Here is a 72,089-nt window from a genome sequence, read left to right on the forward strand (position 1 = left end):
ATGAGTTTACTCACAGGGTACTTTCTTTGTATACATTCGACTATACGGGCCAAGCCCGGGATTTAGGGAAATCGCAGGTTTTCGTTTGCCGGCGATTAAACTGCTTTTATTCAGCGTCTCATCAAAAATGAAAACATATTTGAAAACTACAAGTCTCATGCGTTTTAGTGGTGAAAAAATAATTTAAAAAATCGTTCGGAAAATGAGTTTACTCCCTGGGTACTTTCTTTGTATACTTTGGACTATACGGGCCAAGCCGGGATTTACGGGAAATCGCGGGTTTTCGTTTGCCGGCGATTAAACCTCTTTTATTCAGCGTCTCATCAAAAATGAAAACATTTTTAAAAACAACAAGTCTTATGCGTTTTAGTGGTGAAAAAATAATTTAAAAAATCGTTCGGGAAATGAGTTTACTCCCTGGGTACTTTCTTTGTATACATTCGACTATACGGGCCAAGCCCCGGATTTACGGGAAAACGCGGGATTTCGTTTGCCGGCGATTAAACCTCTTTCATTAAGCGTCTCATCAAAAATAAAAACATTTTTGAAAACTAGATGTCTCATGCGTTTAGTGGTAAAAAAATAATAAAAAAAAACGTTCGGGAAATGAGTTTACTCCCTGGGTACTTTCTTTGTATACTTTTGACTATACGAGCCAAGCCCGGGATTTACGAGAAATCTCGGGTTTTCGTTTGCCGGCGATTAAACTTATTTTATTCAGCGTCTCATCAAAAATAAAAACATTTTTAAAAACTACAAGTCTTATGCGTTTTAGTGGTGAAAAAATAATTTAAAAAATCGTTCTGGAAATGAGTTTACTCACACGGTACTTTCTTTGTATACATTCGACTATACGGGCCAAGCCCGGGATTTTCGGGAAATCGCGGGTTTTCGTTTTCCGGCGATTAAACTTCTTTTATTCAGCGTCTCATCAAAAATGAAAACATTTTTAAAAACTACAAGTCTTATGCGTTTTAGTGGTGAAAAAATAATTTAAAAAATCGTTCTGGAAATGAGTTTACTCCCTGGGTACTTTCTTTGTATACTTTTGACAATACGCGCCAAGCCGGGATTAACGGGAAATCGCGGGTTTTCGTTTGCTGGCGATTAAACTTCTTTTATTCAGCGTCTCATCAAAAATGAAAACATTTTTTAAAACTACAAGTCTCATGCGTTTTAGTGGTGAAAAAATAATTTAAAAAATCGTTCGGAAAATGAGTTTACTCCCTGGGTACTTTCTTTGTATACTTTGGACTATACGGGCCAAGCCGGGATTTACGGGAAATCGCGGGTTTTCGTTTGCCGGCGATTAAACCTCTTTTATTCAGCGTCTCATCAAAAATGAAAACATTTTTAAAAACAACAAGTCTTATGCGTTTTAGTGGTGAAAAAATAATTTAAAAAATCGTTCGAGAAATGAGTTTACTCCCTGGGTACTTTCTTTGTATACATTCGACTATACGGGCCAAGCCCCGGATTTCTGGGAAAACGCGGGATTTCGTTTGCCGGCGATTAAACCTCTTTTATTCAGCGTCTCATCAAAAATGAAAACATTTTTAAAAACAACAAGTCTTATGCGTTTTAGTGGTGAAAAAATAATTTAAAAAATCGTTCGAGAAATGAGTTTACTCCCTGGGTACTTTCTTTGTATACATTCGACTATACGGGCCAAGCCCCGGATTTCTGGGAAAACGCGGGATTTCGTTTGCCGGCGATTAAACCTCTTTCATTAAGCGTTTCATCAAAAATAAAAACATTTTTGAAAACTAGATGTCTCATGCGTTTAGTGGTAAAAAAATAATATAAAAAAACGTTCGGGAAATGAGTTTAATCCCTGGGTACTTTCTTTGTATACTTTTGACTATACGAGCCAAGCCCGGGATTTACGGGAAATCTCGGGTTTTCGTTTGCCGGCGATTAAACTTCTTTTATTCAGCGTCTCATCAAAAATGAAAACATTTTTAAAAACTACAAGTCTTATGCGTTTTAGTGGTGAAAAAATAATTTAAAAAATCGTTCTGGAAATGAGTTTACTCACAGGGTACTTTCTTTGTATACATTCGACTATACGGGCCAAGCCCGGGATTTAGGGAAATCGCAGGTTTTCGTTTGCCGGCGATTAAACTGCTTTTATTCAGCGTCTCATCAAAAATGAAAACATATTTGAAAACTACAAGTCTCATGCGTTTTAGTGGTGAAAAAATAATTTAAAAAATCGTTCGGAAAATGAGTTTACTCCCTGGGTACTTTCTTTGTATACTTTGGACTATACGGGCCAAGCCGGGATTTACGGGAAATCGCGGGTTTTCGTTTGCCGGCGATTAAACCTCTTTTATTCAGCGTCTCATCAAAAATGAAAACATTTTTAAAAACAACAAGTCTTATGCGTTTTAGTGGTGAAAAAATAATTTAAAAAATCGTTCGGGAAATGAGTTTACTCCCTGGGTACTTTCTTGGTATACATTCGACTATACGGGCCAAGCCCCGGATTTACGGGAAAACGCGGGATTTCGTTTGCCGGCGATTAAACCTCTTTCATTAAGCGTCTCATCAAAAATAAAAACATTTTTGAAAACTAGATGTCTCATGCGTTTAGTGGTAAAAAAATAATAATAAAAAACGTTCGGGAAATGAGTTTACTCCCTGGGTACTTTCTTTGTATACTTTTGACTATACGAGCCAAGCCCGGGATTTACGGGAAATCTCGGGTTTTCGTTTGCCGGCGATTAAACTTATTTTATTCAGCGTCTCATCAAAAATGAAAACATTTTTAAAAACTACAAGTCTTATGCGTTTTAGTGGTGAAAAAATAATTTAAAAAATCGTTCTGGAAATGAGTTTACTCACAGGGTACTTTCTTTGTATACATTCGACTATACGGGCCAAGCCCGGGATTTACGGGAAATCGCGGGTTTTCGTTTTCCGGCGATTAAACGTCTTTTATTCAGCGTCTCATCAAAAATGAAAACATTTTTAAAAACTACAAGTCTTATGCGTTTTAGTGGTGAAAAAATAATTTAAAAAATCGTTCTGGAAATGAGTTTACTCACAGGGTACTTTCTTTGTATACATTCGACAATACGGGCCAAGCCCGGGATTTACGGGAAATCGCGGGTTTTCGTTTTTCGGCGATTAAACCTCTTTCATTAAGCGTCTCATCAAAAATGAAAACATTTTTGAAAACTACAAGTCTCATGCGTTTTAGTGGTAAAAAAAAATTTAAAAAATCGTTCGGGAAATGAGTTTACTCCCTGGGTACTTTCTTTGTATACATTCGACTATACGGGCCAAGCCCCGGATTTACGGGAAAACGCGGGATTTCGTTTGCCGGCGATTAAACCTCTTTCATTAAGCGTCTCATCAAAAATGAAAACATTTTTGAAAACTAGATGTCTCATGCGTTTAGTGGTAAAAAAATAATATAAAAAATCGTTCGGGAAATGAGTTTACTCCCTGGGTACTTTATTTGTATACTTTTGACTATACGGGACAAGCCCGGGATTTACGGGAAATCGCGGGTTTTCGCTTGCCGGCGATTAAACTTCTTTTATTCAGCGTCTCATCAAAAATGAAAACATTTTTAAAAACTACAAGTCTTATGCGTTTTAGTGGTGAAAAAATAATTTAAAAAATCGTTCTGGAAATGAGTTTACTTCCTGGGTACTTTCTTTGTATACTTTTGACTATACGGGCCAAGCCCGGGATTTACGGGAAATCGCGGGTTTTTGTTTGCCGGCGATTAAACGTCTTTTATTCAGCGACTCATCAAAAATGAAAACAATTTTGAAAACTGCAAGTCTCATGCGTTTTAGTAGTGAAAAAATAATTTAAAAAATCGTTCGGGAAATGAGTTTACTCCCTGGGTACTTTCTTTGTATACTTTTGACAATACGCGCCAAGCCGGGATTAACGGGAAATCGCGGGTTTTCGTTTGCCGGCGATTAAACTTCTTTTATTCAGCGTCTCATCAAAAATGAAAACATTTTTAAAAACTACAAGTCTTATGCGTTTTAGTGGTGAAAAAATAATTTAAAAAATCGTTCTGGAAATGAGTTTACTCACAGGGTACTTTCTTTGTATACATTCGACTATACGGGCCAAGCCCGGGATTTACGGGTAATCGCGGGTTTTCGTGTTCCGGCGATTAAACCTCTTTCATTAAGCGTCTCATCAAAAATGAAAACATTTTTGAAAACTGCAAGTCTCATGCGTTTAAGTGGTGAAAAAAAATTTTAAAAAATCGGGCGGGAAATGAGTTTACTCCCTGGGTACTTTCTTTGTATACATTCGACTATACGGGCCAAGCCTCGGATTTACGGGAAAACGCGGGATTTCGTTTGCCAGCGATTAAACCTCTTTCATTAAGCGTCTCATCAAAAATGAAAACATTTTTGAAAACTAGATGTCTCATATGTTTAGTGGTAAAAAAATAATATAAAAAATCGTTCGGGAAATGAGTTTACTCCCTGGGTACTTTCTTTGTATACTTTTGACTATACGGGCCAAGCCCGGGATTTACGGGAAATCGCGGGTTTTCGTTTGCCGGCGATTAAACTTCTTCTATTCAGCGTCTCATCAAAAATGAAAACATTTTTAAAAACAACAGGTCTTATGCGTTTTAGTAGTGAAAAAATAATTTAAAAAATCGTTCTGGAAATGAGTTTACTCCGTAGGTACTTTCTTTGTATACTTTTGACTATACGGGCCGAGTCCAGGATTTAGGGAAATCGCAGGTTTTCGTTTGCCAGCGATTAAACTGCTTTTATTCAGCGTCTCATCAAAAATGAAAACATTTTTAAAAACTACAAGTCTCATGCGTTTTAGTGGTGAAAAAATAATTTAAAAAATCGTTCGGGAAATGAGTTTACTCCCTGGGTACCTTCTTTGTATACTTTTGACTATACGGGCCGAGTCCGGGATTTAGGGAAATCGCAGGTTTTCGTTTGCCGGCGATTAAACTGCTTTTATTCAGCGTCTCATCAAAAATGAATACATATTTAAAAACTACAAGTCTCATGCGTTTTAGTGGTGAAAAAATAATTTAAAAAATCGTTCGGAAAATGAGTTTACTCCCTGGGTACTTTCTTTGTATACTTTGGACTATACGCGCCAAGCCGGGATTTACGGGAAATCGCGGGTTTTCGTTTGCCGGCGATTAAACCTCTTTTATTCAGCGTCTCATCAAAAATGAAAACATTTTTAAAAACAACAAGTCTTATGCGTTTTAGTGGTGAAAAAATAATTTAAAAAATCGTTCGGGAAATGGGTTTACTCCCTGGGTACTTTCTTTGTATACATTCGACTATACGGGCCAAGCCCCGGATTTCCGGGAAAACGCAGGATTTCGTTTGCCGGCGATTAAACCTCTTTCTTTAAGCGTCTCATCAAAAATAAAAACATTTTTGAAAACTAGATGTCTCATGCGTTTAGTGGTAAAAAAATAATATAAAAAAAAGTTCGGGAAATGAGTTTACTCCCTGGGTACTTTCTTTGTATACTTTTGACTATACGAGCCAAGCCCGGGATTTACGGGAATTCGCGGGTTTTCGTTTTCCGGCGATTAAACCTCTTTCATTAAGCGTCTCATCAAAAATGAAAACATTTTTAAAAACTACAAGTCTCATGCGTTTTAGTGGTGAAAAAGTAATTTAAAAAATCGTTCAAGAAATGAGTTTACTCCCTCGGGAACTTTCTTTGTATACTTTTGACTATACGGGCCAAGCCCCGGATTTACGGGAAAACGCGGGATTTCGTTTGCCGGCGATTAAACCTCTTTCATTAAGCGTCTCATCAAAAATGAAAACATTTTCGAAAAGTACAAGTCTCATGCGTTTTAGTGGTGGAAAAATAATTTAAAAAATCGTTTGGGAAATGAGTTTACTTGCTGGGTACTTTCTTTGTATACTTTTGACTATACGGGCCAAGCCGGGATTTACGGGAAATCGCGGGTTTTCGTTTGCCGGCGATTAAACTTCTTTTATTCAGCGTCTCATCAAAAATGAAAACATTTTTAAAAACTACAAGTCTCATGCGTTTTAGTGGTGAAAAAATAATTTAAAAAATCGTTCGGGAAATGAGTTTACTCCCTGGGTACTTTTTTTGTATACTTTTGACTATACGGGCCAAGCCGGGATTTACGGGAAATCGCGGGTTTTCGTTTGCCGGTGATTAAACTTCTTTTATTCAGCGTCTCATGAAAAATGAAAACATTTTTAAAAACTACAAGTCTTATGCGTTTTAGTGGTGAAAAAATAATTTAAAAAATCGTTCTGGAAATGAGTTTACTCACAGGGTACTTTCTTTGTATACATTCGACTATACGGGCCAAGCCCGGGATTTACGGGAAATCGCGGGTTTTCGTTTTCCGGCGATTAAACCACTTTCATTAAGCGTCTCATCAAAAATGAAAACATTTTTGAAAACTACAAGTCTCATGCGTTTTAGTGGTGAAAAAAAAATTTTAAAAATCGTTCGGGAAATGAGTTTACTCCCTGGGTACTTTCTTTGTATACATTCGACTATACGGGCCAAGCCCCGGATTTACGGGAAAACGCGGGATTTCGTTTGCCGGCGATTAAACCTCTTTCATTAAGCGTCTCATCAAAAATGAAAACATTTTTAAAAACTCCATGTCTCATGCGTTTTAGTGGTGAAAAAATAATTTAAAAAATCGTTCTGGAAATGAGTTTACTCACAGGGTACTTTCTTTTTATACATTCGACTATACGTGCCAAGCCCGGGATTTACGGGAAATCGTGGGTTTTCGTTTGCCGGCGATTAAACTTTTTTTATTCAGCGTCTCATCAAAAATGAAAACATTTTTGAAAACTACAAGTCTCATGCGTTTTAGTGGTGAAAAAATAATTTAAAAAATAGTTCTGGAAATGAGTTTACTCACAGGGTACTTTCTTTTTATACATTCGACTATACGTGCTAAGCCTGGGATTTACGGGAAATCGCGGGTTTTCGTTTGCCGGCGATTAAACTTCTTTTATTCAGCGTCTCATCAAAAATGAAAACATTTTTAAAAACTACAAGTCTTATGCGTTTTAGTGGTGAATATATAATTTAAAAAATCGTTCTGGAAATGAGTTTACTCCCTCGGTACTTTCCTTGTATACTTTTGACTATACGGGCCGAGTCCGGGATTTAGGGAAATCGCAGGTTTTCGTTTGCCGGCGATTAAACTGCTTTTATTCAGCGTCTCATCAAAAATGAAAACATTTTTAAAAACTACAAGTCTCATGCGTTTTAGTGGTGAAAAAATAATTTAAAAAATCGTTCTGGAAATGCGTTTACTCACAGGGTACTTTCTTTTTATACATTCGACTATACGTGCCAAGCCCGGGATTTACGGGAAATCGCGGGTTTTCGTTTGCCGGCGATTAAACTTCTTTTATTCAGCGTCTCATCAAAAATGAAAACATTTTTGAAAACTACAAGTCTCATGCGTTTTAGTGGTGAAAAAATAATTTAAAAAATCGTTCGGGAAATGAGTTTACTCCCTGGGTACTTTCTTTGTATACTTTTGACTATACGGGCCAAGCCGGGATTTACGGGAAATCGCGGGTTTTCGTTTGCCGGCGATTAAACTTCTTTTATTCAGCGTCTCATCAAAAATGAAAACATTTTTAAAAACTACAAGTCTGATGCGTTTTAGTGGTGAAAAAATAATTTAAAACATCGTTCTGGAAATGAGTTTACTCACAGGGTACTTTCTTTGTATACATTCGACTATACGGGCCAAGCCCGGGATTTACGGGAATTCGCGGGTTTTCGTTTTCCGGCGATTAAACCTTTTTCATTAAGCGTCTCATCAAAAATGAAAACATTTTTAAAAACTACCAGTCTCATGCGTTTTAGTTGTGAAAAAGTAATTTAAAAAATCGTTCAAGAAATGAGTTTACTCCCTGGGTACTTTCTTTGTATACTTTTGACTATACGGGCCGAGTCCGGGATTTAGGGAAATCGCAGGTTTTCGTTTGCCGGCGATTAAACTGCTTTTATTCAGCGTCTCATCAAAAATGAAAACATTTTTGAAAACAACAAGTCTCATGCGTTTTAGTGGTGAAAAAGTAATTTAAAAAATCGTTCAAGAAATGAGTTTACTCCCTCGGGAACTTTCTTTGTATACTTTTGACTATACGGGCCAAGCCCCGGATTTACGGGCAAACGCGGGATTTCGTTTGCCGGCGATTAAACCTCTTTCATTAAGCGTCTCATCAAAAATGAAAACATTTTCGAAAAGTACAAGTCTCATGCGTTTTAGTGGTGGAAAAATAATTTAAAAAATCGTTTGGGAAATGAGTTTACTTCCTGGGTACTTTCTTTGTATACTTTTGACTATACGGGCCAAGCCGGGATTTACGGGAAATCGCAGGTTTTCGTTTGCCGGCGATTAAACTTCTTTTATTCAGCGTCTCATCAAAAAAGAAAACATTTTTAAAAACTACAAGTCTCATGCGTTTTAGTGGTGAAAAAATAATTTAAAAAATCGTTCGGGAAATGAGTTTACTCCCTGGGTACTTTTTTTGTATACTTTTGACTATACGGGCCAAGCCGGCATTTACGGGAAATCGCGGGTTTTCGTTTGCCGGTGATTAAACTTCTTTTATTCAGCGTCTAATGAAAAATGAAAAATTTTTTAAAAACTACAAGTCTTATGCGTTTTGGTGGTGAAAAAATAATTTAAAAAATCGTTCTGGAAATGAGTTTACTCACAGGGTACTTTCTTTGTATACATTCGACTATACGGGCCAAGCCCGGGATTTACGGGAAATCGCGGGTTTTCGTTTTCCGGCGATTAAACCACTTTCATTAAGCGTCTCATCAAAAATGAAAACATTTTTGAAAACTACAAGTCTCATGCGTTTTAGTGGTGAAAAAAAAATTTAAAAAATCGTTCGAGAAATGAGTTTACTCCCTGGGTACTTTCTTTGTATACATTCGACTATACGGGCCAAGCCCCGGATTTACGGGAAAACGCGGGATTTCGTTTGCCGGCGATTAAACCTCTTTCATTAAGCGTCTCATCAAAAATGAAAACATTTTTAAAAACTCCATGTCTTATGCGTTTTAGTGGTGAAAAAATAATTTAAAAAATCGTTTGGGAAATGAGTTTACTCCCTGGGTACATTCTTTGTATACTTTTGACTATACGGGCTGAGTCCAGGATTTACGGGAAATCGCAGGTTTTTGTTTGTTGGCGATTAAACTTCTTTTATTCAGCGTCTCATCAAAAATGAAAACATTTTTAAAAACTACAAGTCTCATGCGTTTTAGTGGTGAAAAAGTAAATTAAAAAATCGTTCGGGAAATGAGTTTACTCCCTGGGTACTTTCTTTGTATACTTTTGACTATACGGGCCAAGCCTGGGATTTTCGGGAAATCGCGGATTTTCGTTTGCCGGTGATTAAACTTCTTTTATTCAGCGTCTCATCAAAAATGAAAACATTTTTAAAAACTACAAGTCTTATGCGTTTTAGTGGTGAAAAAATAATATAAAAAATCGTTCGGGAAATGAGTTTACTCCCTGGGTACTTTCTTTGTATACTTTTGACTATACGGGCCAAGCCCGGGATTTACGGGAAATTGCGGGTTTTCGTTTGCCGGCGATTAAACTTCTTTTTTTCAGCGTCTCATCAAAAATGAAAACATTTTTAAAAACTACATGTCTTATGCGTTTTAGTGGTGAAAAAATAATTTAAAAAATCGTTCTGGAAATGAGTTTACTCACAGGGTACTTTCTTTGTATACATTCGACTATACGGGCCAAGCCCGGGATTTACGGGAAATCGCGGGTTTTCGTTTGCCGGCGATTAAACTTCTTTTTTTCAGCGTCTCATCAAAAATGAAAACATTTTTAAAAACTACAAGTCTTATGCGTTTTAGTGGTGAAAAAATAATTTAAAAAATCGTTCTGGAAATGAGTTTACTCACAGGGTACTTTCTTTGTATACATTCGACTATACGGGCCAAGCCCGGGATTTACGGGAAATCGCGGGTTTTCGTTTGCCGGCGATTAAACTGTTTTTATTCAGCGTCTCATCAAAAATGAAAACATTCTTGAAAACTACAAGTCTCATGCGTTTTAGTGGTGAAATAATAATTTAAAAAATCGTTTGGGAAATGAGTTTACTCCCTGGGTACATTCTTTGTATACTTTTGACTATACGGGCTGAGTCCAGGATTTACGGGAAATCGCAGGTTTTCGTTTGTTGGCGATTAAACTTCTTTTATTCAGCGTCTCATCAAAAATGAAAACATTTTTAAAAACTACAAGTCTCATGCGTTTTAGTGGTGAAAAAGTAAATTAAAAAATCGTTCGGGATATGAGTTTACTCCCTGGGTACTTTCTTTGTATACTTTTGACTATACGGGCCAAGCCTGGGATTTTCGGGAAATCGCGGATTTTTGTTTGCAGGCGATTAAACTTCTTTTATTCAGCGTCCCATCAAATATGAAAACATTCTTGAAAACTACAAGTCTCATGCGTTTTAGTGGTGAAAAAATAATTTAAAAAATCGTTCGGGAAATGAGTTTACTCCCTGGGTACTTTCTTTGTATACTTTTGACTATACGGGCCAAGCCGGGATTTACGGGAAATCGCGGGTTTTCGTTTGCCGGCGATTAAACTTCTTTTATTCAGCGTCTCATCAAAAATGAAAAAATTTTTAAAAACTACAAGTCTTATGCGTTTTAGTGGTAAAAAAATAATTTAAAAAATCGTTCTGGAAATGAGTTTACCCACAGGGTACTTTCTTTGTATACATTCGACTTTACGTGCCAAGCCCGGGATTTACAGGAAATCGCGGGTTTTCGTTTGGCGGCGATTAAACTTTTTTTATTCAGCGTCTTATCAAAAATGAAAACATTCTTGAAAACTACAAGTCTCATGCGTTTTAGTGGTGAAATAATAATTTAAAAAATCGTTTGGGAAATGAGTTTACTCCCTGGGTACATTCTTTGTATACTTTTGACTATACGGGCTGAGTCCAGGATTTACGGGAAATCGCAGGTTTTTGTTTGTTGGCGATTAAACTTCTTTTATTCAGCGTCTCATCAAAAATGAAAACATTTTTAAAAACTACAAGTCTCATGCGTTTTAGTGGTGAAAAAGTAAATTAAAAAATCGTTCGGGAAATGAGTTTACTCCCTGGGTACTTTCTTTGTATACTTTTGACTATACGGGCCAAGCCTGGGATTTTCGGGAAATCGCGGATTTTCGTTTGCCGGTGATTAAACTTCTTTTATTCAGCGTCTCATCAAAAATGAAAACATTTTTAAAAACTACAAGTCTTATGCGTTTTAGTGGTGAAAAAATAATATAAAAAATCGTTCGGGAAATGAGTTTACTCCCTGGGTACTTTCTTTGTATACTTTTGACTATACGGGCCAAGCCCGGGATTTACGGGAAATTGCGGGTTTTCGTTTGCCGGCGATTAAACTTCTTTTTTTCAGCGTCTCATCAAAAATGAAAACATTTTTAAAAACTACATGTCTTATGCGTTTTAGTGGTGAAAAAATAATTTAAAAAATCGTTCTGGAAATGAGTTTACTCACAGGGTACTTTCTTTGTATACATTCGACTATACGGGCCAAGCCCGGGATTTACGGGAAATCGCGGGTTTTCGTTTGCCGGCGATTAAACTTCTTTTTTTCAGCGTCTCATCAAAAATGAAAACATTTTTAAAAACTACAAGTCTTATGCGTTTTAGTGGTGAAAAAATAATTTAAAAAATCGTTCTGGAAATGAGTTTACTCACAGGGTACTTTCTTTGTATACATTCGACTATACGGGCCAAGCCCGGGATTTACGGGAAATCGAGGGTTTTCGTTTGCCGGCGATTAAACTGTTTTTATTCAGCGTCTCATCAAAAATGAAAACATTCTTGAAAACTACAAGTCTCATGCGTTTTAGTGGTGAAATAATAATTTAAAAAATCGTTTGGGAAATGAGTTTACTCCCTGGGTACATTCTTTGTATACTTTTGACTATACGGGCTGAGTCCAGGATTTACGGGAAATCGCAGGTTTTCGTTTGTTGGCGATTAAACTTCTTTTATTCAGCGTCTCATCAAAAATGAAAACATTTTTAAAAACTACAAGTCTCATGCGTTTTAGTGGTGAAAAAGTAAATTAAAAAATCGTTCGGGATATGAGTTTACTCCCTGGGTACTTTCTTTGTATACTTTTGACTATACGGGCCAAGCCTAGGATTTTCGGGAAATCGCGGATTTTTGTTTGCAGGCGATTAAACTTCTTTTATTCAGCGTCCCATCAAATATGAAAACATTCTTGAAAACTACAAGTCTCATGCGTTTTAGTGGTGAAAAAATAATTTAAAAAATCGTTCTGGAAATGAGTTTACTCACAGGGTACTTTTTTTGTATACATTCGACTATACGTGCCAAGCCCGGGATTTACGGGAAATCGCGGGTTTTCGTTTGCCGGCGATTAAACTTCTTTTATTCAGCGTCTCATCAAAAAAGAAAACATTTTTGAAAACTACAAGTCTCATGCGTTTTAGTGGTGAAAAATAATTTAAAAAATCGTTCTGGAAATCAGTTTACTCGCAGGGTACTTTCTTTGTATACATTCGACTATACGGGCCAACCCCGAATTTACGGGAAAACGCGGGATTTCGTTTGCCGGCGATTAAACCTCTTTCATTAAGCGTCTCATCAAAAATGAAAACATTTTTGAAAACTACAAGTCTCATGCGTTTTAGTGGTGAAAAAATAATTTAAAAAATCGTTCTGGAAATGAGTTTACTCCCTGGGTACTTTCTTTGTATACTTTTGACTATACGGGCCGAGTCCGGGATTTAGGGAAATCGCAGGTTTTCGTTTGCCGGCGATTAAACTGCTTTTATTCAGCGTCTCATCAAAAATGAAAACATTTTTGAAAACTACAAGTCTCATGCGTTTTAGTGGTGAAAAAATAATTTAAAAAATCGTTCGGGAAATGAGTTTACTCCCTGGGTACTTTCTTTGTATACTTTTGACTATACGGGCCAAGCCGGGATTTACGGGAAATCGCGGGTTTTCGTTTGCCGTTCGGGAAATGAGTTTACTCCCTGGGTACTTTCTTTGTATACTTTTGACTATACGGGCCGAGTCCGGGATTTAGGGAAATCGCAGGTTTTCGTTTGCCGGCGATTAAACTGCTTTTATTCAGCGTCTCATCAAAAATGAAAACATTTTTGAAAACTACAAGTCTCATGCGTTTTATTGTTGAAAAAATAATTTAAAAAATCGTTCGGGAAATGTGTTTACTCCCTGGGTACTTTCTTTGTATACCTTTGACTATACGGGCCAAGCCGGGATTTACGGGAAATCGCGGGTTTTTGTTTGCCGGCGATTAAACTTCTTTTATTCAGCGTCCCATCAAATATGAAAATATTTTTGAAAACTACAAGTCTCATGCGTTTTAGTGGTAAAAAAATAAAATAAAAAATCGTTCGGGAAATGAGTTTACTCCCTGGGTACTTTCTTTGTATACTTTTGACTATACGGGCCAAGCCCGGGATTTACGGGAAATCGCGGGTTTTCGTTTGCCGTTCGGGAAATGAGTTTACTCCCTGGGTACTTTCTTTGTATACTTTTGACTATACGGGCCGAGTCCGGGATTTACGGGAAATCGCAGATTTTCGTTTGCCGGTGATTAAACTTCTTTTATTCAGCGTCTCATCAAAAATGAAAACATTTTTAAAAACTACAAGTCTTATGCGTTTTAGTGGTGAAAAAATAATATAAAAAATCGTTCGGGAAATGAGTTTACTCCCTGGGTACTTTCTTTGTATACTTTTGACTATACGGGCCAAGCCCGGGATTTACGGGAAATTGCGGGTTTTCGTTTGCCGGCGATTAAACTTCTTTTTTTCAGCGTCTCATCAAAAATGAAAACATTTTTAAAAACTACATGTCTTATGCGTTTTAGTGGTGAAAAAATAATTTAAAAAATCGTTCTGGAAATGAGTTTACTCACAGGGTACTTTCTTTGTATACATTCGACTATACGGGCCAAGCCCGGGATTTACGGGAAATCGCGGGTTTTCGTTTGCCGGCGATTAAACTTCTTTTTTTCAGCGTCTCATCAAAAATGAAAAGATTTTTAAAAACTACAAGTCTTATGCGTTTTAGTGGTGAAAAAATAATTTAAAAAATCGTTCTGGAAATGAGTTTACTCACAGGGTACTTTCTTTGTATACATTCGACTATACGGGCCAAGCCCGGGATTTACGGGAAATCGAGGGTTTTCGTTTGCCGGCGATTAAACTGTTTTTATTCAGCGTCTCATCAAAAATGAAAACATTCTTGAAAACTACAAGTCTCATGCGTTTTAGTGGTGAAATAATAATTTAAAAAATCGTTTGGGAAATGAGTTTACTCCCTGGGTACATTCTTTGTATACTTTTGACTATACGGGCTGAGTCCAGGATTTACGGGAAATCGCAGGTTTTCGTTTGTTGGCGATTAAACTTCTTTTATTCAGCGTCTCATCAAAAATGAAAACATTTTTAAAAACTACAAGTCTCATGCGTTTTAGTGGTGAAAAAGTAAATTAAAAAATCGTTCGGGATATGAGTTTACTCCCTGGGTACTTTCTTTGTATACTTTTGACTATACGGGCCAAGCCTAGGATTTTCGGGAAATCGCGGATTTTTGTTTGCAGGCGATTAAACTTCTTTTATTCAGCGTCCCATCAAATATGAAAACATTCTTGAAAACTACAAGTCTCATGCGTTTTAGTGGTGAAAAAATAATTTAAAAAATCGTTCTGGAAATGAGTTTACTCACAGGGTACTTTTTTTGTATACATTCGACTATACGTGCCAAGCCCGGGATTTACGGGAAATCGCGGGTTTTCGTTTGCCGGCGATTAAACTTCTTTTATTCAGCGTCTCATCAAAAAAGAAAACATTTTTGAAAACTACAAGTCTCATGCGTTTTAGTGGTGAAAAATAATTTAAAAAATCGTTCTGGAAATCAGTTTACTCACAGGGTACTTTCTTTGTATACATTCGACTATACGGGCCAAGCCCCGAATTTACGGGAAAACGCGGGATTTCGTTTGCCGGCGATTAAACCTCTTTCATTAAGCGTCTCATCAAAAATGAAAACATTTTTGAAAACTACAAGTCTCATGCGTTTTAGTGGTGAAAAAATAATTTAAAAAATCGTTCTGGAAATGAGTTTACTCCCTGGGTACTTTCTTTGTATACTTTTGACTATACGGGCCGAGTCCGGGATTTAGGGAAATCGCAGGTTTTCGTTTGCCGGCGATTAAACTGCTTTTATTCAGCGTCTCATCAAAAATGAAAACATTTTTGAAAACTACAAGTCTCATGCGTTTTAGTGGTGAAAAAATAATTTAAAAAATCGTTCGGGAAATGAGTTTACTCCCTGGGTACTTTCTTTGTATACTTTTGACTATACGGGCCAAGCCGGGATTTACGGGAAATCGCGGGTTTTCGTTTGCCGTTCGGGAAATAAGTTTACTCCCTGGGTACTTTCTTTGTATACTTTTGACTATACGGGCCGAGTCCGGGATTTAGGGAAATCGCAGGTTTTCGTTTGCCGGCGATTAAACTGCTTTTATTCAGCGTCTCATCAAAAATGAAAACATTTTTGAAAACTACAAGTCTCATGCGTTTTATTGTTGAAAAAATAATTTAAAAAATCGTTCGGGAAATGTGTTTACTCCCTGGGTACTTTCTTTGTATACTTTTGACTATACGGGCCAAGCCGGGATTTACGGGAAATCGCGGGTTTTTGTTTGCCGGCGATTAAACTTCTTTTATTCAGCGTCCCATCAAATATGAAAATATTTTTGAAAACTACAAGTCTCATGCGTTTTAGTGGTAAAAAAGTAAAATAAAAAATCGTTCGGGAAATGAGTTTACTCCCTGGGTACTTTCTTTGTATACTTTTGACTATACGGGCCAAGCCCGGGATTTACGGGAAATCGCGGGTTTTGGTTTGCCGGCGATTAAACTTCTTTTATTCAGCGTCTCATCAAAAATGAAAACAATTTTGAAAACTACAAGTCTCATGCGTTTTAGTGGTGAAAAAATAATTTAAAAAATCGTTCGGGAAATGAGTTTACTCCCTGGGTACTTTCTTTGTATACTTTTGACTATACGGGCCAAGCCGGGATTTACGGGAAATCGCGGGTTTTCGTTTGCCGTTCGGGAAATGAGTTTACTCCCTGGGTACTTTCTTTGTATACTTTTGACTATACGGGCCGAGTCCGGGATTTACGGGAAATCGCAGATTTTCGTTTGCCGGCGATTAAACTTCTTTTATTCAGCGTCCCATCAAATATAAAAATATTTTTGAAAACTACAAGTCTCATGCGTTTTAGTGGTAAAAAAATAATATAAAAAATTGTTCGGGAAATGAGTTTACTCCCTGGGTACTTTCTTTGTATACTTTTGACTATACGGGCCAAGCCCGGGATTTACGGGAAATCGCGGGTTTTCGGTTGCCGGCGATTAAACTTCTTTTTTTCAGCGTCTCATCAAAAATGAAAACATTTTTAAAAACTACATGTCTTATGCGTTTTAGTGGTGAAAAAATAATTTAAAAAATCGTTCTGGAAATGAGTTTACTCACAGGGTACTTTCTTTGTATACATTCGACTATACGGGCCAAGCCCGGGATTTACGGGAAATCGCGGGTTTTCGTTTGCCGGCGATTAAACTTCTTTTTTTCAGCGTCTCATCAAAAATGAAAACATTTTTAAAAACTACAAGTCTTATGCGTTTTAGTGGTGAAAAAATAATTTAAAAAATCGTTCTGGAAATGAGTTTACTCACAGGGTACTTTCTTTGTATACATTCGACTATACGGGCCAAGCCCGGGATTTACGGGAAATCGCGGGTTTTCGTTTGCCGGCGATTAAACTGTTTTTATTCAGCGTCTCATCAAAAATGAAAACATTCTTGAAAACTACAAGTCTCATGCGTTTTAGTGGTGAAATAATAATTTAAAAAATCGTTTGGGAAATGAGTTTACTCCCTGGGTACATTCTTTGTATACTTTTGACTATACGGGCTGAGTCCAGGATTTACGGGAAATCGCAGGTTTTCGTTTGTTGGCGATTAAACTTCTTTTATTCAGCGTCTCATCAAAAATGAAAACATTTTTAAAAACTAAAAGTCTCATGCGTTTTAGTGGTGAAATAATAATTTAAAAAATCGTTTGGGAAATGAGTTTACTCCCTGGGTACATTCTTTGTATACTTTTGACTATACGGGCTGAGTCCAGGATTTACGGGAAATCGCAGGTTTTCGTTTGTTCGCGATTAAACTTCTTTTATTCAGCGTCTCATCAAAAATGAAAACATTTTTAAAAACTACAAGTCTCATGCGTTTTAGTGGTGAAAAAGTAAATTAAAAAATCGTTCGGGATATGAGTTTACTCCCTGGGTACTTTCTTTGTATACTTTTGACTATACGGGCCAAGCCTGGGATTTTCGGGAAATCGCGGATTTTTGTTTGCAGGCGATTAAACTTCTTTTATTCAGCGTCCCATCAAATATGAAAACATTCTTGAAAACTACAAGTCTCATGCGTTTTAGTGGTGAAAAAATAATTTAAAAAATCGTTCTGGAAATGAGTTTACTCACAGGGTACTTTTTTTGTATACATTCGACTATACGTGCCAAGCCCGGGATTTACGGGAAATCGCGGGTTTTCGTTTGCCGGCGATTAAACTTCTTTTATTCAGCGTCTCATCAAAAAAGAAAACATTTTTGAAAACTACAAGTCTCATGCGTTTTAGTGGTGAAAAATAATTTAAAAAATCGTTCTGGAAATCAGTTTACTCACAGGGTACTTTCTTTGTATACATTCGACTATACGGGCCAAGCCCCGAATTTACGGGAAAACGCGGGATTTCGTTTGCCGGCGATTAAACCTCTTTCATTAAGCGTCTCTTCAAAAATGAAAACATTTTTGAAAACTACAAGTCTCATGCGTTTTAGTGGTGAAAAAAAAATTTAAAAAATCGTTCTGGAAATGAGTTTACTCCCTGGGTACTTTCTTTGTATACTTTTGACTATACGGGCCGAGTCCGGGATTTAGGGAAATCGCAGGTTTTCGTTTGCCGGCGATTAAACTGCTTTTATTCAGCGTCTCATCAAAAATGAAAACATTTTTGAAAACTACAAGTCTCATGCGTTTTAGTGTTGAAAAAATAATTTAAAAAATCGTTCTGGAAATGAGTTTACTCACAGGGTACTTTCTTTGTATACATTCGACTATACCTGCTAAGCCCGGGATTTACGGGAAATCGCGGGTTTTGGTTTGCCGGCGATTAAACTTCTTTTATTCAGCGTCTCATCAAAAATGAAAACAATTTTGAAAACTACAAGTCTCATGCGTTTTAGTGGTGAAAAAATAATTTAAAAAATCGTTCGGGAAATGAGTTTACTCCCTGGGTACTTTCTTTGTATACTTTTGACTATACGGGCCAAGCCGGGATTTACGGGAAATCGCGGGTTTTCGTTTGCCGTTCGGGAAATGAGTTTACTCCCTGGGTACTTTCTTTGTATACTTTTGACTATACGGGCCGAGTCCGGGATTTAGGGAAATCGCAGGTTTTCGTTTGCCGGCGATTAAACTGCTTTTATTCAGCGTCTCATCAAAAATGAAAACATTTTTGAAAACTACAAGTCTCATGCGTTTTATTGTTGAAAAAATAATTTAAAAAATCGTTCGGGAAATGTGTTTACTCCCTGGGTACTTTCTTTGTATACTTTTGACTATACGGGCCAAGCCGGGATTTACGGGAAATCGCGGGTTTTTGTTTGCCGGCGATTAAACTTCTTTTATTCAGCGTCCCATCAAATATGAAAATATTTTTGAAAACTACAAGTCTCATGCGTTTTAGTGGTAAAAAAATAAAATAAAAAATCGTTCGGGAAATGAGTTTACTCCCTGGGTACTTTCTTTGTATACTTTTGACTATACGGGCCAAGCCCGGGATTTACGGGAAATCGCGGGTTTTGGTTTGCCGGCGATTAAACTTCTTTTATTCAGCGTCTCATCAAAAATGAAAACAATTTTGAAAACTACAAGTCTCATGCGTTTTAGTGGTGAAAAAATAATTTAAAAAATCGTTCGGGAAATGAGTTTACTCCCTGGGTACTTTCTTTGTATACTTTTGACTATACGGGCCAAGCCGGGATTTACGGGAAATCGCGGGTTTTCGTTTGCCGTTCGGGAAATGAGTTTACTCCCTGGGTACTTTCTTTGTATACTTTTGACTATACGGGCCGAGTCCGGGATTTACGGGAAATCGCAGATTTTCGTTTGCCGGCGATTAAACTTCTTTTATTCAGCGTGCCATCAAATATGAAAATATTTTTGAAAACTACAAGTCTCATGCGTTTTAGTGGTAAAAAAATAATATAAAAAATTGTTCGGGAAATGAGTTTACTCCCTGGGTACTTTCTTTGTATACTTTTGACTATACGGGCCAAGCCCGGGATTTACGGGAAATCGCGGGTTTTCGGTTGCCGGCGATTAAACTTCTTTTTTTCAGCGTCTCATCAAAAATGAAAACATTTTTAAAAACTACATGTCTTATGCGTTTTAGTGGTGAAAAAATAATTTAAAAAATCGTTCTGGAAATGAGTTTACTCACAGGGTACTTTCTTTGTATACATTCGACTATACGGGCCAAGCCCGGGATTTACGGGAAATCACGGGTTTTCGTTTGCCGGCGATTAAACTTCTTTTTTTCAGCGTCTCATCAAAAATGAAAACATTTTTAAAAACTACAAGTCTTATGCGTTTTAGTGGTGAAAAAATAATTTAAAAAATCGTTCTGGAAATGAGTTTACTCACAGGGTACTTTCTTTGTATACATTCGACTATACGGGCCAAGCCCGGGATTTACGGGAAATCGCGGGTTTTCGTTTGCCGGCGATTAAACTGTTTTTATTCAGCGTCTCATCAAAAATGAAAACATTCTTGAAAACTACAAGTCTCATGCGTTTTAGTGGTGAAATAATAATTTAAAAAATCGTTTGGGAAATGAGTTTACTCCCTGGGTACATTCTTTGTATACTTTTGACTATACGGGCTGAGTCCAGGATTTACGGGAAATCGCAGGTTTTCGTTTGTTGGCGATTAAACTTCTTTTATTCAGCGTCTCATCAAAAATGAAAACATTTTTAAAAACTACAAGTCTCATGCGTTTTAGTGGTGAAAAAGTAAATTAAAAAATCGTTCGGGATATGAGTTTACTCCCTGGGTACTTTCTTTGTATACTTTTGACTATACGGGCCAAGCCTGGGATTTTCGGGAAATCGCGGATTTTTGTTTGCAGGCGATTAAACTTCTTTTATTCAGCGTCCCATCAAATATGAAAACATTCTTGAAAACTACAAGTCTCATGCGTTTTAGTGGTGAAAAAATAATTTAAAAAATCGTTCTGGAAATGAGTTTACTCACAGGGTACTTTTTTTGTATACATTCGACTATACGTGCCAAGCCCGGGATTTACGGGAAATCGCGGGTTTTCGTTTGCCGGCGATTAAACTTCTTTTATTCAGCGTCTCATCAAAAAAGAAAACATTTTTGAAAACTACAAGTCTCATGCGTTTTAGTGGTGAAAAATAATTTAAAAAATCGTTCTGGAAATTAGTTTACTCACAGGGTACTTTCTTTGTATACATTCGACTATACGGGCCAAGCCCCGGATTTACGGGAAAACGCGGGATTTCGTTTGCCGGCGATTAAACTGTTTTTATTCAGCGTCTCATCAAAAATGAAAACATTCTTGAAAACTACAAGTCTCATGCGTTTTAGTGGTGAAATAATAATTTAAAAAATCGTTTGGGAAATGAGTTTACTCCCTGGGTACATTCTTTGTATACTTTTGACTATACGGGCTGAGTCCAGGATTTACGGGCAATCGCAGGTTTTCGTTTGTTGGCGATTTAACTTCTTTTATTCAGCGTCTCATCAAAAATGAAAACATTTTTAAAAACTACAAGTCTCATGCGTTTTAGTGGTGAAAAAGTAAATTAAAAAATCGTTCGGGATATGAGTTTACTCCCTGGGTACTTTCTTTGTATACTTTTGACTATACGGGCCAAGCCTGGGATTTTCGGGAAATCGCGGATTTTTGTTTGCAGGCGATTAAACTTCTTTTATTCAGCGTCCCATCAAATATGAAAACATTCTTGAAAACTACAAGTCTCATGCGTTTTAGTGGTGAAAAAATAATTTAAAAAATCGTTCTGGAAATGAGTTTACTCACAGGGTACTTTTTTTGTATACATTCGACTATACGTGCCAAGCCCGGGATTTACGGGAAATCGCGGGTTTTCGTTTGCCGGCGATTAAACTTCTTTTATTCAGCGTCTCATCAAAAAAGAAAACATTTTTGAAAACTACAAGTCTCATGCGTTTTAGTGGTGAAAAATAATTTAAAAAATCGTTCTGGAAATTAGTTTACTCACAGGGTACTTTCTTTGTATACATTCGACTAAACGGGCCAAGCCCCGGATTTACGGGAAAACGCGGGATTTCGTTTGCCGGCGATTAAACCTCTTTCATTAAGCGTCTTATCAAAAATGAAAACATTTTTGAAAACTACAAGTCTCATGCGTTTTAGTGTTGAAAAAATAATTTAAAAAATCGTTCGGGAAATGAGTTTACTCACAGGGTACTTTCTTTGTATACATTCGACTATACCTGCTAAGCCCGGGATTTACGGGAAATCGCGGGTTTTGGTTTGCCGGCGATTAAACTTCTTTTATTCAGCGTCTCATCAAAAATGAAAAGAATTTTGAAAACTACAAGTCTCATGCGTTTTAGTGGTGAAAAAATAATTTAAAAAATCGTTCGGGAAATGAGTTTACTCCCTGGGTACTTTCTTTGTATACTTTTGACTATACGGGCCAAGCCGGGATTTACGGGAAATCGCGGGTTTTCGTTTGCCGTTCGGGAAATGAGTTTACTCCCTGGGTACTTTCTTTGTATACTTTTGACTATACGGGCCGAGTCCGGGATTTAGGGAAATCGCAGGTTTTCGTTTGCCGGCGATTAAACTGCTTTTATTCAGCGTCTCATCAAAAATGAAAACATTTTTGAAAACTACAAGTCTCATGCGTTTTAGTGTTGAAAAAATAATTTAAAAAATCGTTCTGGAAATGAGTTTACTCACAGGGTACTTTCTTTGTATACATTCGACTATACCTGCTAAGCCCGGGATTTACGGGAAATCGCGGGTTTTGGTTTGCCGGCGATTAAACTTCTTTTATTCAGCGTCTCATCAAAAATGAAAACAATTTTGAAAACTACAAGTCTCATGCGTTTTAGTGGTGAAAAAATAATTTAAAAAATCGTTCGGGAAATGAGTTTACTCCCTGGGTACTTTCTTTGTATACTTTTGACTATACGGGCCAAGCCGGGATTTACGGGAAATCGCGGGTTTTCGTTTGCCGTTCGGGAAATGAGTTTACTCCCTGGGTACTTTCTTTGTATACTTTTGACTATACGGGCCGAGTCCGGGATTTACGGGAAATCGCAGATTTTCGTTTGCCGGCGATTAAACTTCTTTTATTCAGCGTCCCATCAAATATGAAAATATTTTTGAAAACTACAAGTCTCATGCGTTTAGTGGTAAAAAAATAATATAAAAAATCGTTCGGGAAATGTGTTTACTCCCTGGGTACTTTCTTTGTATACTTTTGACTATACGGGCGAAGCCCGGGATTTACGGGAAATCGCGGGTTTTCGTTTGCCGGCGATTAAACTTCTTTTATTCAGCGTCTCATCAAAAATGAAAACATTTTTAAAAACTACAAGTCTTATGCGTTTTAGTGGTGAAAAAATAATTTAAAAAATCGTTCTGAAAATGAGTTTACTCCCTGGGTACTTTCTTTGTATACCTTTGACTATACAGGCCGAGTCCGGGATTTAGGGAAATCGCAGGTTTTCGTTTGCCGGCGATTAAACTGCTTTTATTCAGCGTCTCATCAAAAATGAAAAATTTTTGAAAACTACAAGTCTCATGCGTTTTAGTGTTGAAAAAATAGTTTAAAAAATCGTTCGGGAAATGAGTTTACTCCCTGGGTACTTTCTTTGTATACTTTTGACTATACGGGCCAAGCCGGGATTTACGGGAAATCGCGGGTTTCGTTTGCCGGCGATTAAACTTCTTTTATTCAGCGTCTCATCAAAAATGAAAACATTTTTAGAAACTACAAGTCTCATGGGCTTTAGTGGTGAAAAAATAATTTAAAAAATCGTTCTGGAAATGAGTTTACTCACAGGGTACTTTCTTTGTATACATTCGACTATACGTGCCAAGCCCGGGATTTACGGGAAATCGCGGGTTTTCGTTTGCCGGCGATTAAACTTCTTTTATTCAGCGTCTCATCAAAAAAGAAAACATTTTTGAAAACTACAAGTCTCATGCGTTTTAGTGGTGAAAAATAATTTAAAAAATCGTTCTGGAAATGAGTTTACTCACAGGGTACTTTCTTTGTATACATTCGACTATACGGGCCAAGCCCCGGATTTACGGGAAAACGCAGGATTTTGTTTGCCGGCGATTAAACCTCTTTCATTAAGTGTCTCATCAAAAATGAAAACATTTTTGAAAACTACAAGTCTCATGCGTTTTAGTGGTGAAAAAATAATTTAAAAAATCGTTCGGGAAATGAGTTTACCCCTGGGTACTTTCTTTGTATACTTTTGACTATACGGGCCGAGTCCGGGATTTACGGGAAATCGCGGATTTTCGTTTGCCGGCGATTAAACTTCTTTTATTCAGCGTCTCATCAAAAATGAAAACATTTTTAAAAACTACAAGTCTTATGCGTTTTAGTGGTGAAAAAATAATTTAAAAAATCGTTCTGGAAATGAGTTTACTCCCTGGGTACTTTCTTTGTATACTTTTGACTATACGGGCCAAGCCCGGGATTTACGGGAAATCGCGGGTTTTCGTTTGCCGGCGATTAAACTTCTTTTATTTAGCGTCTCATCAAAAATGAAAACATTTTTAAAAACTACAAGTCTTATGCGTTTTAGTGGTGAAAATATAATTTAAAAAATCGTTCTGGAAATGAGTTTACTCCCTGGGTACTTTCTTTGTATACTTTTGACTATACGGGCCAAGCCGGGATTTACGGGAAATCGCGGGTTTTCGTTTGCCGGCGATTAAACGTCTTTTATTCAGCGTCTCATCAAAAATGAAAACATTTTTAAAAACTACAAGTCTCATGGGCTTTAGTGGTGAAAAAATAATTCAAAAAATCGTTCCGGAAATGAGTTTACTCACAGGGTACTTTCTTTGTATACATTCGACTATACCTGCTAAGCCCGGGATTTACGGGAAATCGCAGATTTTCGTTTGCCGGCGATTAAACTTCTTTTATTCAGCGTCCCATCAAATATGAAAATATTTTTGAAAACTACAAGTCTCATGCGTTTAGTGGTAAAAAAATAATATAAAAAATCGTTCGGGAAATGTGTTTACTCCCTGGGTACTTTCTTTGTATACTTTTGACTATACGGGCCAAGCCCGGGATTTACGGGAAATCGCGGGTTTTCGTTTGCCGGCGATTAAACTTCTTTTATACAGCGTCTCATCAAAAATGAAAACATTTTTAAAAACTACAAGTCTTATGGGTTTTAGTGGTGAAAAAATAATTTGAAAAATCGTTCTGGAAATGAGTTTACTCCCTGGGTACTTTCTTTGAATACCTTTGACTATACAGGCCGAGTCCGGGATTCAGGGAAATCGCAGGTTTTCGTTTGCCAGCGATTAAACTGCTTTTATTCAGCGTCTCATCAAAAATGAAAACATTTTTGAAAACTACAAGTCTCATGCGTTTTAGTGTTGAAAAAATAATTTAAAAAATCGTTCGGGAAATGAGTTTACTCCCTGGGTACTTTCTTTGTATACTTTTGACTATACGGGCCAAGCCGGGATTTACGGGAAATCGCGGGTTTTCGTTTGCCGGCGATTAAACTTCTTTTACTCAGCGTCTCATCAAAAATAAAAACATTTTTAAAAACTACAAGTCTCATGGGCTTTAGTGGTGAAAAAATAATTTAAAAAATCCTTCTGGAAATGAGTTTACTCACACGGTACTTTCTTTGTATACATTCGACTATACGGGCCAAGCCCGGGATTTACGGGAAATCGCGGGTTTTCGTTTGCCGGCGATTAAACTTCTTTTATTCAGCGTCTCATCAAAAATGAAAACATTTTTAAAAACTACAAGTCTTATGCGTTTTAGTGGTGAAAAAATAATTTAAAAAATCGTTCTGGAAATGAGTTTACTCCCTGGGTACTTTCTTTGTATACTTTTGACTATACGGGCCAAGACCGGGATTTACGGGAAATCGCGGGTTTTCGTTTGCCGGCGATTAAACTTCTTTTATTTAGCGTCTCATCAAAAATGAAAACATTTTTAAAAACTACAAGTCTTATGTGTTTTAGTGGTGAAAATATAATTTAAAAAATCGTTCTGGAAATGAGTTTACTCCCTTGGTACTTTCTTTGTATACTTTTGACTATACGGGCCAAGACCGGGATTTAGGGAAATCGCAGGTTTTCGTTTGCCGGCGATTAAACTGCTTTTATTCAGCGTCTCATCAAAAATGAAAACATTTTTGAAAACTACAAGTCTCATGCGTTTTAGTGTTGAAAAAATAATTTAAAAAATCGTTCGGGAAATGAGTTTACTCCCTGGGTACTTTCTTTGTATACTTTTGACTATACGGGCCAAGCCGGGATTTACGGGAAATCGCGGGTTTTCGTTTGCCGGCGATTAAACTTCTTTTATTCAGCGTCTCATCAAAAATGAAAACATTTTTAAAAACTACAAGTCTCATGGGCTTTAGTGGTGAAAAAATAATTTAAAAAATCGTTCTGTAAATGAGTTTACTTACAGGGTACTTTCTTTGTATACATTCGACTATACGGGCCAAGCCGGGATTTACGGGAAATCACGGGTTTTGGTTTGCCGGCGATTAAAGTTCTTTTATTCAGCGTCTCATCAAAAATGAAAACAATTTTGAAAACTACAAGTCTCATGCGTTTTAGTGGTGAAAAAATAATTTAAAAAATCGTTCGGGAAATGAGTTTACTCCCTGGGTACTTTCTTTGTATACTTTTGACTATACGGGCCAAGCCGGGATTTACGGGAAATCGCGGGTTTTCGTTTGCCGTTCGGGAAATGAGTTTACTCCCTGGGTACTTTCTTTGTATACTTTTGACTATACGGGCCGAGTCCGGGATTTACGGGAAATCGCAGATTTTCGTTTGCCGGCGATTAAACTTCTTTTATTCAGCGTCCCATCAAATATGAAAATATTATTGAAAACTACAAGTCTCATGCGTTTAGTGGTGAAAAAATAATTTAAAAAATCGTTCTGGAAATGAATTTACTCCCTGGGTACTTTCTTTGTATACTTTTGACTATACGGGCCGAGTCCGGGATTTAGGGAAATCGCAGGTTTTCGTTTGCCGGCGATTAAACTGCTTTTATTCAGCGTCTCATCAAAAATGAAAACATTTTTAAAAACTACAAGTCTCATGGGCTTTAGTGGTGAAAAAATAATTCAAAAAATCGTTCCGGAAATGAGTTTACTCACAGGGTACTTTCTTTGCATACACCCCTGGGTACTTTCTTTGTATACTTTTGACTATACGGGCCGAGTCCGGGATTTACGGGAAATCGCGGATTTTCGTTTGCCGGCGATTAAACTTCTTTTATTCAGCGTCTCATCAAAAATGAAAACTTTTTTAAAAACTACAAGTCTCATGCGTTTTAGTGGTGAAAAAGTAAATTAAAAAATCGTTCGGGAAATGAGTTTACTCCCTGGGTACTTTCTTTGTATACTTTTAACTATACGGGCCAAGCCTGGGATTTTCGGGAAATCGCGGATTTTCGTTTGCCGGTGGTTAAACTTCTTTTATTCAGCGTCTCATCAAAAATGAAAACATTTTTAAAAACTACAAGTCTCATGCGTTTTAGTGGTGAAAAAAAAATTTAAAAAATCGTTCGGGAAATGAGTTTACTCCCTGGGTACTTTCTTTTTATACATTCGACTATACGGGCCAAGCCCCAGATTTACGGGAAAACGCGGGATTTCGTTTGCCGGCGATTAAACCTCTTTCATTAAGCGTCTCATCAAAAATGAAAACATTTTTGAAAACTACAAGTCTCATGCGTTTTAGTGGTGAAAAAATAATTTAAAAAATCGTTCGGGAAATGAGTTTACTCACTGGGTACTTTCTTTGTATACTTTTGCCTATACGGGCCAAGCCGGGATTTACGGGAAATCCTGGGTTTTCGTTTGCCGTTCGGGAAATGATTTTACTCCCTGGGTACTTTCTTTGTATACTTTTGACTATACGGGCCGAGTCCGGGATTTACGGGAAATCGCAGATTCTCGTTTGCCGGCGATTAAACTTCTTTTATTCAGCGTCCCATCAAATATGAAAATATTTTTGAAAACTACAAGTCTCATGCGTTTAGTGGTAAAAAAATAATATAAAAAATCGTTCGGGAAATGTGTTTACTCCCTGGGTACTTTCTTTGTATACTTTTGACTATACGGGCCAAGCTCGGGATTTACGGGAAATCGCGGGTTTTCGTTTGCCGGCGATTAAACTTCTTTTATACAGCGTCTCATCAAAAATGAAAACATTTTTAAAAACTACAAGTCTTATGGGTTTTAGTGGTGAAAAAATAATTTAAAAAATCGTTCTGTAAATGAGTTTACTTACAGGGTACTTTCTTTGTATACATTCGACTATACGGGCCAAGCCGGGATTTACGGGAAATCACGGGTTTTGGTTTGCCGGCGATTAAAGTTCTTTTATTCAGCGTCTCATCAAAAATGAAAACAATTTTGAAAACTACAAGTCTCATGCGTTTTAGTGGTGAAAAAATAATTTAAAAAATCGTTCGGGAAATGAGTTTACTCCCTGGGTACTTTCTTTGTATACTTTTGACTATACGGGCCAAGCCGGGATTTACGGGAAATCGCGGGTTTTCGTTTGCCGTTCGGGAAATGAGTTTACTCCCTGGGTACTTTCTTTGTATACTTTTGACTATACGGGCCGAGTCCGGGATTTACGGGAAATCGCAGATTTTCGTTTGCCGGCGATTAAACTTCTTTTATTCAGCGTCCCATCAAATATGAAAATATTATTGAAAACTACAAGTCTCATGCGTTTAGTGGTAAAAAAATAATATAAAGAATCGTTCGGGAAATGTGTTTACTCCCTGGGTACTTTCTTTGTATACTTTTTCGTTTGCCGGCGATTAAACTTCTTTTATTCAGCGTCTCATCAAAAATGAAAACATTTTTAAAAACTACAAGTCTCATGGGCTTTAGTGGTGAAAAAATAATTCAAAAAATCGTTCCGGAAATGAGTTTACTCACAGGGTACTTTCTTTGCATACACCCCTGGGTACTTTCTTTGTATACTTTTGACTATACGGGCCGAGTCCGGGATTTACGGGAAATCGCGGATTTTCGTTTGCCGGCGATTAAACTTCTTTTATTCAGCGTCTCATCAAAAATGAAAACTTTTTTAAAAACTACAAGTCTCATGCGTTTTAGTGGTGAAAAAGTAAATTAAAAAATCGTTCGGGAAATGAGTTTACTCCCTGGGTACTTTCTTTGTATACTTTTGACTATACGGGCCAAGCCTGGGATTTTCGGGAAATCGCGGATTTTCGTTTGCCGGTGGTTAAACTTCTTTTATTCAGCGTCTCATCAAAAATGAAAACATTTTTAAAAACTACAAGTCTCATGCGTTTTAGTGGTGAAAAAAAAATTTAAAAAATCGTTCGGGAAATGAGTTTACTCCCTGGGTACTTTCTTTTTATACATTCGACTATACGGGCCAAGCCCCAGATTTACGGGAAAACGCGGGATTTCGTTTGCCGGCGATTAAACCTCTTTCATTAAGCGTCTCATCAAAAATGAAAACATTTTTGAAAACTACAAGTCTCATGCGTTTTAGTGGTGAAAAAATAATTTAAAAAATCGTTCGGGAAATGAGTTTACTCACTGGGTACTTTCTTTGTATACTTTTGCCTATACGGGCCAAGCCGGGATTTACGGGAAATCCTGGGTTTTCGTTTGCCGTTCGGGAAATGAGTTTACTCCCTGGGTACTTTCTTTGTATACTTTTGACTATACGGGCCGAGTCCGGGATTTACGGGAAATCGCAGATTCTCGTTTGCCGGCGATTAAACTTCTTTTATTCAGCGTCCCATCAAATATGAAAATATTTTTGAAAACTACAAGTCTCATGCGTTTAGTGGTAAAAAAATAATATAAAAAATCGTTCGGGAAATGTGTTTACTCCCTGGGTACTTTCTTTGTATACTTTTGACTATACGGGCCAAGCTCGGGATTTACGGGAAATCGCGGGTTTTCGTTTGCCGGCGATTAAACTTCTTTTATACAGCGTCTCATCAAAAATGAAAACATTTTTAAAAACTACAAGTCTTATGGGTTTTAGTGGTGAAAAAATAATTTGAAAAATCGTTCTGGAAATGAGTTTACTCCCTGGGTACTTTCTTTGTATACCTTTGACTATACAGGCCGAGTCCGGGATTCAGGGAAATCGCAGGTTTTCGTTTGCCGGCGATTAAACTGCTTTTATTCAGCGTCTCATCAAAAATGAAAACATTTTTGAAAACTACAAGTCTCATGCGTTTTAGTGTTGAAAAAATAATTTAAAAAATCGTTCGGGAAATGAGTTTACTCCCTGGGTACTTTCTTTGTATACTTTTGACTATACGGGCCAAGCCGGGATTTACGGGAAATCGCGGGTTTTCGTTTGCCGGCGATTAAACTTCTTTTACTCAGCGTCTCATCAAAAATAAAAACATTTTTAAAAACTACAAGTCTCATGGGCTTTAGTGGTGAAAAAATAATTTAAAAAATCGTTCTGGAAATGAGTTTATTCACAGGGTACTTTCTTTGTATACATTCGACTATACCTGCTAAGCCCGGGATTTACGGGAAATCGCGGGTTTTTGTTTGCCGGCGATTAAACTTCTTTTATTCAGCGTCTCATCAAAAATGAAAACATTTTTAAAAACTACAAGTCTTATGCGTTTTAGTGGTGAAAAAATAATTTAAAAAATCGTTTTGGAAATGAGTTTACACCCTGGGTACTTTCTTTGTATACTTTTGACTATACGGGCCAAGACCGGGATTTACGGGAAATCGCGGGTTTTCGTTTGCCGGCGATTAAACTTCTTTTATTTAGCGTCTCATCAAAAATGAAAACATTTTTAAAAACTACAAGTCTTATGCGTTTTAGTGGTGAAAATATAATTTAAAAAATCGTTCTGGAAATGAGTTTACTCCCTTGGTACTTTCTTTGTATACTTTTGACTATACTGGCCGAGTCCGGGATTTAGGGAAATCGCAGGTTTTCGTTTGCCGGCGATTAAACTGCTTTTATTCAGCGTCTCATCAAAAATGAAAACATTTTTGAAAACTACAAGTATCATGCGTTTTAGTGTTGAAAAAATAATTTAAAAAATCGTTCGGGAAATGAGTTTACTCCCTGGGTACTTTCTTTGTATACTTTTGACTATACGGGCCAAGCCGGGATTTACGGGAAATCGCGGGATTTCGTTTGCCGGCGATTAAACTTCTTTTATTCAGCGTCTCATCAAAAATGAAAACATTTTTAAAAACTACAAGTCTCATGGGCTTTAGTGGTGAAAAAATAATTTAAAAAATCGTTCTGTAAATGAGTTTACTTACAGGGTACTTTCTTTGTATACATTCGACTATACGGGCCAAGCCGGGATTTACGGGAAATCACGGGTTTTGGTTTGCCGGCGATTAAACTTCTTTTATTCAGCGTCTCATCAAAAATGAAAATATTTTTGAAAACTACAAGTCTCATGCGTTTAGTGGTAAAAAAATAATATAAAAAATCGTTCGGGAAATGTGTTTACTCCCTGGGTACTTTCTTTGTATACTTTTGACTATACGGGCCAAGCTCGGGATTTACGGGAAATCTCGGGTTTTCGTTTGCCGGCGATTAAACTTCTTTTATACAGCGTCTCATCAAAAATGAAAACATTTTTAAAAACTACAAGTCTTATGGGTTTTAGTGGTGAAAAAATAATTTGAAAAATCGTTCTGGAAATGAGTTTACTCCCTGGGTACTTTCTTTGTATACCTTTGACTATACAGGCCGAGTCCGGGATTCAGGGAAATCGCAGGTTTTCGTTTGCCGGCGATTAAACTGCTTTTATTCAGCGTCTCATCAAAAATGAAAACATTTTTGAAAACTACAAGTCTCATGCGTTTTAGTGTTGAAAAAATAATTTAAAAAATCGTTCGGGAAATGAGTTTACTCCCTGGGTACTTTCTTTGTATACTTTTGACTATACGGGCCAAGCCGGGATTTACGGGAAATCGCGGGTTTTCGTTTGCCGGCGATTAAACTTCTTTTACTCAGCGTCTCATCAAAAATAAAAACATTTTTAAAAACTACAAGTCTCATGGGCTTTAGTGGTGAAAAAATAATTTAAAAAATCGTTCTGGAAATGAGTTTACTCACAGGGTACTTTCTTTGTATACATTCGACTATACCTGCTAAGCCCGGGATTTACGGGAAATCGCGGGTTTTTGTTTGCCGGCGATTAAACTTCTTTTATTCAGCGTCTCATCAAAAATGAAAACATTTTTAAAAACTACAAGTCTTATGCGTTTTAGTGGTGAAAAAATAATTTAAAAAATCGTTCTGGAAATGAGTTTACACCCTGGGTACTTTCTTTGTATACTTTTGACTATACGGGCCAAGACCGGGATTTACGGGAAATCGCGGGTTTTCGTTTGCCGGCGATTAAACTTCTTTTATTTAGCGTCTCATCAAAAATGAAAACATTTTTAAAAACTACAAGTCTTATGCGTTTTAGTGGTGAAAATATAATTTAAAAAATCGTTCTGGAAATGAGTTTACTCCCTTGGTACTTTCTTTGTATACTTTTGACTATACTGGCCGAGTCCGGGATTTAGGGAAATCGCAGGTTTTCGTTTGCCGGCGATTAAACTGCTTTTATTCAGCGTCTCATCAAAAATGAAAACATTTTTGAAAACTACAAGTATCATGCGTTTTAGTGTTGAAAAAATAATTTAAAAAATCGTTCGGGAAATGAGTTTACTCCCTGGGTACTTTCTTTGTATACTTTTGACTATACGGGCCAAGCCGGGATTTACGGGAAATCGCGGGATTTCGTTTGCCGGCGATTAAACTTCTTTTATTCAGCGTCTCATCAAAAATGAAAACATTTTTAAAAACTACAAGTCTCATGGGCTTTAGTGGTGAAAAAATAATTTAAAAAATCGTTCTGTAAATGAGTTTACTTACAGGGTACTTTCTTTGTATACATTCGACTATACGGGCCAAGCCGGGATTTACGGGAAATCACGGGTTTTGGTTTGCCGGCGATTAAAGTTCTTTTATTCAGCGTCTCATCAAAAATGAAAACAATTTTGAAAACTACAAGTCTCATGCGTTTTAGTGGTGAAAAAATAATTTAAAAAATCGTTCGGGAAATGAGTTTACTCCCTGGGTACTTTCTTTGTATACTTTTGACTATACGGGCCAAGCCGGGATTTACGGGAAATCGCGGGTTTTCGTTTGCCGTTCGGGAAATGAGTTTACTCCCTGGGTACTTTCTTTGTATACTTTTGACTATACGGGCCGAGTCCGGGATTTACGGGAAATCGCAGATTTTCGTTTGCCGGCGATTAAACTTCTTTTATTCAGCGTCCCATCAAATATGAAAATATTATTGAAAACTACAAGTCTCATGCGTTTAGTGGTAAAAAAATAATATAAAAAATCGTTCGGGAAATGTGTTTACTCCCTGGGTACTTTCTTTGTATACTTTTGATTATACGGGCCAAGACCGGGATTTACAGGAAATCGCGGGTTTTCGTTTGCCGGCGATTAAACTTCTTTTATTCAGCGTCTCATCAAAAATGAAAACATTTTTAAAAACTACAAGTCTTATGCGTTTTAGTGGTGAAAAAATAATTTAAAAAATCGTTCTGGAAATGAGTTTACTCCCTGGGTACTTTCTTTGTATACCTTTGACTATACAGGCCGAGTCCGGGATTTAGGGAAATCGCAGGTTTTCGTTTGCCGGCGATTAAACTGCTTTTATTCAGCGTCTCATCAAAAATGAAAACATTTTTGAAAACTACAAGTCTCATGCGTTTAGTGGTAAAAAAATAATATAAAAATTCGTTCGGGAAATGTGTTTACTCCCTGGGTACTTTCTTTGTATACTTTTGATTATACCGGCCAAGACCGGGATTTACGGGAAATCGCGGGTTTTCGTTTGCCGGCGATTAAACTTCTTTTATTCAGCGTCTCATCAAAAATGAAAACATTTTTAAAAACTACAAGTCTTATGCGTTTTAGTGGTGAAAAAATAATTTAAAAAATCGTTCGGGAAATGAGTTTACTCCCTGGGTACTTTCTTTGTATACTTTTGACTATACGGGCCAAGCCGGGATTTACGGGAAATCGCGGGTTTTCGTTTGCCGTTCGGGAAATGAGTTTACTCCATGGGTACTTTCTTTGTATACTTTTGACTATACGGGCCGAGTCCGGGATTTACGGGAAATCGCAGATTTTCGTTTGCCGGCGATTAAACTTCTTTTATTCAGCGTCCCATCAACTATGAAAATATTATTGAAAACTACAAGTCTCATGCGTTTAGTGGTAAAAAAATAATATAAAAAATCGTTCGGGAAATGTGTTTACTCCCTGGGTACTTTCTTTGTATACTTTTGATTATACTGGCCAAGACCGGGATTTACGGGAAATCGCGGGTTTTCGTTTGCCGGCGATTAAACTTCTTTTATTCAGCGTCTCATCAAAAATGAAAACATTTTTAAAAACTACAAGTCTTATGCGTTTTAGTGGTGAAAAAATAATTTAAAAAATCGTTCGGGAAATGAGTTTACTCCCTGGGTACTTTCTTTGTATACTTTTGACTATACGGGCCAAGCCGGGATTTACGGGAAATCGCGGGTTTTCGTTTGCCGTTCGGGAAATGAGTTTACTCCATGGGTACTTTCTTTGTATACTTTTGACTATACGGGCCGAGTCCGGGATTTACGGGAAATCGCAGATTTTCGTTTGCCGGCGATTAAACTTCTTTTATTCAGCGTCCCATCAACTATGAAAATATTATTGAAAACTACAAGTCTCATGCGTTTAGTGGTAAAAAAATAATATAAAAAATCGTTCGGGAAATGTGTTTACTCCCTGGGTACTTTCTTTGTATACTTTTGATTATACTGGCCAAGACCGGGATTTACGGGAAATCGCGGGTTTTCGTTTGCCGGCGATTAAACTTCTTTTATTCAGCGTCTCATCAAAAATGAAAACATTTTTAAAAACTACAAGTCTTATGCGTTTTAGTGGTGAAAAAATAATTTAAAAAATCGTTCTGGAAATGAGTTTACTCCCTGGGTACTTTCTTTGTATACCTTTGACTATACAGGCCGAGTCCGGGATTTAGGGAAATCGCAGGTTTTCGTTTGCCGGCGATTAAACTGCTTTTATTCAGCGTCTCATCAAAAATGAAAACATTTTTGAAAACTACAAGTCTCATGCGTTTAGTGGTAAAAAAATAATATAAAAAATCGTTCGGGAAATGTGTTTACTCCCTGGGTACTTTCTTTGTATACTTTTGATTATACGGGCCAAGACCGGGATTTACGGGAAATCGCGGGTTTTCGTTTGCCGGCGATTAAACTTCTTTTATTCAGCGTCTCATCAAAAATGAAAACATTTTTAAAAACTACAAGTCTTATGCGTTTTAGTGGTGAAAAAATAATTTAAAAAATCGTTCTGGAAATGAGTTTACTCCCTGGGTACTTTCTTTGTATACCTTTGACTATACAGGCCGAGTCCGGGATTTAGGGAAATCGCAGGTTTTCGTTTGCCGCGATTAAACTGCTTTTATTCAGCGTCTCATCAAAAATGAAAACATTTTTGAAAACTACAAGTCTCATGGGCTTTAGTGGTGAAAAAATAATTTAAAAAATCGTTCTGGAAATGAGTTTACTTACAGGGTACTTTCTTTGTATACATTCGACTATACCTGCTAAGCCCGGGATTTACGGGAAATCGCAGATTTTCGTTTGCCGGCGATTAAACTTCTTTTATTCAGCGTCTCATCAAAAATGAAACCATTTTTGAAAACTACAAGTCTCATGCGTTTTAGTGGTGTAAAAATAATTTAAAAAATCTTTTGGGAAATGAGTTTACTCCCTGGGTACTTTCTTTGTATACTTTTGACTATACGGGCCAAGCCGGGATTTATTGGAAATCGCGGGTTTTCGTTTGCCGGCGATTAAACTTCTTTTATTCAGCGTCTCATCAAAAATAAAAACATTCTTGAAAACTACAAGTCTCATGCGTTTTAGTGGTGAAATAATAATTTAAAAAATCGTTCGGGAAATGAGTTTACTCCCTGGGTACTTTCTTTGTATACTTTTGACTATACGGGCCAAGCCGGGATTTACGGGAAATCGCGGGTTTTCGTTTGCCGTTCGGGAAATGAGTTTACTCCCTGGGTACTTTCTTTGTATACTTTTGACTATACGGGCCAAGACCGGGATTTACGGGAAATCGCGGGTTTTCGTTTGCCGGCGATTAAACTTCTTTTATTCAGCGTCTCATCAAAAATGAAAAAATTTTTAAAAACTACAAGTCTTATGCGTTTTAGTGGTGAAAAAATAATTTAAAAAATCGTTCTGGAAATGAATTTACTCCCTGGGTACTTTCTTTGTATACCTTTGACTATACAGGCCGAGTCCGGGATTTAGGGAAATCGCAGGTTTTCGTTTGCCGGCGATTAAACTGCTTTTATTCAGCGTCTCATCAAAAATGAAAACATTTTTGAAAACTACAAGTCTCATGCGTTTTAGTGTTGAAAAAATAATTTAAAAAATCGTTCGGGAAATGAGTTTACTCCCTGGGTACTTTCTTTGTATACTTTTGACTTTACGGGCCAAGCCGGGATTTACGGGAAATCGCGGGTTTTCGTTTGCCGGCGATTAAACTTCTTTTATTCAGCGTCTCATCAAAAATGAAAACAATTTTGAAAACTACAAGTCTCATGCGTTTTAGTGGTGAAAAAATAATTTAAAAAATCGTTCGGGAAATGAGTTTACTCCCTGGGTACTTTCTTTGTATACTTTTGACTATACGGGCCAAGCCGGGATTTACGGGAAATCGCGGGTTTTCGTTTGCCGTTCGGGAAATGAGTTTACTCCCTGGGTACTTTCTTTGTATACTTTTGACTATACGGGCCGAGTCCGGGATTTACGGGAAATCGCAGATTTTCGTTTGCCGGCGATTAAACTTCTTTTATTCAGCGTCCCATCAAATATGAAAATATTTTTGAAAACTACAAGTCTCCTGCGTTTAGTGGTAAAAAAAAAATATAAAAAATCGTTCGGGAAATGTGTTTACTCCCTGGGTACTTTCTTTGTATACTTTTGACTATACGGGCCAAGCCCGGGATTTACGGGAAATCGCGGGTTTTCGTTTGCCGGCGATTAAACTTCTTTTATTCAGCGTCTCATCAAAAATGAAAACATTTTTAAAAACTACAAGTCTTATGCGTTTTAGTGGTGAAAAAATAATTTAAAAAATCGTTCTGGAAATGAGTTTACTCCCTGGGTACTTTCTTTGTATACCTTTGACTATACAGGCCGAGTCCGGGATTTAGGGAAATCGCAGGTTTTCGTTTGCCGGCGATTAAACTTCTTTTATTCAGCGTCCCATCAAATATGAAAATATTTTTGAAAACTACAAGTCTCATGCGTTTAGTGGTAAAAAAATAATATAAAAAATCGTTCGGGAAATGTGTTTACTCCCTGGGTACTTTCTTTCTATACTTTTGACTATACGGGCCAAGCCGGGATTTACGGGAAATCGCGGGGTTTCGTTTGCCGTTCGGGAAATGAGTTTACTCCCTGGGTACTTTCTTTGTATACTTTTTACTATACGGGCCGAGTCCGGGATTTACGGGAAATCGCAGATTTTCGTTTGCCGGCGATTAAACTTCTTTTATTCAGCGTCCCATCAAATATGAAAATATTATTGAAAACTGCAAGTCTCATGCGTTTAGTGGTAAAAAAATAATATAAAAAATCGTTCGGGAAATGTGTTTACTCCCTGGGTACTTTCTTTGTATACTTTTGATTATACGGGCCAAGACCGGGATTTACGGGAAATCGCGGGTTTTCGTTTGCCGGCGATTAAACTTCTTTTATTCAGCGTCTCATCAAAAATGAAAACATTTTTAAAAACTACAAGTCTTATGCGTTTTAGTGGTGAAAAAATAATTTAAAAAATCGTTCTGGAAATGAGTTTACTCCCTGGGTACTTTCTTTGTATACCTTTGACTATACAGGCCGAGTCCGGGATTTAGGGAAATCGCAGGTTTTCGTTTGCCGGCGATTAAACTGCTTTTATTCAGCGTCTCATCAAAAATGAAAACATTTTTGAAAACTACAAGTCTCATGGGCTTTAGTGGTGAAAAAATAATTTAAAAAATCGTTCTGGAAATGAGTTTACTCACAGGGTACTTTCTTTGTATACATTCGACTATACCTGCTAAGCCCGGGATTTACGGGAAATCGCAGATTTTCGTTTGCCGGCGATTAAACTTCTTTTATTCAACGTCCCATCAAATATGAAAATATGTTTGAAAACTACAAGTCTCATGCGTTTAGTGGTAAAAAAATAATATAAAAAATCGTTCGGGAAATGTGTTTACTCCCTGGGTACTTTCTTTGTATACTTTTGACTATACGGGCCAAGCCCGAGATTTACGGGAAATCGCGGGTTTTCGTTTGCCGGCGATTAAACTTCTTTTATTCAGCGTCTCATCAAAAATGAAACCATTTTTGAAAACTACAAGTCTCATGCGTTTTAGTGGTGCAAAAATAATTTAAAAAATCTTTTGGGAAATGAGTTTACTCCCTGGGTACTTTCTTTGTATACTTTTGACTATACGGGCCAAGCCGGGATTTATTGGAAATCGCGGGTTTTCGTTTGCCGGCGATTAAACTTCTTTTATTCAGCGTCTCATCAAAAATAAAAACATTCTTGAAAACTACAAGTCTCATGCGTTTTAGTGGTGAAATAATAATTTAAAAAATCGTTCGGGAAATGAGTTTACTCCCTGGGTACTTTCTTTGTATACTTTTGACTATACGGGCCAAGCCGGGATTTACGGGAAATCGCGGGTTTTCGTTTGCCGTTCGGGAAATGAGTTTACTCCCTGGGTACTTTCTTTGTATACTTTTGACTATACGGGCCGAGTCCGGGATTTACGGGAAATCGCAGATTTTCGTTTGCCGGCGATTAAACTTCTTTTATTCAGCGTCCCATCAAATATGAAAATATTATTGAAAACTACAAGTCTCATGCGTTTAGTGGTAAAAAAATAATATAAAAAATCGTTCGGGAAATGTGTTTACTCCCTGGGTACTTTCTTTGTATACTTTTGACTATACGGGCCAAGACCGGGATTTACGGGAAATCGCGGGTTTTCGTTTGCCGGCGATTAAACTTCTTTTATTCAGCGTCTCATCAAAAATGAAAACATTTTTAAAAACTACAAGTCTTATGCGTTTTAGTGGTGAAAAAATAATTTAAAAAATCGTTCTGGAAATGAATTTACTCCCTGGGTACTTTCTTTGTATACCTTTGACTATACAGGCCGAGTCCGGGATTTAGGGAAATCGCAGGTTTTCGTTTGCCGGCGATTAAACTGCTTTTATTCAGCGTCTCATCAAAAATGAAAACATTTTTGAAAACTACAAGTCTCATGCGTTTTAGTGTTGAAAAAATAATTTAAAAAATCGTTCGGGAAATGAGTTTACTCCCTGGGTACTTTCTTTGTATACTTTTGACTTTACGGGCCAAGCCGGGATTTACGGGAAATCGCGGGTTTTCGTTTGCCGGCGATTAAACTTCTTTCATTCAGCGTCTCATCAAAAATGAAAACAATTTTGAAAACTACAAGTCTCATGCGTTTTAGTGGTGAAAAAATAATTTAAAAAAATCGTTCAAAGAAAGTACCCAGGGAGTAAACTCATTTCCCGAACGATTTTTTAAATTATTTTTGCACCACTAAAACGCATGAGACTTGTAGTTTTCAAAAATGGTTTCATTTTTGATGAGACGCTGAATAAAAGCAGTTTAATCGCCGGCAAACGAAAACCTGCGATTTCCCTAAATCCCGGACTCGGCCTGTATAGTAAAAGGTATACAAAGAAAGTACCAAGGGAGTAAACTCATTTCCAGAACGATTTTTTAAATTATTTTTCCACCACTAAAACGCATAAGACGTGTAGTTTTTAAAAATGTTTTCATTTTTGATGAGACGCTGAATAAAAGAAGTTTAATCGCCGGCAAACGAAAACCCGCGATTTCCCGTAAATCCCGGGCTTGGCCCGTATAGTCAAAAGTAAACAAAGAAAGTACCCAGGGAGTAAACACATTTCCCGAACGATTTTTTATATTATTTTTTTACCACTAAACGCATGAGACTTGTAGTTTTCAAAAATATTTTCATATTTGATGGGACGCTGAATAAAAGAAGTTTAATCGCCGGCAAACGAAAACCTGCGATTTCCCTAAATCCCGGACTCGGCCTGTATAGTCAAAGGTATACAAAGAAAGTACCCAGGGAGTAAACTCATTTCCAGAACGATTTTTTAAATTATTTTTTCACCACTAAAACGCATAAGACATGTAGTTTTAAAAAATGTTTTCATTTTTGATGAGACGCTGAATAAAAGAAGTTTAATCGCCGGCAAACGAAAACCCGCGATTTCCCGTAAATCCCGGGCTTGGCCCGTATAGTCAAAAGTATACAAAGAAAGTACCCAGGGAGTAAACACATTTCCCGAACGATTTTTTATATTATTTTTTTACCACTAAAACGCATGAGACTTGTAGTTTTCAAAAATGGTTTCATTTTTGATGAGACGCTGAATAAAAGCAGTTTAATCGCCGGCAAACGAAAACCTGCGATTTCCCTAAATCCCGGACTCGGCCTGTATAGTAAAAGGTATACAAAGAAAGTACCAAGGGAGTAAACTCATTTCCAGAACGATTTTTTAAATTATTTTTCCACCACTAAAACGCATAAGACGTGTAGTTTTTAAAAATGTTTTCATTTTTGCTGAGACGCTGAATAAAAGAAGTTTAATCGCCGGCAAACGAAAACCCGCGATTTCCCGTAAATCCCAGGCTTGGCCCGTATAGTCAAAAGTAAACAAAGAAAGTACCCAGGGAGTAAACACATTTCCCGAACGATTTTTTATATTATTTTTTTACCACTAAACGCATGAGACTTGTAGTTTTCAAAAATATTTTCATATTTGATGGGACGCTGAATAAAAGAAGTTTAATCGCCGGCAAACGAAAACCTGCGATTTCCCTAAATCCCGGACTCGGCCTGTATAGTCAAAGGTATACAAAGAAAGTACCCAGGGAGTAAACTCATTTCCAGAACGATTTCTTAAATTATTTTTTCACCACTAAAACGCATAAGACTTGTAGTTTTAAAAAATGTTTTCATTTTTGATGAGACGCTGAATAAAAGAAGTTTAATCGCCGGCAAACGAAAACCCGCGATTTCCCGTAAATCCCGGGCTTGGCCCGTATAGTCAAAAGTATACAAAGAAAGTACCCAGGGAGTAAACACATTTCCCGAACGATTTTTTATATTATTTTTTTACCACTAAACGCAGGAGACTTGTAGTTTTCAAAAATATTTTCATATTTGATGGGACGCTGAATAAAAGAAGTTTAATCGCCGGCAAACGAAAATCTGCGATTTCCCGTAAATCCCGGACTCGGCCCGTATAGTCAAAAGTATACAAAGAAAGTACCCAGGGAGTAAACTCATTTCCCGAACGGCAAACGAAAACCCGCGATTTCCCGTAAATCCCGGCTTGGCCCGTATAGTCAAAAGTATACAAAGAAAGTACCCAGGGAGTAAACTCATTTCTATACTTTTGACTATACGGGCCAAGCCGGGATTTACGGGAAATCGCGGGTTTTCGTTTGCCGGCGATTAAACTTCTTTTATTCAGCGTCTCATCAAAAATGAAAACATTTTTAAAAACTACAAGTCTCATGCGTTTTAGTGACGAAAAAAAAAATTAAAAAATCGTTCGGGAAATGAGTTTACTCCCTGGGTACTTTCTTTGTATACATTCGACTATACGGGCCAAGCCCCGGATTTACGGGAAATCGCGGGATTTCGTTTGCCGTCGATTAAACTGCTTTTATTCAGCGTCTCCTCAAAAATGAAAACATTTTTAAAAACTACAAGTCTCATGCGTGTTAGTGGTGAAAAAGTAATTTAAAAATCGTTCGGGAAATGAGTTTACTCCCTGGGTACTTTCTTTGTATACTTTTGACTATACGGGCCAAGCCCGGGATTTACGGGAAATCGCGGGTTTTCGTTTGCCGGCGATTAAACTTCTTTTATTCAGCGTCTTATCAAAAATGAAAACATTTTTGAAAACTACAAGTCTCATGCGTTTTAGTGGTGAAAAAAAATTTAAAAAATCGTTCGGGAAATGAGTTTACTCCCTGGGTACTTTCTTTGTATACTTTTGACTATACGGGCCAAGCCCGGGATTTACGGGAAATCGCGGGTTTTCGTTTGCCGGCGATTAAACTTCTTTTATTCAGCGTCTCATCAAAAATGTAAACATTTTTAAAAACTACAAGTCTCATGCGTTTTAGTGACGAAAAAAAAAATTAAAAAATCGTTCGGGAAATGAGTTTACTCCCTGGGTACTTTCTTTGTATACATTCGACTATACGGGCCAAGCCCCGGATTTACGGGAAATCGCGGGATTTCGTTTGCCGTCGATTAAACTGCTTTTATTCAGCGTCTCATCAAAAATGAAAACATTTTTAAAAACTACAAGTCTCATGCGTGTTAGTGGTGAAAAAGTAATTTAAAAAATCGTTCGGGAAATGAGTTTACTCCCTGGGTACTTTCTTTGTATACTTTTGACTATACGGGCCAAGCCCGGGATTTACGGGAAATCGCGGGTTTTCGTTTGCCGGCGATTAAACTTCTTTTATTCAGCCTCTTATCAAAAATGAAAACATTTTTGAAAACTACAAGTCTCATGCGTTTTAGTGGTGAAAAAAAAATTTAAAAAATCGTTCGGGAAATGAGTTTACTCCCTGGGTACTTTCTTTGTATACTTTTGACTATACGGGCCAAGCCCGGGATTTACGGGAAATCGCGGGTTTTCGTTTGCCGGCGATTAAACTTCTTTTATTCAGCGTCTCATCAAAAATGTAAACATTTTTAAAAACTACAAGTCTTATGAGTTTTAGTGGTGAAAAAATAATTTAAAAAATCCTTCTGGAAATGAGTTTACTCCCTGGGTACTTTCTTTGTATACTTTTGACTATACGGGCCGAGTCCGGGATTTAGGAAAATCGCAGGTTTTCGTTTGCCGGCGATTAAACTGCTTTTATTCAGCGTCTCATCAAAAATGAAAACATTTTTGAAAACTACAATTCTCATGCGTTTTAGTGGTGAAAAAATAATTTAAAAAATCGTTCTGGAAATGAGTTTACTCACAGGGTACTTTCTTTGTATACATTCGACTATACGGGCCAAGCCCGGGATTAACGGGAAATCGCAGGTTTTCGTTTTCCGCCGATTAAACCTCTTTCATTAAGCGTCTCATCAAAAATGAAAACATTTTTGAAAACTACAAGTCTCATGCGTTTTAGTGGTGAAAAAAAAATTTAAAAAATCGTTCGGGAAATGAGTTTACTCCCTGGGTACTTTCTTTGTATACTTTTGACTATACGGGCCAAGCCGGGATTTACGGGAAATCGCGGGTTTTCGTTTGCCGGCGATTAAACTTCTTTTATTCAGCGTCTCATCAAAAATGAAAACATTTTTAAAAACTACAAGTCTTATGAGTTTTAGTGGTGAAAAAATAATTTAAAAAATCCTTCTGGAAATGAGTTTACTCCCTGGGTACTTTCTTTGTATACTTTTGACTATACGGGCCGAGTCCGGGATTTAGGGAAATTGCAGGTTTTCGTTTGCCGGCGATTAAACTGCTTTTATTCAGCGTCTCATCAAAAATGAAAACATTTTTGAAAACTACAATTCTCATGCGTTTTAGTGGTGAAAAAATAATTCAAAAAATCGTTCTGGAAATGAGTTTACTCACAGGGTACTTTCTTTGTATACATTCGACTATACGGGCCAAGCCCGGGATTAACGGGAAATCGCGGGTTTTCGTTTTCCGCCGATTAAACCTCTTTCATTAAGCGTCTCATCAAAAATGAAAACATTTTTGAAAACTACAAGTCTCATGCGTTTTAGTGGTGAAAAAAAAAAAAAAAATCGTTCGGGAAATGAGTTTACTCCCTGGGTACTTTCTTTGTATACATTCGCCTATACGGGCCAAGCCCCGGATTTACGGGCAAACGCGGGATTTCGTTTGCCGGCGATTAAACTGCTTTTATTCAGCGTCTCATCAAAAATGAAAACATTTTTGAAAACTACAAGTCTCATGCGCTTTAGTGGTGAAAAAGTAATTTAAAAAATCGTTCTGGAAATGAGTTTACTCCCTTGGTACTTTCTTTGTATACCTTTTACTATACAGGCCGAGTCCGGGATTTAGGGAAATCGCAGGTTTTCGTTTGCCGGCGATTAAACTGCTTTTATTCAGCGTCTCATCAAAAATGTAAACATTTTTAAAAACTACAAGTCTTATGAGTTTTAGTGGTGAAAAAATAATTTAAAAAATCCTTCTGGAAATGAGTTTACTCCCTGGGTACTTTCTTTGTATACTTTTGACTATACGGGCCGAGTCCGGGATTTAGGGAAATCGCAGGTTTTCGTTTGCCGGCGATTAAACTGCTTTTATTCAGCGTCTCATCAAAAATGAAAACATTTTTGAAAACTACAATTCTCATGCGTTTTAGTGGTGAAAAAATAATTTAAAAAATCGTTCTGGAAATGAGTTTACTCACAGGGTACTTTCTTTGTATACATTCGACTATACGGGCCAAGCCCGGGATTAACGGGAAATCGCGGGTTTTCGTTTTCCGCCGATTAAACCTCTTTCATTAAGCGTCTCATCAAAAATGAAAACATTTTTGAAAACTACAAGTCTCATGCATTTTAGTGGTGAAAAAAAAATTTAAAAAATCGTTCGGGAAATGAGTTTACTCCCTGGGTACTTTCTTTGTATACTTTTGACTATACGGGCCAAGCCCGGGATTTACGGGAAATCGCGGGTTTTGGTTTGCCGGCGATTAAACTTCTTTTATTCAGCGTCTCATCAAAAATGAAAACATTTTTAAAAACTACAAGTCTTATGAGTTTTAGTGGTGAAAAAATAATTTAAAAAATCCTTCTGGAAATGAGTTTACTCCCTGGGTACTTTCTTTGTATACTTTTGACTATACGGGCCGAGTCCGGGATTTAGGGAAATCGCAGGTTTTCGTTTGCCGGCGATTAAACTGCTTTTATTCAGCGTCTCATCAAAAATGAAAACATTTTTGAAAACTACAATTCTCATGCGTTTTAGTGGTGAAAAAATAATTCAAAAAATCGTTCTGGAAATGAGTTTACTCACAGGGTACTTTCTTTGTATACATTCGACTATACGGGCCAAGCCCGGGATTAACGGGAAATCGCGGGTTTTCGTTTTCCGCCGATTAAACCTCTTTCATTAAGCGTCTCATCAAAAATGAAAACATTTTTGAAAACTACAAGTCTCATGCGTTTTAGTGGTGAAAAAAAAAAAAAAAAAATCGTTCGGGAAATGAGTTTACTCCCTGGGTACTTTCTTTGTATACATTCGCCTATACGGGCCAAGCCCCGGATTTACGGGCAAACGCGGGATTTCGTTTGCCGGCGATTAAACTGCTTTTATTCAGCGTCTTATCAAAAATGAAAACATTTTTGAAAACTACAAGTCTCATGCGTTTTAGTGGTGCAAAAATAATTTAAAAAATCGTTGGGGAAATGAGTTTACTCCCTGGGTACTTTCTTTGTATACTTTTGACTATACGGGCCAAGCCGGGATTTACGTGAAATCGCGGGTTTTCGTTTGCCGGCGATTAAACTTCTTTTATTCAGCGTCTCATCAAAAATGAAAACATTCTTGAAAACTACAAGTCTCATGCGTTTTAGTGGTGAAATAATAATTTAAAAAATCGTTTGGGAAATGAGTTTACTCCCTGGGTACTTTCTTTGTACACTTTTGACTATACCGGCCGAGTCCAGGATTTACGGGAAATCGCAGGTTTTCGTTTGCCGGCGATTAAACTTCTTTTATTCAGCGTCTCATCAAAAATGAAAACATTTTTAAAAACTACAAGTCTCATGCGTTTTAGTGGTGAAAAAATAATTTAAAAAATCGTTCGGGAAATGAGTTTAATCCCTGGGTACTTTCTTTGTATACTTTTGACTATACGGGCCGAGTCCGGGATTTACGGGAAATCGCGGATTTTCGTTTGCCGGCGATTAAACTGCTTTTATTCAGCGTCCCATCAAATATGAAAATATTTTTGAAAACTACAAGTCTCATGCGTTTAGTGGTAAAAAAATAATATAAAAAATCGTTCATGAAATGAGTTTACTCCCTGGGTACTTTCTTTGTATACTTTTGACTATACGGGCCGAGTCCGGGATTTACGGGAAATCGCGGGTTTTCGTTTGCCGGCGACTAAACTTCTTTTATTCAGCGTCTCATCAAAAATGAAAACATTTTTAAAAACTACAAGTCTTATGCGTTTTAGTGGTGAAAAAATAATTAAAAAAATCGTTCTGGAAATGAGTTTACTCCCTGGGTACTTTCTTTGTATACTTTTGACTATACGGTCCGAGTCCGGGATTTAGGGAAATCGCAGGTTTTCGTTTGCCGGCGATTAAACTGCTTTTATTCAGCGTCTCATCAAAAATGAAAACATTTTTGAAAACTACAAGTCTCATGCGTGTTAGTGGTGAAAAAGTAATTTAAAAAATCGTTCGGGAAATGAGTTTACTCCCTGGGTACTTTCTTTGTATACTTTTGACTATACGGGCCAAGCCCGGGATTTACGGGAAATCGCGGGTTTTCGTTTGCCGGCAATTAAACTTCTTTTATTCAGCCTCTTATCAAAAATGAAAACATTTTTGAAAACTACAAGTCTCATGCGTTTTAGTGGTGAAAAAAAAATTTAAAAAATCGTTCGGGAAATGAGTTTACTCCCTGGGTACTTTCTTTGTATACTTTTGACTATACGGGCCAAGCCCGGGATTTACGGGAAATCGCGGGTTTTCGTTTGCTGGCGATTAAACTTCTTTTATTCAGCGTCTCATCAAAAATGTAAACATTTTTAAAAACTACAAGTCTTATGAGTTTTAGTGGTGAAAAAATAATTTAAAAAATCCTTCTGGAAATGAGTTTACTCCCTGGGTACTTTCTTTGTATACTTTTGACTATACGGGCCGAGTCCGGGATTTAGGGAAATCGCAGGTTTTCGTTTGCCGGCGATTAAACTGCTTTTATTCAGCGTCTCATCAAAAATGAAAACATTTTTGAAAACTACAATTCTCATGCGTTTTAGTGGTGAAAAAATAATTTAAAAAATCGTTCTGGAAATGAGTTTACTCACAGGGTACTTTCTTTGTATACATTCGACTATACGGGCCAAGCCCGGGATTAACGGGAAATCGCGGGTTTTCGTTTTCCGCCGATTAAACCTCTTTCATTAAGCGTCTCATCAAAAATGAAAACATTTTTGAAAACTACAAGTCTCATGCGTTTTAGTGGTGAAAAAAAATTTAAAAAATCGTTCGGGAAATGAGTTTACTCCCTGGGTACTTTCTTTGTATACTTTTGACTATACGGGCCAAGCCCGGGATTTACGGGAAATCGCGGGTTTTCGTTTGCCGGCGATTAAACTTCTTTTATTCAGCGTCTCATCAAAAATGAAAACATTTTTAAAAACTACAAGTCTTATGAGTTTTAGTGGTGAAAAAATAATTTAAAAAATCCTTCTGGAAATGAGTTTACTCCCTGGGTACTTTCTTTGTATACTTTTGACTATACGGGCCGAGTCCGGGATTTAGGGAAATCGCAGGTTTTCGTTTGCCGGCGATTAAACTGCTTTTATTCAGCGTCTCATCAAAAATGAAAACATTTTTGAAAACTACAATTCTCATGCGTTTTAGTGGTGAAAAAATAATTCAAAAAATCGTTCTGGAAATGAGTTTACTCACAGGGTACTTTCTTTGTATACATTCGACTATACGGGCCAAGCCCGGGATTAACGGGAAATCGCGGGTTTTCGTTTTCCGCCGATTAAACCTCTTTCATTAAGCGTCTCATCAAAAATGAAAACATTTTTGAAAACTACAAGTCTCATGCGTTTTAGTGGTGAAAAAAAAAAAAAAAATCGTTCGGGAAATGAGTTTACTCCCTGGGTACTTTCTTTGTATACATTCGCCTATACGGGCCAAGCCCCGGATTTACGGGCAAACGCGGGATTTCGTTTGCCGGCGATTAAACTGCTTTTATTCAGCGTCTCATCAAAAATGAAAACATTTTTGAAAACTACAAGTCTCATGCGCTTTAGTGGTGAAAAAGTAATTTAAAAAATCGTTCTGGAAATGAGTTTACTCCCTTGGTACTTTCTTTGTATACCTTTTACTATACAGGCCGAGTCCGGGATTTAGGGAAATCGCAGGTTTTCGTTTGCCGGCGATTAAACTGCTTTTATTCAGCGTCTCATCAAAAATGAAACCATTTTTGAAAACTACAAGTCATATGCGTTTTAGTGGTGCAAAAATAATTTAAAAAATCGTTCGGGAAATGAGTTTACTCCCTGGGTACTTTCTTTGTATACTTTTGACTATACGGGCCAAGCCGGGATTTACGTGAAATCGCGGGTTTTCGTTTGCCGGCGATTAAACTTCTTTTATTCAGCGTCTCATCAAAAATGAAAACATTCTTGAAAACTACAAGTCTCATGCGTTTTAGTGGTGAAATAATAATTTAAAAAATCGTTTGGGAAATGAGTTTACTCCCTGGGTACTTTCTTTGTACACTTTTGACTATACCGGCCGAGTCCAGGATTTACGGGAAATCGCAGGTTTTCGTTTGCCGGCGATTAAACTTCTTTTATTCAGCGTCTCATCAAAAATGAAAACATTTTTAAAAACTACAAGTCTCATGCGTTTTAGTGGTGAAAAAATAATTTAAAAAATCGTTCGGGAAATGAGTTTAATCCCTGGGTACTTTCTTTGTATACTTTTGACTATACGGGCCGAGTCCGGGATTTACGGGAAATCGCGGATTTTCGTTTGCCGGCGATTAAACTTCTTTTATTCAGCGTCCCATCAAATATGAAAATATTTTTGAAAACTACAAGTCTCATGCGTTTAGCGGTAAAAAAATAATATAAAAAATCGTTCATGAAATGAGTTTACTCCCTGGGTACTTTCTTTGTATACTTTTGACTATACGGGCCGAGTCCGGGATTTACGGGAAATCGCGGGTTTTCGTTTGCCGGCGACTAAACTTCTTTTATTCAGCGTCTCATCAAAAATGAAAACATTTTTAAAAACTACAAGGCTTATGCGTTTTAGTGGTGAAAAAATAATTAAAAAAATCGTTCTGGAAATGAGTTTACTCCCTGGGTACTTTCTTTGTATACTTTTGACTATACGGTCCGAGTCCGGGATTTAGGGAAATCGCAGGTTTTCGTTTGCCGGCGATTAAACTGCTTTTATTCAGCGTCTCATCAAAAATGAAAACATTTTTGAAAACTACAAGTCTCATGCGTTTTAGTGACGAAAAAAAAAATTAAAAAATCGTTCGAGAAATGAGTTTACTCCCTGGGTACTTTCTTTGTATACATTCGACTATACGGGCCAAGCCCCGGATTTACGGGAAATCGCGGGATTTCGTTTGCCGTCGATTAAACTGCTTTTATTCAGCGCCTCATAAAAATTGAAAACATTTTTAAAAACTACAAGTCTCATGCGTTTTAGTGGTGAAAAATTAATTTAAAAAATCGTTCGGGAAATGAGTTTACTCCCTGGGTACTTTCTTTGTATACTTTTGACTATACGGGCCAAGCCCGGGATTTACGGGAAATCGCGGGTTTCGTTTGCCGGCGATTAAACTTCTTTTATTCAGCGTCTTATCAAAAATGAAAACATTTTTGAAAACTACAAGTCTCATGCGTTTTAGTGGTGAAAAAAAAAATTTAAAAAATCGTTCAGGAAATGAGTTTACTCCCTGGGTACTTTCTTTGTATACTTTTGACTATACGGGCCAAGCCCGGGATTTACGGGAAATCGCGGTTTTTCGTTTGCCGGCGATTAAACTTCTTTTATTCAGCGTCTCATCAAAAATGAAAACATTTTTAAAAACTACAAGTCTTATGAGTTTTAGTGGTGAAAAAATAATTTAAAAAATCCTTCTGGAAATGAGTTTACTCCCTGGGTACTTTCTTTGTATACTTTTGACTATACAGGCCGAGTCCGGGATTTAGGGAAATCGCAGGTTTTCGTTTGCGGCGATTAAACTGCTTTTATTCAGCGTCTCATCAAAAATGAAAACATTTTTGAAAACTACAATTCTCATGCGTTTTAGTGGTGAAAAAATAATTTAAAAAATCGTTCTGGAAATGAGTTTACTCACAGGGTACTTTCTTTGTATACATTCGACTATACGGGCCAAGCCCGGGATTTACGGGAAATCGCGGGTTTTCCTTTTCCGCCGATTAAACCTATTTCATTAAGCGTCTCATCAAAAATGAAAACATTTTTGAAAACTACAAGTCTCATGCGTTTTAGTGGTGAAAAAAAAATTTAAAAAATCGTTCGGGAAATGAGTTTACTCCCTGGGTACTTTCTTTGTATACATTCGACTATACGGGCCAAGCCCCGGATTTACGGGAAATGGCGGGATTTCGTTTGCCGTCGGTTAAACTGCTTTTATTCAGCGTCTCATCAAAAATGAAAACATTTTTAAAAACTACAAGTCTGATGCGTTTTAGTGGTGAAAAAGTAATTTAAAAAAGCGTTCGGGAAATGCGTTTACTCCCTGGGTACTTTCTTTGTATACTTTTGACTATACGGGCCAAGCCCGGGATTTACGGGAAATCGCGGGTTTCGTTTGCCGGCGATTTAACTTCTTTTATTCAGCGTCTTATCAGAAATGAAAACATTTTTGAAAACTACAAGTCTCATGCGTTTTAGTGGTGAAAAAATAATTTAAAAAATCGTTCTGGAAATGAGTTTACTCACAGGGTACTTTCTTTGTATACATTCGACTATACGGGCCAAGCCCGGGATTTACGGGAAATCGCGGGTTTTCGTTTTCCGCCGATTAAACCTCTTTCATTAAGCGTCTCATCAAAAATGAAAACATTTTTGAAAACTACAAGTCTCATGCGTTTTAGTGGTGAAAAAAAAATTTAAAAAATCGTTCGGGAAATGAGTTTACTCCCTGGGTACTTTCTTTGTATACATTCGACTATACGGGCCAAGCCCCGGATTTACGGGAAATCGCGGGATTTCGTTTGCCGTCGATTAAACTGCTTTTATTCAGCGTCTCATCAAAAATGAAAACATTTTTAAAAACTACAAGTCTCATGCGTTTTAGTGGTGAAAAAGTAATTTAAAAAATCGTTTGGGAAATGAGTTTACTCCCTGGGTACTTTCTTTGTATACTTTTGACTATACGGGCCAAGCCCGGGATTTACGGGAAATCGCGGGTTTCGTTTGCCGGCGATTAAACTTCTTTTATTCAGCGTCTTATCAGAAATGAAAACATTTTTGAAAACTACAAGTCTCATGCGTTTTAGTGGTGAAAAAGTAATTTAAAAAATCGTTCGGGAAATGAGTTTACTCCCTGGGTACTTTCTTTGTATACTTTTGACTATACGGCCAAGCCCGGGATTTACGGGAAATCGCGGGTTTCGTTTGCCGGCGATTAAACTTCTTTTATTCAGCGTCTCATCAAAAATGAAATCATTTTTGAAAACTACAAGTCTCATGCGTTTTAGTGGTGAAAAAAAAAAAAAATCGTTCGGGAAATGAGTTTACTCCCTGGGTACTTTCTTTTTATACATTCGACTATACGGGCCAAGCCCCGGATTTACGGGCAAACGCGGGATTTCGTTTGCCGGCGATTAAACTGCTTTTATTCAGCGTCTCATCAAAAATGAAAACATTTTTGAAAACTACAAGTCTCATGCGTTTTAGTGGTGAAAAAGTAATTTAAAAAATCGTTCGGGAAATGAGTTTACTCACTGGGTACTTTCTTTGTATACTTTTGACTATACGGGCCAAGCCCGGGATTTACGGGAAATCGCAGGTTTTCGTTTGCCAGCGATTAAACTTCTTTTATTCAGCGTCTCATCAAAAATGAAAACATTTTAAAAACTACAAGTCTTATGCGTTTTAGTGGTCAAAAAATAATTTAAAAAATCGTTCTGGAAAGTCGAATGTATACAAAGAAAGTACCCAGGGAGTAATTTCATTTCCCGAACGATTTTTTATATTATTTTTTTTCCCCTAAACGCATGAGACTTGTAGTTTTCAAAAATGTTTTCATTTTTGATGAGACGCTGAATAAAAGAAGTTTAATCGCCGGCAAACGAAAACCCGCGATTTCCCGTAAATCCCGGGCTTGGCCCGTATAGTCGAATGTATACAAAGAAAGTACCCAGGGAGTAATCTAATTTCCCGAACGATTTTTTAAATTATTTTTTCACCACTAAAACGCATAAGACTTGTAGTTTTTAAAAATGTTTTCATTTTTGATGAGACGCTGAATAAAATAAGTTTAATTGCCGGCAAACGAAAACCCGCGATTTCCCGTAAATCCCGGGCTTGGCCCGTATAGTCAAAAGTATACAAAGAAAGTACCCAGGGAGTAAACTCATTTCCCGAACGATTTTTTATATTATTTTTTTACCCCTAAACGCATGAGACTTGTAGTTTTCAAAAATGTTTTCATTTTTGATGAGACGCTGAATAAAAGAAGTTTAATCGCCGGCAAACGAAACCCGCGATTTCCCGTAAATCCCGGGCTTGGCCCGTATAGTCGAATGTATACAAAGAAAGTACCCAGGGAGTAATCTCATTTCCCGAACGATTTTTTAAATTATTTTTTCACCACTAAAACGCATAAGACTTGTAGTTTTTAAAAATGTTTTCATTTTTGATGAGACGCTGAATAAAAGAAGTTTAATTGCCGGCAAACGAAAACCCGCGATTTCCCGTAAATCCCGGGCTTGGCCCGTATAGTGAAAAGTATACAAAGAAAGTACCCAGGGAGTAAACTCATTTCCCGAACGATTTTTTAAATTATTTTTTCACCACTAAAACGCATAAGACTTGTAGTTTTTAAAAATGTTTTCATTTTTGATGAGACGCTGAATAAAGAAGTTTAATCGCCGGCAAACGAAAACCCGCGATTTCCCGTAAATCCCGGGCTTGGCCCGTATAGTCAAAAGTATACAAAGAAAGTACCCAGGGAGTAAACTCATTTCCCGAACGATTTTTTATATTATTTTTTTACCCCTAAACGCATGAGACTTGTAGTTTTCAAAAATGTTTTCATTTTTGATGAGACGCTGAATAAAAGAAGTTTAATCGCCGGCAAACGAAAACCCGCGATTTCCCGTAAATCCCGGGCTTGGCCCGTATAGTCGAATGTATACAAAGAAAGTACCCAGGGAGTAATCTCATTTCCCGAACGATTTTTTAAATTATTTTTTCACCACTAAAACGCATAAGACTTGTAGTTTTTAAAAATGTTTTCATTTTTGATGAGACGCTGAATAAAAGAAGTTTAATTGCCGGCAAACGAAAACCCGCGATTTCCCGTAAATCCCGGGCTTGGCCCGTATAGTGAAAAGTATACAAAGAAAGTACCCAGGGAGTAAACTCATTTCCCGAACGATTTTTTAAATTATTTTTTCACCACTAAAACGCATAAGACTTGTAGTTTTTAAAAATGTTTTCATTTTTGATGAGACGCTGAATAAAGAAGTTTAATCGCCGGCAAACGAAAACCCGCGATTTCCCGTAAATCCCGGGCTTGGCCCGTATAGTCAAAAGTATACAAAGAAAGTACCCAGGGAGTAAACTCATTTCCCGAACGATTTTTTATATTATTTTTTTACCCCTAAACGCATGAGACTTGTAGTTTTCAAAAATGTTTTCATTTTTGATGAGACGCTGAATAAAAGAAGTTTAATCCCCGGCAAACGAAAACCCGCGATTTCCCGCAAATCCCAGGCTTGGCCCATATAGTCGAATTTATACAAAGAAAGTACCCAGGGAGTAATTTCATTTCCCGAACGATTTTTTATATTATTTTTTTTCCCCTAAACGCATGAGACTTGTAGTTTTCAAAAATGTTTTCATTTTTGATGAGACGCTGAATAAAAGAAGTTTAATCGCCGGCAAACGAAAACCCGCGATTTCCCGTAAATCCCGGGCTTGGCCCGTATAGTCGAATGTATACAAAGAAAGTACCCAGGGAGTAATCTAATTTCCCGAACGATTTTTTAAATTATTTTTTCACCACTAAAACGCATAAGACTTGTAGTTTTTAAAAATGTTTTCATTTTTGATGAGACGCTGAATAAAATAAGTTTAATTGCCGGCAAACGAAAACCCGCGATTTCCCGTAAATCCCGGGCTTGGCCCGTATAGTCAAAAGTATACAAAGAAAGTACCCAGGGAGTAAACTCATTTCCCGAACGATTTTTTATATTATTTTTTTACCCCTAAACGCATGAGACTTGTAGTTTTCAAAAATGTTTTCATTTTTGATGAGACGCTGAATAAAAGAAGTTTAATCGCCGGCAAACGAAACCCGCGATTTCCCGTAAATCCCGGGCTTGGCCCGTATAGTCGAATGTATACAAAGAAAGTACCCAGGGAGTAATCTCATTTCCCGAACGATTTTTTAAATTATTTTTTCACCACTAAAACGCATAAGACTTGTAGTTTTTAAAAATGTTTTCATTTTTGATGAGACGCTGAATAAAAGAAGTTTAATTGCCGGCAAACGAAAACCCGCGATTTCCCGTAAATCCCGGGCTTGGCCCGTATAGTGAAAAGTATACAAAGAAAGTACCCAGGGAGTAAACTCATTTCCCGAACGATTTTTTAAATTATTTTTTCACCACTAAAACGCATAAGACTTGTAGTTTTTAAAAATGTTTTCATTTTTGATGAGACGCTGAATAAAGAAGTTTAATCGCCGGCAAACGAAAACCCGCGATTTCCCGTAAATCCCGGGCTTGGCCCGTATAGTCAAAAGTATACAAAGAAAGTACCCAGGGAGTAAACTCATTTCCCGAACGATTTTTTATATTATTTTTTTACCCCTAAACGCATGAGACTTGTAGTTTTCAAAAATGTTTTCATTTTTGATGAGACGCTGAATAAAAGAAGTTTAATCGCCGGCAAACGAAAACCCGCGATTTCCCGTAAATCCCGGGCTTGGCCCGTGTAGTCGAATGTATACAAAGAAAGTACCCAGGGAGTAATCTCATTTCCCGAACGATTTTTTAAATTATTTTTTCACCACTAAAACGCATAAGACTTGTAGTTTTTAAAAATGTTTTCATTTTTGATGAGACGCTGAATAAAAGAAGTTTAATTGCCGGCAAACGAAAACCCGCGATTTCCCGTAAATCCCGGGCTTGGCCCGTATAGTGAAAAGTATACAAAGAAAGTACCCAGGGAGTAAACTCATTTCCCGAACGATTTTTTAAATTATTTTTTCACCACTAAAACGCATAAGACTTGTAGTTTTTAAAAATGTTTTCATTTTTGATGAGACGCTGAATAAAGAAGTTTAATCGCCGGCAAACGAAAACCCGCGATTTCCCGTAAATCCCGGGCTTGGCCCGTATAGTCAAAAGTATACAAAGAAAGTACCCAGGGAGTAAACTCATTTCCCGAACGATTTTTTATATTATTTTTTTACCCCTAAACGCATGAGACTTGTAGTTTTCAAAAATGTTTTCATTTTTGATGAGACGCTGAATAAAAGAAGTTTAATCCCCGGCAAACGAAAACCCGCGATTTCCCGCAAATCCCAGGCTTGGCCCATATAGTCGAATTTATACAAAGAAAGTACCCAGGGAGTAATCTCATTTCCCGAACGATTTTTTAAATTATTTTTTCACCACTAAAACGCATAAGACTTGTAGTTTTTAAAAATGTTTTCATTTTTGATGAGACACTGAATAAAAGAAGTTTAATCGCCGGCAAACGAAAACCCGCGATTTCCCGTAAATCCCGGGCTTGGCCCGTATAGTCAAAAGTATACAAAGAAAGTACCCAGGGAGTAAAGTCATTTCCCGAACGATTTTTTATATTATTTTTTTACCCCTAAACGCATGAGACTTGTAGTTTTCAAAAATGTTTTCATTTTTGATGAGACGCTGAATAAAAGAAGTTTAATTGCCGGCAAACGAAAACCCGCGATTTCCCGTAAATCCCGGGCTTGGCCCGTATAGTCAAAAGTATACAAAGAAAGTACCCAGGGAGTAAACTCATTTCCCGAACGATTTTTTATATTATTTTTTTACCCCTAAACGCATGAGACTTGTAGTTTTCAAAAATGTTTTCATTTTTGATGAGACGCTGAATAAAAGAAGTTTAATCGCCGGCAAACGAAAACCCGCGATTTCCCGTAAATCCCGGGCTTGGCCCGTATAGTCGAATGTATACAAAGAAAGTACCCAGGGAGTAATCTCATTTCCCGAACGATTTTTTAAATTATTTTTTCACCACTAAAACGCATAAGACTTGTAGTTTTTAAAAATGTTTTCATTTTTGATGAGACGCTGAATAAAAGAAGTTTAATTGCCGGCAAACGAAAACCCGCGATTTCCCGTAAATCCCGGGCTTGGCCCGTATAGTGAAAAGTATACAAAGAAAGTACCCAGGGAGTAAACTCATTTCCTGAACGATTTTTTAAATTATTTTTTCACCACTAAAACGCATAAGACTTGTAGTTTTTAAAAATGTTTTCATTTTTGATGAGACGCTGAATAAAAAAGTTTAATCGCCGGCAAACGAAAACCCGCGATTTCCCGTAAATCCCGGGCTTGGCCTGTATAGTCAAAAGTATACAAAGAAAGTACCCAGGGAGTAAACTCATTTCCCGAACGATTTTTTATATTATTTTTTTACCCCTAAACGCATGAGACTTGTAGTTTTCAAAAATGTTTTCATTTTTGATGAGACGCTGAATAAAAGAAGTTTAATCCCCGGCAAACGAAAACCCGCGATTTCCCGCAAATCCCGGGCTTGGCCCATATAGTCGAATTTATACAAAGAAAGTACCCAGGGAGTAATCTCATTTCCCGAACGATTTTTTAAATTATTTTTTCACCACTAAAACGCATAAGACTTGTAGTTTTTAAAAATGTTTTCATTTTTGATGAGACACTGAATAAAAGAAGTTTAATCGCCGGCAAACGAAAACCCGCGATTTCCCGTAAATCCCGGGCTTGGCCCGTATAGTCAAAAGTATACAAAGAAAGTACCCAGGGAGTAAACTCATTTCCCGAACGATTTTTTATATTACTTTTTTACCCCTAAACGCATGAGACTTGTAGTTTTCAAAAATGTTTTCATTTTTGATGAGACGCTGAATAAAAGCAGTTTAATCGCCGGCAAACGAAATCCCGCGTTTTCCCGTAAATCCGAGGCTTGGCCCGTATAGTCGAATGTATACAAAGAAAGTACCCAGGAAGTAAACTCATTTCCGGAACGATTTTTTAAATTTTTTTTCCCCACTAAAACGCATGAGACTTGTAGTTTTCAAAAATGTTTTCATTTTTGATGAGACGCTTAATGAAAGAGGTTTAATCGCCGGAAAACGAAAACCCGCGATTTCCCGTAAATCCCGGCTTGGCCCGTATAGTCGAATGTATACAAAGAAAGTACCCTGTGAGTAAACTCATTTCCAGAAGGATTTTTTAAATTATTTTTTCACCACTAAAACGCAAAAGAAAATGTTTTCATTTTTGATGAGACCCTGAATAAAAGAAGTTTAATTGCCGGCAAACGAAAACCCGCGATTTCCCGTAAATCCCGGGCTTGGCCCGTATAGTCAAAAGTATACAAGTAGTTGTAGTTTTTAAAAATGTTTTCATTTTTGATGAGACACTGAATAAAAGAAGTTTAATCGCCGGCAAACGAAAACCCGCGATTTCCCGTAAATCCCGGGCTTGGCCCGTATAGTCAAAAGTATACAAAGAAAGTACCCAGGGAGTAAACTCATTTCCCGAACGATTTTTTATATTATTTTTTTACCCCTAAACGCATGAGATTTGTAGTGTTCAAAAATGTTTTCATTTTTGATGAGACGCTGAATAAAAGAAGTTTAATCCCCGGCAAACGAAAACCCGCGATTTCCCGCAAATCCCGGGCTTGGCCCATATAGTCGAATTTATACAAAGAAAGTACCCAGGGAGTAATCTCATTTCCCGAACGATTTTTTAAATTATTTTTTCACCACTAAAACGCATAAGACTTGTAGTTTTTAAAAATGTTTTCATTTTTGATGAGACACTGAATAAAAGAAGTTTAATCGCCGGCAAACGAAAACCCGCGATTTCCCGTAAATCCCGGGCTTGGCCCGTATAGTCAAAAGTATACAAAGAAAGTACCCAGGGAGTAAACTCATTTCCCGAACGATTTTTTATATTATTTTTTTACCCCTAAACGCATGAGACTTGTAGTGTTCAAAAATGTTTTCATTTTTGATGAGACGCTGAATAAAAGAAGTTTAATCGCCGGCAAACGAAAACCTGCGATTACCCGTAAATCCTGGACTCGGCCCGTATAGTCAAAAGTATACAAAGAAAGTACCCAGGGAGTAAAGTCATTTCCCGAACGATTTTTTAAATTACTTTTTTACCACTAGAACGCATGAGACTTGTAGTTTTCAAAAATGTTTTCATTTTTGATGAGACGCTGAATAAAAGCAGTTTAATCGCCGGCAAACGAAATCCCGCGTTTTCCCGTAAATCCGGGGCTTGGCCCGTATAGTCGAATGTATACAAAGAAAGTACCCAGGAAGTAAACTCATTTCCGGAACGATTTTTTAAATTTTTTTTCCCCACTAAAACGCACGAGACTTGTAGTTGTCAAAAATGTTTTCATTTTTGATGAGACGCTTAATGAAAGAGGTTTAATCGCCGGAAAACGAAAACCCGCGATTTCCCGTAAATCCCGGCTTGGCCCGTATAGTCGAATGTATACAAAGAAAGTACCCTGTGAGTAAACTCATTTCCAGAAGGATTTTTTAAATTATTTTTTCACCACTAAAACGCATAAGACTTGTAGTTTTTAAAAATGTTTTCATTTTTGATGAGACGCTGAATAAAAGAAGTTTAATTGCCGGCAAACGAAAACCCGCGATTTCCCGTAAATCCCGGGCTTGGCCCGTATAGTCAAAAGTATACAAAGAAAGTACCCAGGGAGTAAACTCATTTCCCGAACGATTTTTTATATTATTTTTTTACCCCTAAACGCATGAGACTTGTAGTTTTCAAAAATGTTTTCATTTTTGATGAGACGCTGAATAAAAGAAGTTTAATCGCCGGCAAACGAAAACCCGCGATTTCCCGTAAATCCCGGCTTGGCCCGTATAGTCAAAAGTATACAAAGAAAGTACCCAGGGAGTAAACTCATTTCCCGAACGATTTTTTAAATTATTTTTTCACCACTAAAACGCATCAGACTTGTAGTTTTCAAAAATGTTTGCATTTTTGATGAGACGCTGAATAAAAGCAGTTTAATCGCCGGCAAACGAAAACCTGCTATTTCCCTAAATCCCGGACTCGGCCCGTATAGTCAAAAGTATACAAAGAAAGTACCCAGGGAGTAAACTCATTTCCAGAACGATTTTTTAAATTATTTTTTCACCACTAAAACGCATAAGACTTGTAGTTTTTAAAAATGTTTTCATTTTTGATGAGACGCTGAATAAAGAAGTTTAATCGCCGCCAAACGAAAACCCGCGATTTCCCGTAAATCCCGGGCTTGGCCCGTATAGTCAAAAGTATACAAAGAAAGTACCCAGGGAGTAAACTCATTTCCCGAACGATTTTTTATATTATTTTTTTACCCCTAAACGCATGAGACTTGTAGTTTTCAAAAATGTTTTCATTTTTGATGAGACGCTGAATAAAAGAAGTTTAATCCCCGGCAAACGAAAACCCGCGATTTCCCGCAAATCCCGGGCTTGGCCCATATAGTCGAATGTATACAAAGAAAGTACCCAGGGAGTAATCTCATTTCCCGAACGATTTTTTAAATTATTTTTTCACCACTAAAACGCATAAGACGTGTAGTTTTTAAAAATGTTTTCATTTTAGATGAGACGCTGAATAAAAGAAGTTTAATCGCCGGCAAACGAAAACCCGCGATTTCCCGTAAATCCCGGGCTTGGCCCGTATAGTCAAAAGTATACAAAGAAAGTACCCAGGGAGTAAACTCATTTCCCGAACGATTTTTTATATTATTTTTTTACCCCTAACGCATGAGACTTGTAGTGTTCAAAAATGTTTTCATTTTTGATGAGACGCTGAATAAAAGAAGTTTAATCGCCGGCAAACGAAAACCTGCGATTACCCGTAAATCCTGGACTCGGCCCGTATAGTCAAAAGTATACAAAGAAAGTACCCAGGGAGTAAAGTCATTTCCCGAACGATTTTTTAAATTACTTTTTTACCACTAGAACGCATGAGACTTGTAGTTTTCAAAAATGTTTTCATTTTTGATTAGACGCTGAATAAAAGCAGTTTAATCGCCGGCAAACGAAATCCCGCGTTTTCCCGTAAATCCGGGGCTTGGCCCGTATAGTCGAATGTATACAAAGAAAGTATCCAGGAAGTAAACTCATTTCCCGAACGATTTTTTAAATTTTTTTTCACCACTAAAACGCATGAGACTTGTAGTTTTCAATAATGTTTTCATTTTTGATGAGACGCTTCATGAAAGAGGTTTAATCGCCGGAAAACGAAAACCCGCGATTTCCCGTAAATCCCGGCTTGGCCCGTATAGTCGAATGTATACAAAGAAAGTACCCTGTGAGTAAACTCATTTCCAGAACGATTTTTTAAATTATTTTTTCACCACTAAAACGCATAAGACTTGTAGTTTTTAAAAATGTTTTCATTTTTGATGAGACGCTGAATAAAGAAGTTTAATCGCCGCCAAACGAAAACCCGCGATTTCCCGTAAATCCCGGGCTTGGCCCGTATAGTCAAAAGTATACAAAGAAAGTACCCAGGGAGTAAACTCATTTCCCGAACGATTTTTTATATTATTTTTTTACCCCTAAACGCATGAGACTTGTAGTTTTCAAAAATGTTTTCATTTTTGATGAGACGCTGAATAAAAGAAGTTTAATCCCCGGCAAACGAAAACCCGCGATTTCCCGCAAATCCCGGGCTTGGCCCATATAGTCGAATGTATACAAAGAAAGTACGCAGGGAGTAATCTCATTTCCCGAACGATTTTTTAAATTATTTTTTTACCACTAAAACGCATAAGACGTGTAGTTTTTAAAAATGTTTTCATTTTTGATGAGACGCTGAATAAAAGAAGTTTAATCGCCGGCAAACGAAAACCCGCGATTTCCCGTAAATCCCGGGCTTGGCCCGTATAGTCAAAAGTATACAAAGAAAGTACCCAGGGAGTAAACTCATTTCCCGAACGATTTTTTATATTATTTTTTTACCCCTAAACGCATGAGACTTGTAGTGTTCAAAAATGTTTTCATTTTTGATGAGACGCTGAATAAAAGAAGTTTAATCGCCGGCAAACGAAAACCTGCGATTACCCGTAAATCCTGGACTCGGCCCGTATAGTCAAAAGTATACAAAGAAAGTACCCAGGGAGTAAAGTCATTTCCCGAACGATTTTTTAAATTACTTTTTTACCACTAGAACGCATGAGACTTGTAGTTTTCAAAAATGTTTTCATTTTTGATGAGACGCTGAATAAAAGCAGTTTAATCGCCGGCAAACGAAATCCCGCGTTTTCCCGTAAATCCGGGGCTTGGCCCGTATAGTCGAATGTATACAAAGAAAGTATCCAGGAAGTAAACTCATTTCCCGAACGATTTTTTAAATTTTTTTTCACCACTAAAACGCATGAGACTTGTAGTTTTCAATAATGTTTTCATTTTTGATGAGACGCTTCATGAAAGAGGTTTAATCGCCGGAAAACGAAAACCCGCGATTTCCCGTAAATCCCGGCTTGGCCCGTATAGTCGAATGTATACAAAGAAAGTACTCTGTGAGTAAACTCATTTCCAGAACGATTTTTTAAATTGTTTTTTCACCACTAAAACGCATAAGACTTGTAGTTTTTAAAAAGGTTTTCATTTTTGATGAGACGCTGAATAAAAGAAGTTTAATCGCCGGCAAACGAAAACCTGCGATTTCCCGTAAATCCTGGACTCGGCCCGTATAGTCAAAAGTATACAAAGAAAGTACCCAGGGAGTAAACTCATTTCCCAAACGATTTTTTAAATTATTTTTTTACCACTAAAACGCATGAGACTTGTAGTTTTCAAAAATGTTTTCATTTTTGATGAGACGCTGAATAAAAGAAGTTTAATCGCCGGCAAACGAAAATCCGCGAATTCCCGTAAATCCCGGGCTTGGCCCGTATAGTCAAAAGTATACAAAGAAAGTACCCTGTGAGTAAACTCATTTCCAGAACGATTTTTTAAATTATTTTTTCACCACTAAAACGCATAAGACTTGTAGTTTTTAAAAAGGTTTTCATTTTTGATGAGACGCTGAATAAAAGAAGTTTAATCGCCGGCAAACGAAAACCTGCGATTTCCCGTAAATCCTGGACTCGGCCCGTATAGTCAAAAGTATACAAAGAAAGTACCCAGGGAGTAAACTCATTTCCCAAACGATTTTTTAAATTATTTTTTCACCACTAAAACGCATAAGACTTGTAGTTTTTAAAAATGTTTTCATTTTTGATGAGACGCTGAATAAAAGAAGTTTAATCGCCGGCAAACGAAAATCCGCGATTTCCCGTAAATCCCGGGCTCGGCCCGTATAGTCGAATGTATACAAAGAAAGTACCCAGGGAGTCAAGTCATTTCCCGAACGATTTTTAAATTATTTTTTACCACTAGAACGCATGAGACTTGTAGTTTTCAAAAATGTTTTCATTTTTGATGAGACGCTGAATAAAAGCAGTTTAATCGCCGGCAAACGAAATCCCACGTTTTCCCGTAAATCCGGGGCTTGGCCCGTATAGTCGAATGTATACAAAGAAAGTACCCAGGAAGTAAACTCATTTCCCGAACGATTTTTTAAATTTTTTTTCACCACTAAAACGCATGAGACTTGTAGTTTTCAAAAATGTTTTCATTTTTGATGAGACGCTTAATGAAAGAGGTTTAATCGCCGGAAAACGAAAACCCGCGATTTCCCGTAAATCCCGGCTTGGCCCGTATAGTCGAATGTATACAAAGAAAGTACCCTGTGAGTAAACTCATTTCCAGAACGATTTTTTAAATTATTTTTTCACCACTAAAACGCATAAGACTTGTAGTTTTTAAAAAGGTTTTCATTTTTGATGAGACGCTGAATAAAAGAAGTTTAATCGCCGGCAAACGAAAACCTGCGATTTCCCGTAAATCCTGGACTCGGCCCGTATAGTCAAAAGTATACAAAGAAAGTACCCAGGGAGTAAACTCATTTCCCAAACGATTTTTTAAATTATTTTTTTACCACTAAAACGCATGAGACTTGTAGTTTTCAAAAATGTCTTCATTTTTGATGAGACGCTGAATAAAAGAAGTTTAATCGCCGGCAAACGAAAACCCGCGATTTCCCGTAAATCCCGGGCTTGGCCCGTATAGTCGAATGTATACAAAGAAAGTACCCAGGGAGTAATCTTATTTCCCGAACGATTTTTTAAATTATTTTTTCACCACTAAAACGCATAAGACTTGTAGTTTTTAAAAATGTTTTCATTTTTGATGAGACGCTGAATAAAAGAAGTTTAATCGCCGGCAAACGAAAATCCGCGATTTCCCGTAAATCCCGGGCTTGGCCCGTATAGTCGAATGTATACAAAGAAAGTACCCAGGGAGTAATCTCATTTCCCGAACGATTTTTTAAATTACTTTTTCACCACTAAAACGCATGAGACTTGTAGTTTTTAAAAATGTTTTCATTTTTGATGAGACGCTGAATAAAAGAAGTTTAATCGCCGGCAAACGAAAACCTGCGATTTCCCGTAAATCCTGGACTCGGCCCGTATAGTCAAAAGTATACAAAGAAAGTACCCAGGGAGTAAAATCATTTCCCGAACGATTTTTTAATCTAATTTTTTACCACTAAAACGCATGAGACTTGTAGTTTTCAAAAATGTTTTCATTTTTGATGAGACGCTGAATAAAAGCAGTTTAATCGCCGGCAAACGAAATCCCGCGTTTTCCCGTAAATCCGGGGCTTGGCCCGTATAGTCGAATGTATACAAAGAAAGTACCCAGGGAGTAAACTCATTTCCCGAACGATTTTTTAAATTTTTTTTCACCACTAAAACGCATGAGACTTGTAGTTTTCAAAAATGTTTTCATTTTTGATGAGACGCTTAATGAAAGAGGTTTAATCGCCGGAAAACGAAAACCCGCGATTTCCCGTAAATCCCGGGCTTGGCCCGTATAGTCGAATGTATACAAAGAAAGTACCCTGTGAGTAAACTCATTTCCAGAACGATTTTTTAAATTATTTTTTCACCACTAAAACGCATAAGACTTGTAGTTTTTAAAAAGGTTTTCATTTTTGATGAGACGCTGAATAAAAGAAGTTTAATCGCCGGCAAACGAAAACCTGCGATTTCCCGTAAATCCTGGACTCGGTCCGTATAGTCAAAAGTATACAAAGAAAGTACCCAGGGAGTAAAATCATTTCCCGAACGATTTTTTAAATTAATTTTTTACCACTAAAACGCATGAGACTTGTAGTTTTCAAAAATGTTTTAATTTTTGATGAGACGCTGAATAAAAGCAGTTTAATCGCCGGCAAACGAAATCCCGCGTTTTCCCGTAAATCCGGGGCTTGGCCCGTATAGTCGAATGTATACAAAGAAAGTACCCAGGGAGTAAACTCATTTCCCGAACGATTTTTAAAAATTTTTTTCACCACTAAAACGCATGAGACTTGTAGTTTTCAAAAATGTTTTCATTTTTGATGAGACGCTTAATGAAAGAGGTTTAATCGCCGGAAAACGAAAACCCGCGATTTCCCGTAAATCCCGGGCTTGGCCCGTATAGTCGAATGTATACAAAGAAAGTACCCTGTGAGTAAACTCATTTCCAGAACGATTTTTTAAATTATTTTTTCACCACTAAAACGCATAAGACTTGTAGTTTTTAAAAAGGTTTTCATTTTTGATGAGACGCTGAATAAAAGAAGTTTAATCGCCGGCAAACGAAAACCCGTGATTTCCCGTAAATCCCGGGCTTGGCCCGTATAGTCGAATGTATACAAAGAAAGTACCCTGTGAGTAAACTCATTTCCAGAACGTTTTTTTAAATTATTTTTTCACCACTAAAACGCATAAGACTTGTAGTTTTTAAAAAGGTTTTCATTTTTGATGAGACGCTGAATAAAAGAAGTTTAATCGCCGGCAAACGAAAACCTGCGATTTCCCGTAAATCCTGGACTCGGTCCGTATAGTCAAAAGTATACAAAGAAAGTACCCAGGGAGTAAAGTCATTTCCCAAACGATTTTTTAAATTATTTTTTTACCACTAAAACGCATGAGACTTGCAGTTTTCAAAAATGTTTTCATTTTTGATGAGACGCTGAATAAAAGCAGTTTAATCGCCGGCAAACGAAATCCCGCGTTTTCCCGTAAATCCGGGGCTTGGCCCGTATAGTCGAATGTATACAAAGAAATTACCCAGGGAGTAAACTCATTTCCCGAACGATTTTTTAAATTTTTTATCACCACTAAAACGCATGAGACTTGTAGTTTTCAAAAATGTTTTCATTTTTGATGAGACGCTTAATGAAAGAGGTTTAATCGCCGGAAAACGAAAACCCGCGATTTCCCGTAAATCCCGGGCTTGGCCCGTATAGTCGAATGTATACAAAGAAAGTACCCAGTGAGTAAACTCATTTCCAGAACGATTTTTTAAATTATTTTTTCACCACTAAAACGCATAAGACTTGTAGTTTTTAAAAAGGTTTTCATTTTTGATGAGACGCTGAATAAAAGAAGTTTAATCGCCGGCAAACGAAAACCTGCGGTTTCCCGTAAATCCTAGACTCGGCCCGTATAGTCAAAAGTATACAAAGAAAGTACCCAGGGAGTAAACTCATTTCCCAAACGATTTTTTAAATTATTTTTTTACCACTAAAATGCATGAGACTTGTAGTTTTCAAGAATGTTTTCATTTTTGTTGAGATACTGAATAAAAGCAGTTTAATCGCCGGCAAACGAAAACCCGCGATTTCCCGTAAATCCCGCGCTTGGCACGTATAGTCGAATGTATACAAAGAAAGTACCCAGGGAGTAATCTCATTTCCCGAACGATTTTTTAAATTACTTTTTCACCACTAAAACGCATGAGACTTGTAGTTTTTAAAAATGTTTTCATTTTTGATGAGACGCTGAATAAAAGAAGTTTAATCGCCGGCAAACGAAAACCTGCGGTTTCCCGTAAATCCTAGACTCGGCCCGTATAGTCAAAAGTATACAAAGAAAGTACCCAGGGAGTAAACTCATTTCCCAAACGATTTTTTAAATTATTTTTTTACCACTAAAATGCATGAGACTTGTAGTTTTCAAGAATGTTTTCATTTTTGTTGAGATACTGAATAAAAGCAGTTTAATCGCCGGCAAACGAAAACCCGCGATTTCCCGTAAATCCCGGGCTTGGCACGTATAGTCGAATGTATACAAAGAAAGTACCCAGGGAGTAATCTCATTTCCCGAACGATTTTTTAAATTACTTTTTCACCACTAAAACGCATGAGACTTGTAGTTTTTAAAAATGTTTTCATTTTTGATGAGACGCTGAATAAAAGAAGTTTAATCGCCGGCAAACGAAAACCTGCGATTTCCCGTAAATCCTGGACTCGGCCCGTATAGTCAAAAGTATACAAAGAAAGTACCCAGGGAGTAAAATCATTTCTTGAACGATTTTTTAAATTAATTTTTTACCACTAAAACGCATGAGACTTGTAGTTTTCAAAAATGTTTTCATTTTTGATGAGACGCTGAATAAAAGCTGTTTAATCGCCGGCAAACGAAATCCCGCGTTTTCCCGTAAATCCGGGGCTTGGCCCGTATAGTCGAATGTATACAAAGAAAGTACCCAGGGAGTAAACTCATTTCCCGAACGATTTTTTAAATTTTTTTTCACCACTAAAACGCATGAGACTTGTAGTTTTCAAAAATGTTTTCATTTTTGATGAGACGCTTAATGAAAGAGGTTTAATCGCCGGAAAACGAAAACCCGCGATTTCCCGTAAATCCCGGGCTTGGCCCGTATAGTCGAATGTATACAAAGAAAGTACCCTGTGAGTAAACTCATTTCCAGAACGATTTTTTAAATTATTTTTTCACCACTAAAACGCATAAGACTTGTAGTTTTTAAAAAGGTTTTCATTTTTGATGAGACGCTGAATAAAAGAAGTTTAATCGCCGGCAAACGAAAACCTGCGATTTCCCGTAAATCCTGGACTCGGTCCGTATAGTCAAAAGTATACAAAGAAAGTACCCAGGGAGTAAAGTCATTTTCCAAACGATTTTTTAAATTGTTTTTTTACCACTAAAACGCATGAGACTTGCAGTTTTCAAAAATGTTTTCATTTTTGATGAGACGCTGAATAAAAGCAGTTTAATCGCCGGCAAACGAAATCCCGCGTTTTCCCGTAAATCCGGGGCTTGGCCAGTATAGTCGAATGTATACAAAGAAAGTACCCTGTGAGTAAACTCATTTCCAGAACGAATTTTTAAATTATTTTTTCACCACTAAAACGCATAAGACTTGCAGTTTTTAAAAAGGTTTTCATTTTTGATGAGACGCTGAATAAAAGAAGTTTAATCGCCGGCAAACGAAAACCCGTGATTTCCCGTAAATCCCGGGCTTGGCCCGTATAGTCGAATGTATACAAAGAAAGTACCCTGTGAGTAAACTCATTTCCAGAACGATTTTTTAAATTATTTTTTCACCACTAAAACGCATAAGACTTGTAGTTTTTAAAAAGGTTTTCATTTTTGATGAGACGCTGAATAAAAGAAGTTTAATCGCCGGCAAACGAAAACCTGCGATTTCCCGTAAATCCTGGACTCGGTCCGTATAGTCAAAAGTATACAAAGAAAGTACCCAGGGAGTAAAGTCATTTCCCAAACGATTTTTTAAATTATTTTTTTACCACTAAAACGCATGAGACTTGCAGTTTTCAAAAATGTTTTCATTTTTGATGAGACGCTGAATAAAAGCAGTTTAATCGCCGGCAAACGAAATCCCGCGTTTTCCCGTAAATCCGGGGCTTGGCCCGTATAGTCGAATGTATACAAAGAAATTACCCAGGGAGTAAACTCATTTCCCGAACGATTTTTTAAATTTTTTATCACCACTAAAACGCATGAGACTTGTAGTTTTCAAAAATGTTTTCATTTTTGATGAGACGCTTAATGAAAGAGGTTTACTCGCCGGAAAACGAAAACCCGCGATTTCCCGTAAATCCCGGGCTTGGCCCGTATAGTCGAATGTATACAAAGAAAGTACCCAGTGAGTAAACTCATTTCCAGAACGATTTTTTAAATTATTTTTTCACCACTAAAACGCATAAGACTTGTAGTTTTTAAAAAGGTTTTCATTTTTGATGAGACGCTGAATAAAAGAAGTTTAATCGCCGGCAAACGAAAACCTGCGGTTTCCCGTAAATCCTAGACTCGGCCCGTATAGTCAAAAGTATACAAAGAAAGTACCCAGGGAGTAAACTCATTTCCCAAACGATTTTTAAAATTATTTTTTTACCACTAAAATGCATGAGACTTGTAGTTTTCAAGAATGTTTTCATTTTTGTTGAGATACTGAATAAAAGCAGTTTAATCGCCGGCAAACGAAAACCCGCGATTTCCCGTAAATCCCGGGCTTGGCACGTATAGTCGAATGTATACAAAGAAAGTACCCAGGGAGTAATCTCATTTCCCGAACGATTTTTTAAATTACTTTTTCACCACTAAAACGCATGAGACTTGTAGTTTTTAAAAATGTTTTCATTTTTGATGAGACGCTGAATAAAAGAAGTTTAATCGCCGGCAAACGAAAACCTGCGATTTCCCGTAAATCCTGGACTCGGCCCGTATAGTCAAAAGTATACAAAGAAAGTACCCAGGGAGTAAAATCATTTCTTGAACGATTTTTTAAATTAATTTTTTACCACTAAAACGCATGAGACTTGTAGTTTTCAAAAATGTTTTCATTTTTGATGAGACGCTGAATAAAAGCTGTTTAATCGCCGGCAAACGAAATCCCGCGTTTTCCCGTAAATCCGGGGCTTGGCCCGTATAGTCGAATGTATACAAAGAAAGTACCCAGGGAGTAAACTCATTTCCCGAACGATTTTTTAAATTTTTTTTCACCACTAAAACGCATGAGACTTGTAGTTTTCAAAAATGTTTTCATTTTTGATGAGACGCTTAATGAAAGAGGTTTAATCGCCGGAAAACGAAAACCCGCGATTTCCCGTAAATCCCGGGCTTGGCCCGTATAGTCGAATGTATACAAAGAAAGTACCCTGTGAGTAAACTCATTTCCAGAACGATTTTTTAAATTATTTTTTCACCACTAAAACGCATAAGACTTGTAGTTTTTAAAAAGGTTTTCATTTTTGATGAGACGCTGAATAAAAGAAGTTTAATCGCCGGCAAACGAAAACCTGCGATTTCCCGTAAATCCTGGACTCGGTCCGTATAGTCAAAAGTATACAAAGAAAGTACCCAGGGAGTAAAGTCATTTTCCAAACGATTTTTTAAATTGTTTTTTTACCACTAAAACGCATGAGACTTGCAGTTTTCAAAAATGTTTTCATTTTTGATGAGACGCTGAATAAAAGCAGTTTAATCGCCGGCAAACGAAATCCCGCGTTTTCCCGTAAATCCGGGGCTTGGGCCGTATAGTCGAATGTATACAAAGAAAGTACCCAGGGAGTAAACTCATTTCCCGAACGATTTTTTAAATTTTTTTTCACCACTAAAACGCATGAGACTTGTAGTTTTCAAAAATGTTTTCATTTTTGATGAGACGCTTAATGAAAGAGGTTTAATCGCCGGAAAACGAAAACCCGCGATTTCCCGTAAATCCCGGGCTTGGCCCGTATAGTCGAATGTATACAAAGAAAGTACCCTGTGAGTAAACTCATTTCCAGAACGATTTTTTAAATTATTTTTTCACCACTAAAACGCATAAGACTTGTAGTTTTTAAAAAGGTTTTCATTTTTGATGAGACGCTGAATAAAAGAAGTTTAATCGCCGGCAAACGAAAACCTGCGATTTCCCGTAAATCCTGGACTCGGTCCGTATAGTCAAAAGTATACAAAGAAAGTACCCAGGGAGTAAAGTCATTTCCCAAACGATTTTTTAAATTGTTTTTTTACCACTAAAACGCATGAGACTTGCAGTTTTCAAAAATGTTTTCATTTTTGATGAGACGCTGAATAAAAGCAGTTTAATCGCCGGCAAACGAAATCCCGCGTTTTCCCGTAAATCCGGGGCTTGGCCCGTATAGTCGAATGTATACAAAGAAAGTACCCAGGGAGTAAACTCATTTCCCGAACGATTTTTTAAAAGTTTTATCACCACTAAAACGCATGAGACTTGTAGTTTTCAAAAATGTTTTCATTTTTGATGAGACGCTTAATGAAAGAGGTTTAATTGCCGGAAAACGAAAAACCGCGATTTCCCGTAAATCCCGGGCTTGGCCCGTATAGTCGAATGTATACAAAGAAAGTACCCTGTGAGTAAACTCATTTCCAGAACGATTTTTTAAATTATTTTTTCACCACTACAACGCATAAGACTTGTAGTTTTTAAAAAGGTTTTCATTTTTGATGAGACGCTGAATAAAAGAAGTTTAATCGCCGGCAAACGAAAACCTGCGGTTTCCCGTAAATCCTAGACTCGGCCCGTATAGTCAATAGTATACAAAGAAAGTACCCAGGGAGTAAACTCATTTCCCAAACGATTTTTTAAATTATTTTTTTACCACTAAAATGCATGAGACTTGTAGTTTTCAAGAATGTTTTCATTTTTGTTGAGATACTGAATAAAAGCAGTTTAATCGCCGGCAAACGAAAACCCGCGATTTCCCGTAAATCCCGGTCTTGGCACGTATAGTCGAATGTATACAAAGAAAGTACCCAGGGAGTAAACTCATTTCCAGCACGATTTTTTAAATTATTTTTTCACCACTAAAACGCATAAGACTTGTAGTTTTCAAAAATGTTTTCATTTTTGATGAGACGCTGAATAAAAGAAGTTTAATCGCCGGCAAACGAAAACCCGCGATTTCCCGTAAATCCCGGCTTGGCCCGTACAGTCAAAAGTATACAAAGAAAGTACCCAGGGAGTAAACTCATTTCCCGAACGATTTTTTAAATTATTTTTTCACCAATAAAACGCATGAGACTTGTAGTTTTCAAAAATGTTTTCATTTTTGATGAGACGCTGAATAAAAGCAGTTTAATCGCCGGCAAACGAAAACCTGCTATTTGCCTAAATCCCGGACTCGGCCCGTATAGTCAAAAGTATACAAAGAAAGTACCCAGGGAGTAAAGTCATTTCCCGAACGATTTTTTAAATTACTTTTTTACCACTAGAACGCATGAGACTTGTAGTTTTCAAAAATGTTTTCATTTTTGATGAGACGCTGAATAAAAGCAGTTTAATCGCCGGCAAACGAAATCCCGCGTTTTCCCGTAAATCCGGGGCTTGGCCCGTATAGTCGAATGTATACAAAGAAAGTATCCAGGAAGTAAACTCATTTCCCGAACGATTTTTTAAATTTTTTTTCACCACTAAAACGCATGAGACTTGTAGTTTTCAATAATGTTTTCATTTTTGATGAGACGCTTCATGAAAGAGGTTTAATCGCCGGAAAACGAAAACCCGCGATTTCCCGTAAATCCCGGCTTGGCCCGTATAGTCGAATGTATACAAAGAAAGTACCCTGTGAGTAAACTCATTTCCAGAACGATTTTTTAAATTATTTTTTCACCACTAAAACGCATAAGACTTGTAGTTTTTAAAAATGTTTTCATTTTTGATGAGACGCTGAATAAAGAAGTTTAATCGCCGCCAAACGAAAACCCGCGATTTCCCGTAAATCCCGGGCTTGGCCCGTATAGTCAAAAGTATACAAAGAAAGTACCCAGGGAGTAAACTCATTTCCCGAACGATTTTTTATATTATTTTTTTACCCCTAAACGCATGAGACTTGTAGTTTTCAAAAATGTTTTCATTTTTGATGAGACGCTGAATAAAAGAAGTTTAATCCCCGGCAAACGAAAACCCGCGATTTCCCGCAAATCCCGGGCTTGGCCCATATAGTCGAATGTATACAAAGAAAGTACCCAGGGAGTAATCTCATTTCCCGAACGATTTTTTAAATTATTTTTTCACCACTAAAACGCATAAGACGTGTAGTTTTTAAAAATGTTTTCATTTTTGATGAGACGCTGAATAAAAGAAGTTTAATCGCCGGCAAACGAAAACCCGCGATTTCCCGTAAATCCCGGGCTTGGCCCGTATAGTCAAAAGTATACAAAGAAAGTACCCAGGGAGTAAACTCATTTCCCGAACGATTTTTTATATTATTTTTTTACCCCTAAACGCATGAGACTTGTAGTGTTCAAAAATGTTTTCATTTTTTATGAGACGCTGAATAAAAGAA

The sequence above is a fragment of the Hydractinia symbiolongicarpus genome, chromosome 14 (genome assembly GCF_029227915.1).
Source record: "Hydractinia symbiolongicarpus strain clone_291-10 chromosome 14, HSymV2.1, whole genome shotgun sequence".
Taxonomy (NCBI): Eukaryota; Metazoa; Cnidaria; class Hydrozoa; order Anthoathecata; family Hydractiniidae; genus Hydractinia; species Hydractinia symbiolongicarpus.